The sequence below is a fragment of the Ursus maritimus genome, unplaced genomic scaffold (assembly GCF_017311325.1).
Source record: "Ursus maritimus isolate PB19 unplaced genomic scaffold, ASM1731132v1 scaffold_25, whole genome shotgun sequence".
Taxonomy (NCBI): Eukaryota; Metazoa; Chordata; class Mammalia; order Carnivora; family Ursidae; genus Ursus; species Ursus maritimus.
In genome coordinates, this window is record NW_024425008.1 from 39,854,991 (window position 1) to 39,927,079 (window position 72,089).

The following is a 72,089-nucleotide window of genomic DNA, read 5'->3' on the forward strand; positions in this document are numbered from 1 at the left end:
GAACAGTGGGAACCCTCCTCAAATCCAAGTTCCCAGAAGCCAACCACAGGCCAACCTTGCAAGCAGGCCTTTCCAAGACAGCTATCTCAGACCTGCTATGTTAATTCTTTCCTACACAAAATTTTATAAGAAAGAAAAGCGTCATTCTTCACTAATATTATTTGTTTCTAGAAAATATAAAAGGGGGGCGCCTGGGTGACTTAGCCAGTTAGGTGTCTGCCTTTGGCTCAGGTCAGGATCCCAGGGTCTTGGAATCGACCCCACATCTGGCTCCCTGCTCAGCAAGGAGTCTGCTTCTCCCTTCCCCTGCCTCTTCCCCGGCTTGTGTGCACGTGCTCTCTCTCTCTCTCTATCAAATAAATAAAATCTTTAAAAATATATATACAAGAATCATCTGACAAACTATTAAAATGAATAAGAGTTTATAAATATGGCTTAATATAAAATATATAAAAATCAATAACATTTTTCTATACTAGCAGCAACCTGTATGAAAACAAACAAAATAGGTCCTGTTTGCCATGGCAATTAAAACACATATAATGCCTGGGAATAATATTAACAAGGTATGTAGTGATCTGTGAAGAAGAAAATACAAATTATATTAAAAATATAAAATAAAGGGGCACCTGGGTGGCTCAATCAGTTCAATGTCTGCCTTCAGCTCAGGTCATGGTCTTGGTGTCCCAGGATCGAGCCTCGCATAGGGCTCCCTACNNNGCAGGAAGTCTGCTTCTCCCTCTTCCTCTGTCCCTCCCCTCGCTCCTGTTCTCTCTTGTTCACTCTATCTCAAATAAATAAATAAAATCTTAAATATATAATATATGTATGTATATGTATATATATGTGTGTATATGTATACGTATATATAAAATAAGACTTGGAAAGTTGCCAGATATTTATTCCTGGTTAGGAAGACTGGATATGAAAATAACTATGTCTGAATTTAATTTGTGGGTTTAATGTAACCCAATCAAAATATCTATTGCTTTGTGTTCCTTCTTTAAAAGAAAAATATTTTTTTACCTACATTGACAAAATGATCCAAAAGTTTACTTGGAAAATAAAAAGGGAAAAAAAATTCTGGAAAAAAAAAGTTGTGGGAGGATTAGTTCTGTTCTGTTTTAATCGTCTTACAAAGATAAGGTAATTAAAACAACATGGTATTTGTACAAAAGATAACTAGATCAACAAAACAGGTCCAAATATAGATCTTACTCTCTGAATGACAATGCATCATAAACCAATGAGGAAAAGAAAGATCAGTCAACATATGGTAGGCAAATAACTGTTTAACAATTTGAAACTAGACCCTAATTTGTCTTTGGAGAAATACAAGCATGCCCTATCTTTTTTTCACTTTAAACGGCCATTCTGTACTACCTAATTAAAGCCCAGATAGGTTTGGCTTTGAAAAGGTTTTACGGTTTACAGTATTAGATGCTACTTCTGTATGTCCAAACAGTAATTAAAATAAAAGTGCTGACAAGCCTAGGGAAAGTATTGCAAAGGGTTAATATCTTCATTAGAAAATTAAGATCTATCTTTATATGAGGCAGAAGCCGTAGTAGAAAATAACCTGTCCAAGGTCATGTGGCCTTGAGTAAGCTATTTAGCTCTTCTGAGACTCAATTTCCTTCTTCCTTGCACGGTGTGACAAGGATTAAAAATATACGTAAAGCTATGAGCACAATGTTTAACATATTACGGCTGCTCAACAAGTGAGAGCTAGTTAGTAGAGGCGGGGGTAATGGTCATTAACAGTAAGAGCTCGCAGAGTAAGAAAATGTTGTCTCCAAAAGACAAATGCTTAAGAATGTGAACAGACATTCTCAAAAGAGGAAATAAAACTCTTAATCTGGGAAAAATGCTCGACGTCACCAAAAGTCAAAGCAATGCAAATTGAAACAATAAGGTAACATTTGAAAACATCCTAATAACATTAAATAAATAAAACGTTTCATACCCGGGGCTGGGACGGTTCCTGGAATTGGTATTTTCATACATTACTGATAATATACGAATTGATAGAACCCTCTTAGGAAGTGATGTGGAAGTATGTACTGTCATTTCGAAAAATATCATATTCTTCGAGTCAGTGATTTCACTTCTAACATTCAATACTAGAACAGAATCCCAAACGTGGAAAGGCAACATGCAAAAAAGATGTTACATGTAGTTGCTTTCAAATAATGGAAACAACCAGCAATGGGAGGAGTGAATGGGATTTACGCAGAGGAATGATGATTACAGTGGTACTACATAGAGAATACAGTAAGAGAAAAAAACAGGATGCAACATTTTCTGTGTATTATGTAGTAGACAAAACTAGAAGGATATATTTCAAATTGGAAACAGGAATCACATTAAAGTGGTATGATTATGGAAAATCATTACCTTTATAATTTAAAAATTATAGTTAATTGAAACTAAGTTTTCCTATTTCCAAATGGGTTCTTTCTCTTTTCAATGACACCAGAGGGGTAGCTGGGTGGCTCAGTCAGTTAAGCCTCTACCTTTGGCTCAGGTCATAATCCCAGAGTCCAGAGACGTAGCCCTGAGTCAGGCTCCCTCCTCAGCAGGGAGTCAGCTTCTCCCTCTGCCCCTCCCCCCTCCCTCTCTCTCAAATAAATAAATAAATAAATAAATAAATAAATAAAATCTTAAAAATAATAATGGCACCAGAACTTAATGTCAAAACTCTTGACAAAAGCTGGTAGACTGATTTTTCTATATTGTTCCTCTAGATGGAGCACAAGTACTTAAAATACATTATGACCATACTCATGGTCCAGAATTTAGAGCTCACAGGACTGCAAAGATAATCTTGTGCGTTTTCTTTAATGTTAGGGATATACAGAAGGCACTCCCTAGCTACAAAACATTTGTTTTCTCTTATTAGTGTTGCTTTTACATGACCTAGATTTTCTCACATTGAGTATATAATCTTGTTGAGTGGAGATTTCCCAGTGGAGAGGAAGATAGTAACGGGGAAAAAATCAAGGATGCAAACTTTTCTGAAAGCCCTAATATTACTGACACAGAATTATAACCTAATAACTATCCCCTGAAATTCAAAAGGAAAATTTTGTCAGCTCATTTAGTGGTCTTGCATTTTGTTTTTGTTTTTGTTATCCTAGTAAGGCTGGGCTCCACAGAAGAAAAGGAGAGAATTTGTGACTTTGATGTGTGGTTAATTTGACTAGGGGTCTATCTGGACAGGGCAAGTCTGATCAAGGGTCCACCTTGGGGCCTGAAATGCCTCTGGTGGTGCCAATTGCAACAGGAGCTGGCATTTGGCTTTGGACAGTCCTTGGGTTCCATCTGGCTCTCTAGCTCTGAGTTCACTCTAAACATTCTCAACTGTTTATTGGATTTAAATTTTAAAACTCTAATTAAGATGCATAATCTCTTTCTTATAACCCAGTTTTGCCACAAAATGTCTCATGTCTCAGCTCGAGTCACCATAAACCGCAAGCCAGGCTGGTTGATAATCGGTCTTCTCTTGGGCAGCCTGAAAAAATCTGGAACCTATGCCTGGACAGGCAAAAACTCGAAAAGTGGTAACAGGCCGGAAAGGGCTTTGGAGCAGTGCTCAGACATGATCCAGGAGATTTGGGTGCACACTCAAGCCCGTGGCTGCTCTCGGTTTTCGAAGCACAAAGGGCAGTGGCACTCCCGGGCCCCTGGGACTACCTCTGAGAGAGTTGCTGTGGGCCCGCAGCGGGGGAGGCTGTGATTTTCAGTGGTGCATGCAGAAGTGGAGACTGTGCTGGAGGGTTTATTAAAGGTCAGACTGCGAATTTTCTGCTCTGAGCCAGAGGTTTGGCTATGGCCATTTTTGTTCTGATCCTCTGAAGAGGAGCGGAAAGCCCCCAGAGAAAAAAAGTCACACAAAAGACCAGTTTCCACTGAGCCCATCCCCCTGACAGGGGGTGGGGCAACTCCACACAGGCAGGGTTAGTGGAGAAACAGCCCGGCAGGACCCTCCCCAAGAAGACAGGCTGGAGAAGAGGTGGAAGAGAATCCTATGGATGCCATAAGACTAACATTCCAACGCCAGGGGAAAATTATAAATTGAGCTCCAGGTGTGGCCTCATGACTTTATCTTTCAGATAGATTTCTCCTTTTCTTTTTCTCTTTTATTTTTCTTATGCTTTCTCTGTTTTTTTTTTCTTTTTACCTTCTCATTTCAACTAGATGTTTATTATATCAACTTATATTTCATAGTAGCTTTTTAACTTATATTTTTTCACACCTTTTTTTTATAGATATATGCTATATTGTGGTCGTTTTTTCACTATTCAATTTCACCTTTTATATATACAATTTTTAATTTCCTTATAATTCTGGGATGTAGTGTCCTTTAACACACGGATCAAAATACACCCAGGAACAACTGAAACACCCTGTTTTGTCCACGCAGAGATTATAGTTCCACTACCCCAATCCCCACTTTTTAAAAATTAAAAAAAAATTATAATTTAAAAATTTTATTCTTGTGTTTCATTTTGGCTTTGTTTTTTTGGTGGCGGCTTCATATCACTCTGGATTTTGCTAGGGTCCATCTTGCTTGGGTTGTGGTTGATATTTTGTACTCTGCTCATTCACTCAACATAATCATTCACCAGAATGATTAGGAGGATGAACTCTCAACAAAGAAAAGAAACAGAGACACTATTCTCTGCCACTAACAGATAAGGATATAAGAAAGATATAAGAGATAGAATTCAGGATAGCAATCATAAGGTCAATAGCTAGGCTTGAAAAAAGCATTAGTGACAATAGAGAATCACTAAGAGTGAAATGAGATCTAATCAGGTCGAACTAAAAAATGCTATGAATGATATGCAGTCTAAACTGGATACTCTAACAGGCAGGGTAAATGAGGCAGAAGAGAGAATCAGTGATCTAGATGATACACTGGTGGAAAGGAAGGAAGCTGAATAAAAGAGATAGGCTGCTCCTAGCACATGGGAAAAGGACTAGAGAGATTAATGATACCATGAAACATTCCAATATCAGAATTATTGGGATCTCCAAGGGGGTGGAGAGAGAGAGAGGGCTAGAAGGTATATTTCAGCAAATCGTAGTTGAGAACTTCCCTAATCTGGGAAAGGAAACAAGCATTCATGTCCAAGAGGCAGAGGGGACCCCTCCCAAAATCAATAAAAATAGATCAACACCCTGACATATAATAGTGAAACTTGCAAATTTTATAGCCAAGGAAACAATACTGAGAACAGTCAGACAGAGGAAGTTCCTTATGTATGAAGTGGAAAACATCAGAATAATAGCAGAACTATCCACAGAAACCTGGCAAGCCAGAAAGGGCTGGCAAGACATATTCAGGGTACTAAATGAAAAGAACATGCAGCCAATAATACTTATATCCAGCAAGGTTGTCATTCAGAATGGATGGAGAGATAAAGAGCTTTCAGGACAAGCAGAAACTGAAAGAATATGTGATCACCAAGCTAGCCCTGCAAGAAATATTAGGGGGGATTCTGTAAGTAAAGAGAGACCCCCAAGAGTCACATAGACCAGAAAGAAACAGAGAAGATCTATAGAAACAGGGACTTTACAGACAATACAATGGCACTAAATTCATATCTTTTAATAGTTACTCTGAATGTAAATGGGCTGAATGCTCCCATGAAAAGACACAGGGATTCAGATTGGATAAAAAAGCAGGACCCATCCATATGCTGCCTACAAAAGACTCATTTTGAACCTAAAGACACTTCCATATTGAAAGTGAGGGGATGGAGAACCATTTATCATGCCAACAGACCTCGAAAGAGCTGGGGTAGCAATCCTTATATCAGACAAATTAGATTTTAAACCAAAGACCATAGTAAGAGATGTTGAGGGACACTATATCATACTTAAAGGGTCTATCCAACAAGGAGATCTAACATTGTAAATATGTATGCCCCCAACACGGGAACAACCAATTATATAAGCCAATTAATAACCATAATAAAGAAACATATTAATTGTAATACATTAATAGTAGGAGACCTCAACATTCCACTCACAGCAACGGACAGATCATCCAAGTGAAGATCAACAAAGAAACAAGAGCTTTGAATGATGCACTGGACCAGATGGACTTCGTAGACATACACAGAACATTCCACCCTAAAACAACAGAATACTCCTTCTTCTCGAGCGCACATGGAACTTTCTCCAGAATAGACCACATACTGGGTCACAAATCAGGACTCCACCAATACCAAAAGATTGAGATTATTTCCTGCATATTTTCAGAGCACAATGCTTTGAAACTGGAACTCAAACACAAGAAGAAATTTGGAAGGAATTCAAACACTTGAACGTTAACACCCTGCTAAAGAATGTTTGGGTCAACCAGCTAATTAAAGAACTTAAACAATTCATTGAAACTAATGAGAATGAAAACACATTGGTCCAAAACCTATGGGATACTGCAAAGGCAGTCCTTAAAGGGAAATACATAGCCATCCAAGCCTCTCTCAAAAAATTAGAAAAAATCCCAATGCACAAGCTAACTTTATACCTGAAGGATCTGGAGAAAGAATAGCAGATAAAGACTAAACCAAGCAGGTGAAGAGAAATAATAAAGATTAGAGCAGTAATCAATGAAATAGAAACTAGAAGAACTGTAGAAGAGATCAACAAAACTAGAAGCTGGTTCTTCGAAAGAATAAGATCGATAAACCTCTGGCCAGACTTATCCAACAGAAAAGAGAAAGGACCCAAATCAATAAAATCATGAATGAAAGGGGAGAAATCATGACAATTGCTAAGGAAATAGAGACGGTTATTAGAACTTATTACCAGCAGCTATATGCCAACAAACTAGGCAATCTGAAAGAAATGGATGCATTCCTGGACACTTATAAACTACCAAGACTGAAACAGGAAGAAATAGATAATCTGAACAGACCAATAGCCAGCAAGGAAATTGAAACAGTAATCAAAACCCTCTCCCCCCAAAAATGGTTCAGGGCCAAATGACTTCCCAAGGGAATTCTACCAAACATTTAAAGAAGAAATCATACCTATTCTACTGAAGTTTTTCCAAAAAAATAGAAATGGAAGGAAAACTTCCAAACTTGTTCTATGAGTCCAGCATTACCCTGATCCCCAAATCAGGCAAAGACCCTATCAAAAAGGAGAATTACAGAGCAATACCCCTGATGAACGTGGATGCCAAAATACTCAACAGGATTCTGGCCAATAGAATCCAACAGTACATTAAAAGGATTATTCACCACGATCAGGAAGAGTTTATTCCTGGGATGCAAGGGTGGTTCAAAATTTGCAAATCAATCAGTGTGACAGATCACATTAACAAAAGAAGAGACAAGAACCACATGATCCTCTCAATTGATGCAGAAAAAGCATTTGACAAAATACAGCATATTTTCCTGATTAAAACTCATCAAAATATAGGGATAGAGGGAACATACCTCAGTATCATAAAAGCCATCTATGAAAAGTCCACAGCAAATATCATGCACTACAGGGATGCCCACTCTCACCACATTTTTTAATATAGTAGTAGAAGTCCTAGCCTCAGCAATCACACAACAAAAAGAAATAAATGGCATTTGAATTGGCAAAGAAGTCAAACTCTCTCTCCTCACAGATGACATGATACTTTATGTGGAAAACCCAAAAGTCTCCACCCCCAAGTTACTAGAACTCATTCAGCAATTCAGCAATGTGGGAGGATACAAAATCAATGCACAGAAATCAGTTGCATTTATATACACTAACAATGTAACTGAAGAAAGAAAATTAAGGAATTGATTCCATTTCCGTTAGTACCAAAACCCATAAGATACCTAGGAATAAACCTAACCAAAGAGGTAAAGGATCTATACTCTAGAAAGTACAGAACACTTATGAAAGAATTTGAGGAAGACACAAAGAGATGAAAAAACATTCCATACTCATGTATTGAAAGAATAAACATTGTGAAAATGTCTATGCTGCCCAGTGCAATCCCTATCAAAAAACCATTGACATTTTTCACAGAGCGGAACAAACAATCTAAAATTTGTATGGTACCAGAAAAGACCCTGAATCGCCAGAGGACTGTTGGAAAAGAAAACCAAAGCTGGGGGCATCACGATGCTTCAAGCTATATTACAAAGCTGTGGTCAAGACAGCATGGTATTGGCACAAAAACAGACACATAGATCAATGGAACAGAATAGAGACCCCAGAAATGGACCCTCAACTCTATGTTCAACTAATCTTCAACAAATCAGGAAAGAATGTTCAGTGGAAAAAAGACAACCTCTTCAACAAATGGCACTGAGAAAACTGGATGGCTACATGCAGAAGAATGAAACTGGACCATTCTCTTACACCATACACAAAGATAAATTCAAAATGGGTGAAAGACCTCAATGTGAGAAAGGAATCCATCAAAATCCTAGAGGAGAACATAGGCAATAACCTCTCTGACACTAGCCACAGTGACTTCTTTCAAGACACGTCTCTAAAGGAAGGCAAGGGAAACAAAACCAAAAATGAACTTTTGGAACTTCATCAAGATAAAAAGATTCTGCACAGCAAAGGAAACAGTCAACAAAACTAAGAGCCAACTCACAGAATTGGAGAAGATATTTGCAAATGACATTACAGATAAAGGGCTGGTATCCAAGATCTATAAAGAACTTCTTAAACTCAACATCCAAAAAACAATAATCCAGTCAAGAAATGGGCAGAAGACATGAACAGACACTTTTCCATAGAAGACATACAAATGGCTAACAGACACGTGAAAAAAATGGTCAACATCATTAGCCATCAGAGAAATACAAATCAAACCCAGAATGAGATACCACCTTACACCAGTTAGAATGGCAAAAATTAACAAGACAGGAAACAACAAATGTTGAAGATGTGGAGAAAGGGGAACCCTCTTACGCTATTGGTGGGAATGCAAGCTGGTATAGCTACTCTTGAAAACAGTATGGAGGTTCCTCAAGACATTAAAAATTGAACTATCCTATGACCCAGCAATTGCACTACTAGGTATTTACCCCAAAGATACAGATGTAGTGAAAAGAAGGGGCACCTGCACCCCAATGTTCATAGCAGTAATGTCTACAATATCCAAACTGTGGAAGGAGTTGAGATGTCCTTCAACAGATGAATGGACAAAGATGTAGTTAATATATACAATGGAATATTACTCAGGTATCAGAAAGGATGAATACCTACCATTTGCATCAACATGCTAAGTTGCTAAGTTATGCTAAGTGAAATAAGTCAAGCAGACAAAGACAATTATCATATGGTTTCACTCATATGTGGAATATAAGGAATAGCACAGAGGACCACAGGGGAAGGGAGGGAAATCCGAATGGGAAGAAATCAGAGAGGGAGACAACTGTGAGAGACTCTGGACTCTGGGAAACAAACTGAAGGTTACAGAAGGGAGAGGGGTGGGGAGGTGATGGGTATTAAGGAGGGCATGAGTTGTGATGAGCACTGGGTGTTATATACAACTAATGAATCGTTGAACACTACATCAAAAACTAATGATGTACTATAAGTTGGCTAACTGAATATAATAAAGAAATTTTAAAGAAAAGGGGGCATGTAATGTGATGAGCACTGGGTATAAGACTGACGAATCACTGAACTTTACCTCTGAAATTAATAATACACTATATGTTAATTAATGAATTTAAATTAAAAATAAAATAAAACGTAAAAAGCCAAGATCCTGGGCTTCCATCCCAGTTGTGGACCCTTTGCCAAAATGGAGTGCTGTGCCTCTCCACCCACCCAAACGCATTCCCTCACCAATCTTTGGCCTTTCTTCCTCCTCCTCCTTCTAAAAAAAATAATAATAATAATAATAATAATAATGATGTTATTATATAAAAAGATGTTTACATTATAGAAAGTTACCACCCCCAAAACTAGAAGCAAAACTAAAATAACACCATATTCCTACCACCAAGAAATTACCATTATTAACACCTTAGTGTATGTCCTTCCAAATATTTGTGTGTATGTGTCTGTTACCAAAATGAGACTGTTATCTGCTGTTTTGTTATCTGCTTATTTTACTTACAGTTTTCCAACTTGCCACATCAATACATTTTCATCTTGTCTCACATTTACCCCAGATTATTCTACGATTTGTTCCCAAAATGACCTTTATAGTTCAATTGTCCAAATGACAATCCAATCCAGGGCCGTGCTTTGCATCTGGTCATTATGTCCCTTAAGTGTCTGGATCTAGTGCAGTCCCTCTTTTTTCTTTTAATGACTTTTACTTGTTAAAGAGACCCAGTCAGTTGTCCCCTTTCTGAGTTTGCCTGCTTGCCACCTTGTCATGCCATTCAGCTTGTTCTTCAAGCCCTGAAATTGAAATCTGAGAGTTAAAACCAAAGAGTTGATGAATTTAAGTTTTTATTTTAGCTAGGATATATAACAGATGATATTGTACAACCTGTCAGAGAAATACATTTTTAATATACATTATTACATACAAACATATTCCATATTTTACACACGATACATTATTATAATATATTAACTGAATGCTGCCCTAATCCCTGGGTTAGGATAAGAGTCTGAGTCTTTTATTGAACAATTAATACCCTTTGTACCCCTTGCAACAATAAAATGATCTCTGTGGTATTAGTTTTGTTCTTAATATGTTTAGTTCCTAGCAATCATATACTTAAATGTATTCATAGCAGCTGAACATCCTTGTTCAAATCAATAACTTTAATAGAGGGGACAGACTGATGATTTTCTGATTTTATCATTCTTTCTACATTCTGAGACTAGCATTCTTCTGTGAAATAGAATTTTCCCTCATATTCCGTTACTCTAAGATATATTTATTACAAGAAAAGTTGGATAAACATTTAATTATCTTTAGTTACCCATTATCAAAGTAATAAGTCAATTCATAGGCCATCTCAAATGATGACTTATGAGTTCTCTTTTGACTTTCTCTTTTTTATCTTTATATATAGGCATGTGGATTTTATCAGGTTCACTAGATAATTTTTTTTTTGGATGTTCTGATTGTTGTAACTTTGGGCAGTGGCTGGACTCCCTATTTTGACATATTTTTTAACTTAAATTTTACAGATAAAATTTCTTCCTCCAGGCTCTATCCTAGTCTTCAATGTATGCTTAATATTTTTTTGCCAATGTTCTTCTCTGTCATTAATTTAGGTAACACTGTTTCTTATATATCTGGGTTTTGTTGCATGTAAACAATTTTCTACCTTTTAATTGTCACCTCAACAATTCATGATCATATAAAGTATTTACCTCTGGCCTGCCACATCAGTAGTTTTTTGTCCATTATCTTTACAGTTTTAAAAATTGTATTGCTATTGTTTCTTCTATTATCTTTGTCTTCACAGGGAAGTAGGCAGGACCAGGGCAGGATGGATTCCATATACTAAGTTGAAGAATTTAGCCTTTATCCTGAGGCAGTGAGAAGACACTGACCAGACATAGGCAGGGGAGTATAAGGCTCAGATCTCCTTTTTGGAATGACCACTCAGGCTGTAATACGGAGAATTGAACCAAGGTGAACAGGACTAGAGCCTGGAAAGCCAGTTAGGAAGACTCCTAACCTGCAATCTAACCAGGTAACCAGATCTAAGAAAGTGGAAGTGCAGAGAGAAAGAAAGTAGACAGATCAGAAAAGTGTCCAAACAGGTTTTGGTGATTATTTACACGTAGATGTCATGGGAGAGGCAAGAGCCAAGGATGACCCCAGGTTTTTGGCTTGAGCAACTGCATGAGCAATGATGCATATTCATTGAGATGGAGAAAAATGGGTGCAAATCCAGCTTGAGGGGGAGTATAGAAGGATGCCTTTACAAATGCCGACATTCACCACAGCTCATTCTAATATAAGCAACCACCTTCCCAACAAATGCACTTTCCTACTCCAGGAGGTAATTACATATTCTTTCTACTTGAAATTGCTAACACTTCCTCAACCTTCTCTTTTTGGACAACTTCCTCATCCTCCCGGCTGATTCTACCAACCTACCTGTCCACACACACTGAATTCCATTCAGTTTCAGTGGAGGAAATGTGCCTGCTCCCCTTTATGACTTGCCTCTACTTGTGCCCTAAATCCTTCTTCTCCCCAAATTCTTTTTTTTTTTTTTTAAGATTTTTTATTTATTTATTTGACAGAGATAGAGATAGCCAGCAAGAGAGGGAACACAAGCAGGGGGAGTGGGAGAGGAAGAAGCAGACTCATAGCGGAAGAGCCTGATGTGGGGCTCGATCCCATAAAACTAGGATCACGCCCTGAGCCAAAGGCAGACGCTCAACCGCTGTGCCACCCAGGCGCCCCCTTCTCCCCAAATTCTTAAGCAGTTTGCACTGGCAAGTACTGATTTTCTCTTTTGTATCATATTTTTCTCCCTCTCTACATGTGATTTCCATCTACAAGCTACCACCCATTTTTAAAGAAAAACTCTTGACCCCACAACCCCTCCAGCCAACATTGAATTTCTCAGCGCCCCGCATAGCTCTCCAGACTCATTGTCTGCACTGCTCTTTCCTTTCTCATCTTCAGTTCTCTCCCCATTCTCTCCCCTAGTTCCTCTCATGTCGGGTTTTTTTCCCCCACCACTCCACCAAAAGTGTTCTTAGCAGGTCACCAGTGAAGTACTTCCTATAAAAGTCAGTGGCTGCTTCTCTACACTCATTGTTTTAGACTTCTCAGTAGCACCGGTCCAGCCTGCCAGGCCCTTTTTATTCATTCAACACATATTTATTGAGTGCTTACTATATGCCAGGCACAGTTCTAATCTTTGGGACACACCAATGAAGTAAAGAGACAAAGATCCCTACCCTCTAGGAATTGATATTCTACCAGAGGGAGGCACTTAACGAGCAAAAACCAGTGGATAACAAAGTTGTGTGATATATTATAGTCAATAAGGGCTATGGAAAAGAGAAAACAGAAATCAGCAGTGATCTTGCAAAATTTCCTTTAACGCACAATTATCACTAAAACACACCCTATGTGACAAAAGTATTTATTTTTTAAAGATTTTATTTACCTATCTATCTATTTGTTTGTTTATTTATTAGAGAGAGAGAGAGAGCTAGTGAAAGAGAGAACACAAGCAGGGGGAGGGGGTAGAAGAAGAAGCATATTCCCTGCTGAGCAGGGAGCCTGATGTGGGACTCAATCCTAGGTCCCTGGGATCATGACCTGAGCTGAAGGCAGATGCTTAACTGACTGAGCCACCTAGGCACCCCGTGACAACATTATTTAATGTCAAATCATAGGCTATGTCTATATGTCCCCACATAATAAAAATGAATCACATTTTCATCTGCTATCCTACTTGAGTCCATATTTTTCTCCCTCCTACTTCTCTTGGATTTGATGTGAGGACACTGCAGGAAAGAAAAGGTAGAAACTCAGGAGAAGGGATAGTGAAGAGTTGATATTTCATGGCTTGTGATACTACGTATTGGGTTTCTCTTCTCAGAGAAGTTGGAGTGACACCATTTTGCCCCCTGCCCATCAGCACTGACGTACTTCAGTGAGCTAAACAGCACCACCAAGTGCAGACCAGAACCACTTACACCAAGCCCCTCACTTAGAGCAAGTCTACTGATCATAGAGTGCTGCAAAGCTTCAGCTCTAGGGGAAATAGGATCTAGCTTCCTTTTTATTTTTATTTTTTAATTTTTAAAATTTTATTTTTATTTTTTTAACATATACATATCTATATCTATCTATCTATCTATATATCTATCTTTACTTTTATTTTTTGGATCTAGCTTCTTTTAACAAGCAGACCAACACACTTAGGATCTAGCACCTTTTTTTTTTTCTTTTTTTTTTTCTGGACAAAATAACGAGATGGAGGAATTCACCCCAAAAGAAAGAATAGGAAGCAGAAGTAATGGCCAGGGATTTAATCAACACAGATATAAGTAAGATATCTGAACTGGAATTTAAAACAACAATTATAAGGATACTGGCTGGGCTTGAAAAATGCATAGAAGACATTAGAGAATACTGTACTACAGATATAGAAGAACTAAAATCTAGTCAGGCTGAAATGAAAAATGCTGTAACCAAGATGCAAACCTGAATGGATGCCATAACAATGAAGATGGATGAAGAAGAGGAACAAATCAGTGATACAGAAAATAAAAATTATGGAGACTAATAGCTGGAAAGAGGAAAGAAAGAAAGGTATTGGATCACAAAGGTGGACTTAGGGAACTCGGAAACTTCTTAAAATGTGATAACATTTATACCATAGGAATCCCAGAAGATGAAGAGAGAGAAAGGGGGGCAGAAGGCTTATTTGAGCAAATTATAGCTGAAAAGTTCCCTAATCTGGAGAAGGACACAGAGCTCGAACTCCAAGAAGCACAGAGACCTCCCATTAAATTCAACAAAAGCTGGTGACCACCAGGACATATCGTAGTCAAATTCACAAACTACGTAAACAAGGAAAGAATCCTGAGAGCAGCAAGGGGTAAAGAAAAAAAGTCCTTAGCCTACAAGGGAAGACAGATCAGGTTTGCAGCGGATCTGTACACAGAAACTTTGCAGGCCAGAAGAGAACATTGAGATATATTCAAAGTGCTGAATGGGAAAAATATGCACCCAAGAATACTTTATCCAGCAACACTGTCATTCAGAATAAAAGGAGACATAAAGCGTTTCCCAGACAAACAAAAACTGAACAAGCCCTGCAAGAAATATTAAAGGAAACTCTTTGAATGGGGAAAAAAAGACCAAAAGCAACAAAGACTACAAAGGAACAGAGAACATCACCAGAACCACCAACTTTACAGGTAACACAGTGACACTAAATTCGTATCTATCAATAATCACCCTGAATGTAAATGGATTAATGGTCCAATCAAAAGACATAGGGTGGGGCACCTGGGTGACTCAGTCAGTTAAGCATCCAAATCTTGATTTTGGCTCAGGTTTTGACCTCAAGCCCCCCATTGGGCTCTGCACTCAGTGCAGCAGCTGCTTATCTCTCTCCCTCCCCCTCTGTTCCTCCCTCTGCGTGTGCTCTCTCTCTCTCTCTCTCTCACACACACACACTTAAATAAATAAATAAATAATAAATAAATAAATAAATATCTTTTAAAAAAAGAGAAAGGCATACTTTCCTTAAAAATGGAAGATTTTCATTTAAAAAAAGACATAAGGTATCAGTTGGATAAAAAGAGACCCATCTATGTGCTGCTTACAAGAGACTCATATTAGACCTAATGACACCTGCAGAATGAAAGTGAAGGGATGGAGAGCCATCTATCATGCTAATGGACATCCCAAGAAATCCAGAGTAGCCACACTTATATCAGACAATCTAGATTTTATAACAAGAACTGTAACAAGAGATGAGGAAGGGCATTATATCATAGTAAAGGGGTCTATCCATCAAGGAGATCTAACAATTGTAAATATTTATGCGCCCTACTTGGGAGCACCCAAATATATAAAACTATAACATAAAGAAACTCATTGATAATAATACAATCATAGTAGGGGACTTTAACACCCCACTTACAACAGTGGACAGATCATCTAAGCAGAAAATCAATAAGGAAACAATGCCTTTGAATGATACACTGACCAGATGGACTTAATGGATATATTCAGAACATTTCATCCTAAAGCAGCAGGATACACATTCTTTTTGAGTGCACATGGGACATTCTCCAGAATAGATCACATACTAGGTCACAAATCAGGCCTCAACAAGAACAAAAAGATAGAGATCATACCATGCATATTTTCAGACCACAAGATTGAAACTTGAAGTCAACCACAAGAAAAAGGTGGAAAGAACTCAAATACATGTAGGTTAAAAAACATCCTACTAAAGAATGAATAGGTTAATCCGGAAATTAAAGAAGAACTAAAGAAGTACATGGAAACAAGTAAAATGAAAACACAATGGTCCAAAACCTTCAGGATACAGCAGAGGCAGTCCTAAGAGGGAAGTGTATTACAATACTGGCCTACCTCAAGAAGCAAGAAAAGTCTCAAATACAAAACCTAACCTTATACCTAAAGGAGAGAAGGAATGGCAAATGAAGCCTGAAGCCAGCAGCAGAAGAAAAATAATAAAGAGTAAAGCATAAATAAACGATATAGGAACAAATAAACAAACAAAAAAAAAGCCAGAACAGATTAAGGAAGTGAAGAGTTGGTTCTTTGAAAGAATTAATAAAATTGATAAACCCCTAGCCAGACTTATCACAAAGGAAAGTGAAAGGACCAAAATAAATAAAATCATGAATGAAAGAGGAGAGATCATAACCAACACCACAGAAAATTACAAATAACCATGAGAATATTATGAAAAAATATATGCCAACAAAATGGGCAATCTGGAAGAAATGGACAAATTCATAGAAACATACAAACTACCAAAAACTGAAACTGGAAGAAATAGAAAATTTGATCAGACCCATAACCAGCAAAGAAATTGAGTTAGTAAGCAGAAATCTCTCAACAAACAAAAGTCCAGGGCCAGATGGCTTCCCAGGGGAATTCTATCAGACATTTAAAGAGGAGTTAATACCTATTCTTCTCAAATTGTTTCCAAAAAATAGAAATGGGAGGATAGTTTCCAAACTCCTCTATGAGGCTAGCATTACCTTAATTCCAAAACCAAACAAAGACCCCACTAAAAAGGAGAATTATAGGCCAATATCTCTGATGAACATGAATGTAAATATTCTCAACAAGATACTAGAAAATTTAATCCAGCAGTACATTTAAAGAATTATTCATCATGATCAAGTGGGATTTATTCCTGGGCTGCAGGGGTGGTTCAGTATTCACAAATCAATTAATGTGATACATCACATCAATAAAAGAAAGGATAAGAACTTTATGATCCATTCAATTGATGCAGAAAAGCATTTGACAAAATACAGCATCAAGTCTTGCTAAAAAAAAAAAAACACAATAAAGAAGGGATAGATAGAACATATCGCAATATTATAAGGTCATATACAAAAGACCCACAGCTAATATCATCCTCAGTGGGGAAAAACAGAGCTTTTCCTTTATGGTCAGGAACAAGACGGGGATGTCCACTTCATTATTACTATTTAACATAACACTAGAATTCTTCCCTCAGCAATTAGACAGCAAAAAGAAATAAAAGGCATCCAAACTGGCAAGGAAGAAGTTAAACTTTCATTATTTGCAGATAACATGATACTCCATGTAGAAAACCCAAAAGACTCCACCAAAAACTTACTAGAAGGAATATATGAATTCAAAAAGTTGCAAGATATAAAATCAATGTACAAAAATCTGTTGCATTTCTATATACCAATAATGAAGCAATAGAAAAAGAAATCAAGGAATTCATCCCATTCACAATTGTACCAAAAACTGTAAGACACCTAGAAATAAACCTAACCAGAGAGGTAAAAGATCTGTACTCTGAAAACTATAGAATACTTATGAAGGAAATTTAAGAGGACACAAAGAAATGGTAAAACATTCCAGCTCATGTATTTGAAGAACAAATATTGTTAAAATGACTACACTATCCAAAGCAATCTACACATTTAATACAATCCCTATCAAAGTACCACCAGCATTTATCACAGAGCTAAAACAAACAAACCTAAAATGTGTATGGAACCACAAAAGACCCCAAATAGCCAAAGCAATCCTGAAAAAGAAAAACAATGCTGGAGGCATCACAATTCCAGACATCAAGCTATATGACAAAGCTGTTGTCATCAGGACAGTATGGTACTGGCACAAAAACAGACACATCAATCAATGGAACAGAATAGAAAACCCAAAAATGGACCCATAACTTTTTGGTCAACTAATCTTTGACAAAGCAGGAAAGAATATCTAATGGGAAAAAAACACAACAACAACAACAACAACAACAACAACAACAACAGTCTCTTCAACAAATGGTGTTGGGGAAACTGGACAACAACATGCAGAAGAATGAAACTGGGTCACTTTCTTATACCACAGACAAAAATAAATTCAAAATGGACAAAAGACCTAAATGTAAGTCAGAAAACCATCAAAATCCTAGAGGAGAACACAGGCACTAACATCTTTGGCATCAGCCATAGCAACTTCCTACTAGATAAGTCTCCCGAGGCAAGGGAAAGAAAAGCAAAAATGAACTATTGGGACTTCATCAAGATAAAAAGTTTCTGCACAACCATGGAAACAATCAACAAAACTAAAAGGCGGCCTTTGGAATGGGAGAAGATATTTGCAAATGACATATCTGATAAAGGGTTAGGATCCAAAATCTACAAAGAACTTAACAAATTCAACACCCAAAAAACAAATAATCCAGTTAAGAAATAGGCAGAAGACGTGAATAAATATTTTTCCAAAGAAGACATCCAGATGGCGGACAGACATATGAAAAGATGCTCAACATCACTCACCATCAGGGGAATACAAATTCAAACTAGAGTGAGATATCACCTCCCACATGTCAGATTGGCTAAAATTAACTACACAGGAAACAACAGGTGTTGGCGAGGATGTGGAGAAAGGGTACCCCTCTTGCACTGTTGGTGGGAATGCAAACTGGTGCAGCCATTCTGGAAAACAGTATGATATTCCTCAAAAATTTAAAAATAAAATTACCCTATGGACCAGCAATTGCACTACTAGGTACTTATCCAAAAAATACAAAAATACTAATTCAAAGGAATACATGCACCCTATGTTTATAGAAGCATTATCTACAATGGTCAAACTATGGAAAGAGCCCCGATGTCCATCGATTAATGAACGGATAATGAAGAGGTGGTGTACACACGCACATACAAACACACACACACACAGGAATATTATTCAGCCATAAAAAAGAATGAAATGTTTAAAAAAGAATAAAATCTTGCCATTTGCAGTGATGACACGAATAGATCTAGACGGTATAATGATAAGTGAAGTTAGACAAAGACAAATACCATATGATTTCATGCATATGTGGAATTTAAGAAACAAACAAGCAAAGAGGGGGTAGAGAGAGACAAACCAAGAAACAAAACTCTTAACTGCGGAGAGCAAACTGATGGTCACAGCGGGGGAGGGGTGAAATAGGTGATGGGCCTCGAGGAGGGCACTCTCTGTGATGAGAACCGCATGACATATGGAAGATGTCGAATCACTATAGTGCACCTGAAACTAATATAACACCGTATGTTAACTAACTGGAATTTAAATAAAAACTTAAAAAAAACAAAGCAATCTGACTCTAGAACCCTTGCTCTTCGAACTATACTCTGCTGCCTCAGTACATATATGCCTTAAATTGTTGGGTGAATAAATAAATGGACTACAGATTTCTAGAAGTACAATTTCTGGATCTCAGAGCATGAACATTTTTAGGCCTTTAATGCATATTGCAATATAAGCTATTCAATATGCTTTTAAGTTTTTTAAAAAACAGTATAGAAAAATTTACAAATAATATAACAACAGTGAAAACAAAAAAATGCATAGAAGAAACATTGAAAGAAACACATCAAGATGTTACGAGTGGTCATTTTTTATGGACACACATTCATGGGTGGCTTTTTTCTTCTAATTTTGGAAAAATTTCTTTTTTTTTTTAAGATTTTATTTATTTATTTGACAGAGAGAGACAGCCAGCAAGAGAGGGAACACAAGCAAGGGGAGTGGGAGAGGAAGAAGCAGGCTCCCAGCAGAGGAGCCTGATGTGGGATTCGATCCCAGAACCCTGGGATCACGCCCTGAGCCGAAGGCAGACGCTTAATAACTGTGCCACCCAGGCGCCCCTGGAAAAATTTCTGTAATGAGTTGTTACTTTATACAAACACTTGAATAAATATAGCCTGATTTTTGTGTTATATGTACTTTTCTGCCCTATAGTTGGTCTTGTCCTTGGAAGCAAACCTTTCTAAGTAAAGAGAATTTTCATGACTATATTGGATTCTTTGTTCTGTATCAATCTTAAAAAGGAAATTAGAATCATAGACAATTGGCCTTCCTGACATTATTGGAGTAACTCATTTGATCTAACTCCTGGTGCTAATAAGCGGTTCTGATATTTGCCGTCTAAGGACAAGAGAACTATTGTACTCCTATATCCGTTTGTAAAGCACTTTTTATTGACTCAGGTTTTGCAAAGACTTTATCAAATTGTTTCTCAAACAATCCTATGAGGTTGTAATAAGTCCCATCAAGCCTTGGATATACACACACCTACATGAAGGCAAATGTTATAATTTGACATATTAACCTACGTATTTTGTTGCCCAGTGCTTGCTGATAGTCCAGCCTTTTCCCTAGTTTTAGCAGCAGCTGGGGTGTGCTGTTGACTGCCTCAGGGAAAAGACAACGGAACAGAACACAGGTGTCAATGTTTGGCATAGGACTTTTGAAAGACTAGGCATAGAGGAGACCTAGGTCCGAAGAGACGAGAAAGAGCAAAGTTGTCCCACTTCTTCCCCAGCTGGGTCCACAGGCTGTAAAGTAGGGAAGGTGAAGTTCAAGAGAACAAGAGAGCTTAAATGTTAACACAGGAGTTTCCTAGGTAATGTGGGCTCTGCACCCCAGATCTCAGAGAGGTTTGAGGGATCTGAGAGAACAGAAAACCCATGCTTCACTTCTTGGGTAAAAACAGAGCAAGACTCACATGATGTGGGAAGAGTGAGAATATTTCCAATGAGCACAAAAGTAATGATGACAAGGAAAGAAAGGTGACCAGATGTGATTAGTCCTTAAGTTCACTCTTTGTTCTGCCAACTCCAAGCTGCTATAAATTTTAGTTCTAGAATTTTCATTCAGTTCTTTTTTATAATTTCTATTTCTCTACTAAGATTCTGTACCTACCCACTCACAATTATCCTTAATTTTTTTAACCTGTCTCAAAATTGGCTTTTATTGACTGCATTTTGGGTTTTTTTTTTTTTCTTTAATTTTGTTTCCACCTTTATGAGAGAGAGACTTCCTGGCAATGGTAGTATCAGAATTGGGTTAAGGGATTGACAAAAATCGAATGTCAAAAGCAGTCACTTGAAGTAGGGCAGGGCATCATCTCATTAGACATGGTGCAAAATACATGATGATTTCCAATCTTCAAATAAGGACAGTTGCAGAACCCTTAGGGAAATATAAGGATATCTCCAATCTTCTTCAGTCTCAAACAACTGGCCCACTTGCTAAACGGTAGAACTGGAAAGGATTTAAAACATTAGCATCTAACTCCCTGCTTTCTGACAAGCAGAAAAGACAGTCTCCTCCAATGATTAACCGTTTTTTCTAAACAAAAAGCAGCTTCCTTGAATTTCCTAATGCAAAGTTAATACATATTTATAGAAAAATCAGCCAAAACAGACAGCCATAAAGAAGAAAGTACTACCCAGAGAAATTACTACTCACATTTTGCTGACCATCCTTCTAGATACTGCTCTAAGCAAATATTTATGCATACAATTTTATATGAATGAAACAACATACATGCTTTTAACTCAATATGTGGTAAAGATTATTATCAAGAAATACAGATACATGTCATCCTTTTTAATGACTCTATATTCCCTTACATGGGTGTACCAAAACTTATTAAACCAGTCCTCTATGGAAGGACATTTAGTTCTAGATTCTTGCAATAATGAACATTCTTCCTGCTGTGTGTGTGTGTACCTGACAACTTTGTGTATTTGTCAGATTATGTCCCCTTGAGGCAGTACATTTCTATAACATTATTTCTGGGCTGAAGCATATTCAGAATTTGTGATAATTAATAAACCATTCTTACCAGGAAAGTTGTACCCACAGTCACACTTCTACCAAGCCCCTTTCTCTCTCTCTTTGGTCATATTGGATACGCATAATCTTTTCAAACTTTATCAATACGTCAGGCAAAAAGTAACATCCAAATTATGTTGAGTGATTTGTCAGTGAGCTCTAATGCAGTATCAAGGATGGGTATTGTGCCAAGTGCTCCTTTTTGCCTTTAAATGGACAGTGTGTGCAATATGCAGAGATCTGTAATGTAAATGAGATGGTCTAGCTTCCATACTGCTAGCTTTGCACTAAATTTGTATATCCTTGGGTAAGATACTCAACTTTTCTGTGCGTCAGTTTCATCAACTTGCGAATGAAGGGCTTGGAATGGGTGTTCTTGCACTTCGTTTCTGGCTGTAAGAACGGGGTCGTGGCAAACCCACTGTGCAGATCTGCAGCAGACACTGTCGGCTCACCAACCCAGTGCCACTCCCAGCCCCTTCTCCCGGCCAGCCTCTGCTCTGGAAGAAGCCGGAAATGTTCAATAGCCCCCATTTCTCAGCCTCCTTTGGTGCTAGGGAGTGGCCATTTTACCAAATTCTGGCAAATGAGACATGAAGGGAGGGCTATCGGGGTACTTCTGGAAAACCAGCTTTTCTGATGAAAGAAACAGGCACAAGAGAGAGCAAGCTCACAGAGGCTGCCTCTTTCTCACCCTCTGCTTTCAGTGCAGACTTAATGCCTAGACTGTGGGGCAGTGTGGTAACTTTATACTGAGTCGACCCAGCTGAGCAGTATCTGTTCTTCAGAATCCTGCATGGTTTCAAGGTTAACATTAGCCACAAGAGAAGTGTTGTATGAGATTGAGAAGGCAACAATGAAGCAGCAGCCATGGTCTTCATGCTCTGAAGGACAATGCAGGGCTCCAGGCATGGTGATAACTCTAGTACATTGTCACTGATCTGCCAGCTTGCCTCACTGGTATGAGGCAGGGCAGCACACAGAATCCAGCGGCCATCAGATCTCCTCCTTCAGCTTCTCTGCATCCTAAGCCAAGGGCATGTGTAGCCCCATGAAGGGTGGCAGCTTCTCCCACAGTATACCTGCATTATCAAGGTCAGAGGTAGTAAGAGACATATACAAATCTAGCCTGTCTTTGAAGATTCTAGTTGTTCATGAATTCCAGTTTATCCTTGTAGGTTCCAAGCCTGTACTTGCTTTTATCCACAACCAGCTTTCTACCCTGACCACCATTCTGTCTGACCTATGGTGACTTCAGGTTCAGTCAACACTAGAACCAAAGACAGCAAACAGCTTTGCATGGACTTCTCCAGGAGCTCCCCCAATCATGTAGGGTCTAATGCATCACTTTCCAATAGAACTTCTGTGACGATCGAAGTGTTTTGTATATGAACTGCCCAATATGAAAGCCACTAATCATATGCATATGGCTACTGAGCACTTGAAATGTAACTAGTGCAACTGAGAAACTACATTGCTAATTTTAACTCATTTAAATTTAAATTGCCACATGTGGCTAGTGGCTACCATATTGAACAGCACAGGTCTCGTGCCTAATAATAAATCTCTCATTCTTCATCACAACGGTTCTATTTCTCTGGTTGCATCCTGACTGATCTAGGGAGCGACTGGTGACTACATGGGGAAGAACATGTAGACAGAAAGCCAGCATGCTAGGGATGAAGGTCTAGAGAACAGAAAGAGACTGGGTCCTGGGAGACTCACCTCTCTATGACTGCTGAACTTCTTATTTGAGAAAAATAGACTCCCTTTGAACTTGCCCTGTTGAGGGCCCCATCTCCATTCCAATCCCCAGGCCAGAGCTAAAATATTCATGGAGAGCAAGCAGGTTGTTGTAAGATATGTTCTTAAGCAGCTAATTTTTTCTTTGTTTCACCATGATGGCTTTTACCCCTTGCCTGTTTCCTGTGCAGGTCCCTCCATCTCCCAGCCCTTCCTCCTTCCCAAGTGAATATGACCTTCCTTACAGAATATAATTACCCCCCTTTGTCTGTCAAACTGGATTTTGTTTGTTTAAACAGTTTTAAACACCGGCCCATTTTCAGGAGTCTGCAATTGTGACAAGGGATGTTGTAGACAACCACTTTTGTCAGTTGTAGTTTCTAAAGCTGGCCACTTACTAATAAGCTTTACCAGGAATGGGTCTTTCCAGATGTGCTCTGCACCGTTAACGTGAAAAAATTAATCCTGAAGCAGGTTTTCTTTCAAGGCTGTGCTTGACTAGAGAACAATGTGCAATGATTTCAAGCTGTGTTCACAAACAATTTTACACACAAGGAACATTTCTTTCTTTTTCTTGCTTGCTTAAACAAGTGGTTATCCGTTATGGTGTTGACATAGGAAAAGGCGAAATGCTGGCCACCGAATCAAAGCAACAGTGCAACAGGCAGCTCGGCGGGGCGCGCGGTTTGGTTCCTCGGACAACCAGCGAGCTTTTCACTTCCTCCTAATTTTGGTCCCGCCCTCTTAGTTTATCTTCCTGAGAATGCAAAAGAATAAGAAAAAGAACAGATTGGTCCTACTGCAAGCGGTCTTTGGTGCCTGTTGTTCCCATCTTGCACACATCTCCCGGGACTGGGTCCTTCCAACTTTATTGTTCGGTGAGTCCCTTTGCTTTCCCGTTGTTGCCTGCTGTGAATTCTGCGCACACCCACAAGTGCCCGCACTCTCTCCCGGCCCTCTGCGGGGCGAAACGCCTCCTGGCCAAGGTCAGCGGCCGTGCGGCTCCCAGCACCCAACCCCGAGGGAACGGAGCCCTGGACGCCGCTCCCGCCCAGCACCGCGCGGAACTGGCGCTGCGGCCCCCTCTGCTCGCCCTCCCGGCTGAGGGACTCGCGGTGCCCCCACGGGTGTGACGCGCGTTCCACGTCTTGGCAGCTGGCGGGCGCTAGCCCCGGGCGCCGTGACACGGCGTCTGCGGCCGTCCCCAGGCGGGTGCGGAAGCGGCGGCGGCTGCCCCCCGGGTGCGGGCTCCCGGCTGAGGCGGGTGCGGACCCGCCGAGGAGCCTCGCGCGCCGCCCGGATGCGGCGGCATAGTGGTGGCCTCTCCGAGAGCAACGCGAGCCCTGGGGCCGAGCCTGCCCTGGGCGCGCTGGGGGCCGGAAGGGGGCTCTGGACTTGGGTCCCTCCCCCTTTCCTTCAGCTTCTCGGAGCCCTCCTGCTCTCAGACCCTCCTCCTCCTAGGGCCCAGCCAGGAGAGGAGGGCGCCTCTCTCCTCCCCGCACTCCACCATGGGCAATACCTCCAGCGATTCCTCGTCGGAGAACTGCACGCTCTCGCAGTGGCTCCCCTCCGGGGAAAGCCCGGCCATCAGCTCGGTGATGTTCTCGGCCGGGGTAGTGGGGAACCTCATCGCGCTGGCGCTGCTGGCGCGCCGCTGGCGGGCGGACGCGGGACGCAGAGCAGGACGCGGGAACGCTATCTCCCTGTTCCACGTGCTGGTGACAGAGCTGGTGTTCACCGACCTGCTCGGGACCTGCCTCATCAGCCCGGTGGTGCTGGCTTCCTACGCTCGGAACCAGACCCTGGTGGCACTGGCGCCCGAGGGCCGTGTGTGCACCTACTTCGCCTTCGCCATGACCTTCTTCAGCCTGGCCACGATGCTCATGCTCTTCGCCATGGCCCTGGAGCGCTACCTAGCCATCGGGCACCCCTACTTCTACCAGCGCTGGGTCACGCGCCGAGGCGGCTTGGCCGTGCTGCCCACCATCTACACGGTCTCTCTGCTCTTTTGCTCCCTGCCGTTGCGAGACCCCAGGCAGTACGCCCAGTACTGCCCCGGGACGTGGTGCTTCATCAAGCACGACAAGACCACGTACCTGCGGCTGTACGCCACCGTGCTGCTCTTCCTCATCCTCGCGGTGCTCGCCTGCAACCTCAGTGTCATCCTCAACCTCATCCGCATGCACCGTCGGAGCAGGAGAAGTCGCTGCGGACCGTCACTGGGTAGCTGCCGGGACGGCCCTGGGGTCCGCAGGAGAGGGGAAAGGGTGTCCATGACGGAGGAAACGGACCACCTCATTCTCCTGGCTATTATGACCATCACCTTTGCGGTCTGCTCCTTGCCTTTCACGGTAAGTTAACTCACTTCGTTTCCACAGCCCCGCTCTGAGCAGCCTTCTCTTTCCCCTCTCCCTCCTACCCTTTCCATCACCATACCTTTGCAATTTGTAAAAATAGGTTCTGATTCTTGAGGTCTAGAGCCTTCTCCTCTCGCTTCTCACCTTTACCCCACTTCCTTCCTCCCCTAACCCTGGCGTTCCGTGGCTCGGTGCTAGCGTTTCTCACACCTAATACAGTCCCCCTGAAAGGGATTCTTGGTCCCCCGCTAAGCCGGCCCAGACCCCCAGCCTAGAGTTAAAAGAGGGGATATGTCCCCGTCCGCCTCTGCTAACCTGGTTTCATGCCTGAGGAGGACGCAGCCCCTTCCACCTGTGGATGGGTATTAGCTGCAACCTGACTTCCCAGAGCTGCAGTTCGCCTCTAGGTATTTCCCACCCACTGGTGCAAGTTCTCCATGTTTGCCTTCTGTTTCTCCCAGCACAAAATGTGGTACCCAACATATGGCATTGCAGCTGCCACTGAGAATGGTCCCAGGTGAGAAGGGTCCCTGTTGATAAGTTCAGAGCATTAATTATGTGTCCTTAAATTTCAACTATTACAGAGTTTACAAGTTTCCCAATTTACATATTAGGAGCATAACTCTTTGTGGCCATGAAAAAAATCTGGACATTATATTATGTCCATAATGATAATTAAAGGAAAAGATGGTTGCTTAGGAAAACCCCTTGCTAAACTCTTGCAATTCCTCTAAAGGAGGCATTTGTACCTTCTTACAAAATATCCTCTTCATATCATTATCAGAAATATCTACAGGTGTTCTTCAGCTTATAGTCATGCATTTGTTGAGCACAAAGCCACACACAGGATTGGCTGGTGCATCTCAGGGATGGGAGAGTTAGGTACGTCCAGCAGGTGCAGTGACCTAGCAGGCCAGAGGCTGCCCCAGGGAACTGAAGACAGGAACCCAGGTTTGGGAATGGCTGCTGTCCTAGTTTGGGGCAAGATTAGCAGTTAGTTCTGTGACGCTGTGAGTTCGAGCTGCCCCAGGTGTAACACAGGTAGCAGAGCCTGGGATGTGTCTGAGCAGGGTCTCTTACTGGAAGCTGGGGACGAGGAGTTTTGGTAGCCCCACTTCCCACTCTTCAGAAGAACAAGACTGACCCCACAGGGAGTGAGCAGTTGGCAGTGACTCCCTCCTGCCACAGTCTTGGAGAAAAGAAAGAGACAGTGCCTACCATGAGTAGGTCTGAGCTGTAGAAACTAAAGAAGTAACTTTCTCTTACTTCCCACCTCCATCACTGCTGTTAGATTATCTTCACATGCTCACCCTCCGGGGTGGGAAAGGACAGCCGCCCTCCTAAATGAACTGATTCACAGCTATGTTCTCTTCTCCCTGGTCCCCATTGTCCTCACACTCTTGTTCTCTGTCAGGGCAGAAGCTGGTCTAAATCCGTAAGTGACAGGAAGGTACCCCCTAATGAAACGAGGTAGCACTGTGGGACCCTGCCTCTTCCATTCCACCCTGAACCAGGGAGTTTGTGCACAAGAAGGCTGTGATGTGGAAACCGTCATGGCTTCTATGCCCTTCTTTTGTTTTACGAGTAGAAAATTTAATGTCATATTAGAAGTTAAATCAACTTTTTGGGGTCAGGACAGAGATGCAGAACACATATCTATGAGAAAAAGCATTTCCAGTTCCACTAAACAACTTAGAATCCAATTTAGAGGCCATAAACCCTTTCTGAGTTGGGCAGTGCTGGTCTTGGCCTGGTGAGAATTGGGAGGTCAGTTCTTGGAGTCTCATCTGTGATTTTCGAGTGTATATTTAAAAATACCCCTTACCCCCAGCCACTTAAATAGCTTGGGAATAGGCTCCAAGGGCACCACATGCTTGTGAACAGGATTATTATTCCCTAAGCCCTTTAGAGGAAGAGAACAGGAGGAAAAGGTCTCTTCTTTGATCGTGACTAACCCATTGCATAAATATATTATAAAACGTAAAGGCAGTAATTTTCAAGAGGTTTCCCTGTTTTCAAGTAAACTTGCCTTTTATCATGAGAACTCAGTCATTGCTGTTGATTTTCAAGTCTCCCTGTGTATACATACACACACGCACACACACAAACACACACATATATTTATGAATATTTATTTCCCCCTTTATTTACTATTAAGCCAGGGGCAGCTCCAGAGTTGCCACATGGAAGGGGCTTAGAGCTAGAAGTCCGGTTAGAAGGAATGGGGAGTAGGAGGCTTGCTCTGAAGCTGTGTTTTTAGTTAGATTGCCCGTCTATGGCTTGAGGACGCCAGATGAAGATTACGAGGGCCCTTTATGATAGTGGCATTGACACTATCACTAGATATTATCCGGGTTTGCTTCTGCATGTATGCATGGCAAAGATTCCCAAAGAGTAGGGGAGAAACCTAGAGTGAACATAGTTAGAAAGCCAGACATGCTGATCCTTGCCTTGGGGCCAACATGACATGTTATCTAGATGAAGAATGGGTAGCTCACTAGGCCCCGAATAGATATTTGAACTGTACCTTGAATGGGAAGTATCAAGTTGTCTTTTAAGTAAGGAAATTTACATTGACTGTTGACTAATTTTACTTTGTCAATAGATTATTGGTACTTGTTAGAACCTTTCATTTACATAGCACTTTAAACCTTACGAAATGCTGTAGTATCCTGATTTTGGTTATCTCGGGAAGGGCTTATCTGATGATTCGAAAGTCACAGTTACTGTTTGGTGCATACATCCTGATATTTCAGAATGCTTGCCATGGGCCCTGGCGGGGGGGGGGCACTTTCCCCTCATGTCCTTTTAGTCTACTTGGCCCACACTAAAATTGTGGTCAGAAATGGCCTCCACCACTCTCCCACACAAGGCAGGAATCCTTTCCACACATCCTAACTGGAACACCGTTAGACAAGGCAAAGACTTGTGGTTGCCTTCGGAAATTCTGCTGTTCCTCCAACAGAACAGATGCAGTCCAGTAGAAGTACAGTTGAGCCACACATGGAATTTTAAATGTTCTGTTAGCCAAATGACAAAAAGTAAAAAGAAACAATAAAAATTAATCAATATGTTTTATTTAACCCGGTATATCCAAAATATTATCACTTCAAAATGTAATCAATGTAAAGTGACTATTAATGAGCTATTCCAACTAATTGATTTCCTTGTTCCCAGAAAGTACTAGCAATCTACTCTATGTCTGTCTGTTTCTTCCTCAGGAAAACAGAGCTGTTTTCTATGTCCCTCAAAAGTAGGCCACACCACTGGCCCAGTAAAGAGGAGATTTCACAGCTGTGTACCCAGTAGGGCACCAGCCTTTTCCAGCGCTCCTGGAGTGAGGGAAGGAGGAGAGTGGGGAATTTAAGAAACCCGAAACTATTCATGTCAGTGTTGTCCCAGGGTGGGGGCAGGTTAGAATTACTGCTTCCTCCAAGAACACCAGTCTAGGACTTCCAATGTTTGGAAGAGAAAACTGTCAAAATGTAAAATACCCAGCACCCTGTAATGAAGCCAAGTTCAACTTTCAAATACCATTATTATCAGCCTCAAAATGGCTAACATTTTGAGTGCTAATTTTTACATATACTAACCCATTACCTTCACAACAACCTGTAAAGTAGATAGTATTATTGTTCCTGTTTTACAGATGAGGCAAGTAACACCCTGGGTCCCCCAGCTAGTAAACACTGGGATTCACAGCCAGACAGTTTAAAAATGCACAGAGCCTATCCTCTTAACCACAGTACTATCAGAGAAAAAGTACTTCTTTCAGGGGTAACATGTGAAAAGATGAATCCAAGATTTCATAAAGGAATGCTGAGGATGTTATAAATATCTGGATCACTTTGTCTCAATTCAAACTTGTTAGCTTTTTAAAAAAAATTTATTTGAGAGAGAGAGAGAGAGAGAGAGCACGCACACCCCAGTGGGCAGGGGGAGGGAAGCAGAGGGGGAAAGAATCCCAAGCAGACTTGGGATTGAGCACGGAGCCCGAGGGTTGGCGGGGCGGGGGGCAGTGTGATCCCACAACCCTGAGATCATGACCTGAGCCAAAACCAAGAGTCAACGCTCAACTGACTGAGTCACCCAGGTGCCCCCCAACTTGTTCACTTTACAAATAAAATGACAAAGACCTTTCTTTCCATGCCGATCAAGGGGCCTGAGCTGGAACCAAGCGTGTGGTTCCTTTTTTCTTCTCCAGTCCTAGGAATTGAAAGGCTGAGACCGAGATTTAAGGAGATTGGCTAATATAAATGCTGGTCTAAATTAAGAAATAGTCAGATTACCCCTCACATAAAATCTTCTGTTGGTATACTAAAACATTTCTTAAGCGATAAAAAAAAAAAAACAAAAAACCACTATGTTGTGGTTAGGAAATGGCATTACTTTGGCTGCCCAATATGAAATCATGCATGGGACCAACAACATATTCCAAACTGTTTATGTACTAACGGGATAGTGTATAAATTAATGAATTCCTCCTTATGTTGATCAGCTGTTGCCATCATTTCACAGAGATAAATAGAAACTTTCTTCCTGAAATGGAACAGAACACAGAAAATATATCAGACCTCCATTCTTGCCTCAGATATTATTTGTGTTTTAATTTCCAACACACGACAAGTTACTTGGTCACTACTTTGCCAATCGCTGTGGACAGCTGCTGGTCATTTTAAACTGCTTTCTACTTGCCATTAGAACATTTTATTCAGTTCTAAAATTTCAAAAGTGAACAATTGGCTCATTCTAAAATTGTCTTCATCTTAAGAAATTCTTCAGTGCTGTAATTTCTAGGCAAACCTGATTAGCGGAAATATGATCTTCAAAATACAGAACAAACTCAAGTAAACAGTACTGGAGTTTCCTGTTCATTCCTGGAACTCTTCATGTAAAATGTAACATGAATGGGGGTTGTAAAACTCATACGAAATGTGTTGATTAGGTACATGCAATATACGACAGTTCTAGTAGGGATAAAAGAGAAATTCAGAACCCTTCATGCATAACCACAGTGAACTTGCTTGTGTTAAGTTATATCCATGTACTACTGGAAATCCCTTTATCATGTCTGCATCGCCAATTATATGCTTGGGATTGATGAAATCATTTTAATGCATGTGACCTTTTATGAGAATGTTCCTCCAAATGAGTGTTTTCATTTGACACCTTTTCCTTTGCCATTACAAAATTGTGGCTGTGAATAAAGACACAATTACACTCAGTTTTTAAAATTTAGATAGCAAGAACCATAGTTCTTTTCCCAAAAGAGAAGCTATGCATTATGTCTACACCATCGGTCAAATTGTTCTTCACTGCTATTTCAGATGATGAAGGCCAGGTCCTCAGTTTAAAGAAAAACAGCTTTTAGGGATGGTGTATTTCTTTTTTTGACCTGTCAAGAGCCCATCACAGTATTAAGTTCAAACTAAAGGGGGCGCCTGGGTGGCTGAGTCGGTTAAGAGTCTGCCTTTGGGGATCCCTCCTACATTGTTGGTGGGAATGCAAGTTGGTACAGCCACTCTGGAAAACAGTGTGGAGGTCCCTTAAAAAGTTAAAAATTGAGCTACCCTGTGACCCAGCCATTGCACTACTGGGTGTTTACCCCAAAGATACAGACGTAGTGAAGAGAAGGGCCATATGCACCCAATGTTCAAAGCAGCATTGTCCACAATAGCTAAATCGTGGAAGGAGCCGAGATGCCCTTCAACAGATGACTGGATTAAGAAGTTGTGGTCCATATATACAATGGAATATTACTCAGCTATCAGAACGAATTCTCAACATTTGCTGCAACATGGACGGCACTGGAGGAGATAATGCTAAGTGAAATAAGTCAAGCAGAGAAAGACAACTATCATATGATTTCTCTCATCTATGGAACATAAGAACTAGGATGATCGGTAGGGGAAGAAAGGGATAAAGAAAGGGGGGGTAATCAGAAGGGGGAATGAAACATGAGAGACTATGGACTATGAGAAACAAACTGAGGGCCTCAGAGGGGAGGGGGGTGGGGGAATGGGATAGACCGGTGATGGGTAGTAAGGAGGGCACGTATTGCATGGTGCACTGGGTGATATATGCAGCTAATGAATCATCAAACTTTATATCGGAAACCAGGGATGTACTGTATGGTGACTAACATAATATAATTAAAAATCATTAAAAAGAAAAAAAAGAGTCTGCCTTTGGCTCAGGTCATGATCTTGGGGTCCTGGGATAGAGTCCTGCATCAGGTTCCCTGCTCAGCAGGGAGTCTGCATCCCTCTCCCTCTGCCCCTCTCCCGCTCATGCTCACTCCTCGCTTTCCCATAAATAAATAAAATCTTTTTTTCAAAAAAAGAATGGAATGGAATAAGATAGGATAGGATGAGATAGAATAGGATCAATAGGATAGAATAGAAATAGCGAGGAACTGATCTCCAGAGACATGGTGTTTAGGAAGACAAGTCTCTTTCCACCTAAAGGTTGAAGACCCAGTTAATCTGCAACTTGGTCTGCTTGGTTTCCATTGGCTTCTCCTGTCCTCCATTTTGTAGCTTCTGACCACCAAACTCCATCCTTATCTTGAGCTCACATCCACTGTGCCTCAGTTTATATGACCAAGATACCAAGCTTCATTTTTCTCAGAATAATTTGCTGCCTAAAATTGCCCCCCCAACAGAACACTAGACCGAAGTCTTCTGCAGCTAGGACATATGCGCGATGGGAAGGGCCAGGAATAGTGCATTTGGGGAAGGCCAAAATTTCCTGTGGACCAAGGTTCTTCCTACACTCCATGGACAGCGGTTGGATCACTTTGAAATCATTTGTAAAATCTTGTGCTCTGGGGAGTTTCCATAGTGCACATCATTTTTTCAAAGAATTAAGAGCTATCACCCTGGAATATACAGGCCCAGAGCTCTAACCTTTAGCATTAACTCTCTTTGTGTCCAGCCCTGGGATCACCTGAAGCACAAGGCAGGGAATGTTCTTTAATACTGGAGCCATAGCTATGTCCCAGTCTTTCCTTCCCAAGGGACAGAGGCTCCTGTCCCCTCCATAAACCACCTGGGATTTGGGGGAAGAGATTTCTTTAAAACATCATATACCTGGAAAATACTGTCCCCCCAAAAGTTTTGTGTTTAAAAAAACTTTTTTGAAGTTAGTTGACACCAAAAAATTTTTAAAGGGATTATTTAGGGGCGGTGCCTGGTTGGCTCAGTTGGTTAAGCGTCTGCCTTGGGCTCAGGTGGGATTGAGCCCGCATCAGACTCCTTGCTCAGCAGGAAGCCTGCTTCTCCATCACCCTCTGTTCCCTCCCCTGCTTGTGCTCTCTCTCTCTGTCAAATAAATAAATAAAACTTAAAAAAAAAAAGGAGTGGCTTATATAAAGCCATAGCCAGGACACCCGAATGTCTTTCACAAGGCAGGTAAACATAATAATCACTGCCTGCAATTTAACTGTGCAAAGTGTGAAGGAAAGAGGGGGTGCCTGGGTGGTTCAGTCCATTGAGCGTCAGACTCTTAACGCTGATAAATCACTGACCTCTACCTCTGAAGCTAATAATATACGTTAATTAATTGAATTTAAATAAAAATACTAGTGAAAATATTTTTTAAATAAAATATTTTAGTAAACATCTATTTATACATATGTATAAATTATACATATGTAACACTATGCAGACATATCATGTAGATTACAAAAAAAAAGAAAGTGTGAAGGAAAGAAAAGCCCCAAAGAAAGACAAGTAGATATAGACATGGTTTTTAAATCGATAAACAGGAACAGTCATACCCACAAACCTTTGTGACACCTTTGCAAACAAGGCTCTTACGAAACCATAATCAGTTAGTGGTGAACTTCACGTGAGACTTTTCATCACAGGCCTTTTTTTTTTTTTTTAAGATTTTATTTATTTATTATTTGAGAGAGAGAGAGAGCACAAGCAAGGGGAACAGCAGAGGAAGAAGGAGAAGCAGACTCCTCACTGAGCAGCGAGCCCAGACAAAGGGCATGATCCCAGGACAGCTCAATCCCAGCACTCCAGGATCATGACCTGAGCTGAAGGCAGACGCTTAACCGACTGAGCCACCCAGGTCCCCCACATCACAGGCTTTTTATGTAGAAGGTGGCAGAGTATGTAGTGGCTAAAAGGAAAGTTGTGGTCCCACTGCTTGAGTGTGGCTCCGTGGCTTCCCTACTTATCTGGAGTGTGATTTGGGGCATGGTAACTAATCTTCTAGGCCCTGATTTCCTCCTTACTAAAACAGGAATAATAACATTTGCAAGTTGGTGTAAGGATTAAACAGAATAAGACTTACAAATGCTTAGCCCTGTGCCTGGCACACATAGGTCTTCAGTAAATATTAACTGCTATCTCCCTAGGGTTCAACTTCCACAGGAAAATCATATTGCATGTTAACGATCAGACACTGCATTCTGGAAGCTCACAATCATTTGTTTGACCAGGCCTAAGCGGATCTTGTGTTTTTAAGTGTGATAAGTGAGTAATTTTAAACTCTTTCAGGTGGGTGAAGGTTCTAAAACAGAGGTTCTCAACCTTGGTTGCAGGTTAGAATCACCCAAGTTGGTTTAAAACCCTTGATACCCATGTTACAGCCCCGATTAATTAAATCAGAGTCTGGGGGGGCGGGGTTGGGAGCAAGCCATCAGCGAGTCTCAACTTCCTCAGGTGATTTCACTGAACAACCAAATAGAGTTCTCATTTGCTCTAACATTCTGAAACCAAGACGGAGTTGCATTCACAGCGGGGAAGTAGTTCAGAAGAACAGTCGCTGTCAGTGCCAAGATGGAGTTCTCCACGGGACGCTGAAAGGGTTCTTTCTATAGAAGGTGAATCTAAAGAACACTGATTTTCATCTGTACCCCTTTGTAGGTATCAAAACAAGCTATATTCTTGGCAAAGCCCCGTAGAGAGAGCCTATCCTCTCTTGTTTAGATTTTTCTCATAGCAAATTGATTCGTAGTGTATGCAAAAACATGTGTAGATTCTATCAGCCTGGGAAGCTGAATTCCAGAATATCACTGAAACGTTATTAACTTTTTGACCTACCAATTGTGTCAGCCTTGATTTTAAATGTAGGATTAGCAGGAGCGGGAGGGAAATGCGGCATTATAGTTTAACGGGTACAGGGTTTCGGTTTGGGGTGATGAGAAAAAGGTTCTGGAGATGGATGGTGGTGATGTCGTCGGTGTTCTTTACCTGACGGCCAGTCAGGGGCAGCCACGAGAGGAGCACGGGGAGGCTCAGGAAAATGAAGTTTAGCATACTCACAGGTCCTAGAGCAGGAAACACTGCACAACACCAGGGCCACAAGGGAAATTAGTAGTGTCGGTCAGGAGGCAGAAGGAGCAGGAGCTGGACGACAGCCTGGGCCTCTGCAGAAGAATATTGCCTCCTGGGACATAGGGCCAGATGGAGGGGCCAGGGCTTGGTCCCTTTGCATATCAAAGGACTGCTTCCAGTGAGCCCTTGGCAGTCTCTTAAGAATGTAGCCCTGGGGGTGGGGAGGGGCAGTCTCTTCCCCGCCAGAAAGCTTTAAGATGTCAAAACATCTTGATACACAGAAAATAAAAAACGTATACAGTTGCACAATAGAAATGTACTTAACGCCACTGATGATACACTTGAAAATAGCTAAAATGGTGGATTTCATGCTCTATATTTTACTACTGAAAACAAACCCAGACGGACACCTGGGTGGCTCAGTCGGGGAAGTGCCCGCCCTCAGCTCAGGTCGTGATCCCCGGGTCCTGGGATCGAGAGCCCTGCATCGGGCTCCCTGCTCGGCGGGGAGCCTGCTTCTCCCTCTGCCTGCAGCTCCCTCTGCTTGTGCGTGCGAGCTCTCTCTGTGAAATAAATAAAATCTTTAAAAATAAATAAATAAAAATAAAAACAAACCCAGGATCCACAATATCAAAAGCAGTGAATTCTAGGCAAAAAACAAGAACCAAAGGAAAAAAATGGGGAGGTAGGAGAAGACAAAACTTACATCAGGAACTTCAAGGGTCACTTTTCCCAGCATCAAAGAAGAAGTTGTCTTCTACAAAATCTTGGCCACCTTCTGAAATGCAAATTTTTAGCATTTCTAAAAATTACCCAGCATAGTAGATGAAAAGGAAAGGAAACAAATAGTACAGAATTGCTTCATCCTCTAAAACCATTTTTCACTTCTCATTGCTCTGTCACACTCTAACGAGATCAGGAACTGTGATACCGTACAGGTCATTTGCCACTGAAAACCTGACTCATGTCCCTGTGTGACACTAGAGCGCTTATCCCTGCTACCCCGGAGCCCAGGATGGCTGATAAATAGAGTGTCATCATCTCCTTTAGCGAAGCTCGATCATAAACTCCGCTACAGACGTCTTCTCCAGCGAGTGTCAGCTGTGTGTGTAGTAACTAATATACTTGAATCTACCAGACTTCTGTATGCTCTTATCCCGAATTTCTAAACTCCCAAATCGCTCCTTAGATACACCGTCTAAGTACTGTATATTTCTCAGCCAAAATAGTTTGGCTGACAAGAAAATGATTGCTCCATTGTCCCACCTAACTTTCTTCTTCTCTGTGTAATGAGGAAAATCCACCATCACTTCTTTTTCCTTGCTCATGTGCCAAGCCTTTCCTCCATTCCGTAGTCCAAGATTCTCTGGCATAAACACCTATGGCTGCCAAACCTTCCTGCTCTGTCCTAACATAAGCAACCCAAAGATGACTACTCTTCTCCTTCCCTGCAATTTGCTTTGCATAGCCAGTTGCCAGATACCTGCAGAATAAGTGCCAGGGGAAAAGGAAATAAGCCATTCCTTTTTCTGGCAAAGGAGTGTGGAGGAATGAAGTTGTATATAGCTCTCTAACTCACAGGTTCCCACTGGTAAGAAAGTCCCTAGAACATTATAAAGAACCAGTTTCCAAGACTGGGTATGAGGGGGGCCTGGGTGGCTCAGTCGGTTAAGCATCTGCCTTTGGCTCAGGTCATGATCTCGGGGTCCTGGGATCAAGCCCCGTGTCAGGCTCCCTGCTCAGTGAGGAGTCTGCTTCTCCGTCTCTCCCGACTCCCACTCCTGGTCTTTCTCTCTCTCTCTCTCTCTCTCTCTCAAATAAACCTTTAATAAAAAAAAAAAAAAAAGGCTGGGTGTGATTTCCATTTGTTTCCTCTTTTCTGTAAGCTATGTGAAGTGTTTGATCTTTACTGAGCATGTACTATTTTATTCCTTTCAATCCGACCAAAACGTTGCATTGATCCCAAAATATATAAGGAATCGGAATAGAACTGGTATACCCATTTGAAAACATCAGTCAGGGTGAAAGATGTGTCAGGTTTCCATTACTTAGGACGTTGTTCTAAAGGCCTTTATTCTAATATAGGCTATCTGAATGTTGCCCATGGTTGAGCTCTTTAAGCTCAAAGAAGTTGGAATTTATGTCAAAGAAGTTGGAATTTATGTCCTAACTTTGCCAACTAAGCAGCCCTGGGAGCTTGGGCAAGTCACCTGACTTCTCTGCATGTCGGGGTCCTCACTGGTGATCTGGAGATATGGACAACATTGTGGGGTATTTACTGACCAAGCACTGTTCTAAACAGCATACACATACTACTTCCTGTCATCCTCCCAACAAACCTAAGAAGTAGTATTGCTATCATTATCACCCATTTTAAAGATGTAGAAACTGAGGCACAAAGAGGTTAGTTTTTTTTCCTGTGGTTCCAAAGCCGCTTAATATACATGGAGCCAGGAGTGAAACCCAGGCAGTCATGTGTCTGGAACCCAGGCTCTAGATATCTTTTCTCACTCAATTGTGATAATTACGTCAGATTTAATATTTGGATGTAAATGTGTTAACATATTGTTTTTACCTCTCCTGAAGTTCACTTCCTCATCTGTCAAAAGGAGACAACACTTACATTTCAGAGTGTTTGTCAGGAATAAACTTATGGAAGAAGACTGAGATTTCACTACCCATCTATCACCACCCCTGGCATGCAAAAAAAAAAAAAAAAACACATTTTGCTCTTAAATCTTAAGAAATTGCACCTGCTGTCCACTGCTACAATATACAACTGATATCATTTTTCCTTTTTGCTTCTCACAGATTTTTGCATATATGAATGAAACCTCTTCCCGAAGAGAAAATTGGGACCTCCAAGCTCTTAGATTTTTATCAATCAATTCAATAATTGACCCTTGGATCTTTGCCATCCTTAGGCCTCCTGTTCTGAGACTAATACGTTCAGTCCTCTGTTGTCGGGTTTCATTAAGATCACAAGATGCAGCACAGACTTCCTGTTCTATACAGTCAAATGCCAGTAAATAGATTGACCTTTGTCGACAGTAGTTAAGAAGTGCTTCGTTAGCCAGCGTCTGAAAGATCATTTTGAAATGGCTCCTTGGAGAAATGAAAAAGTAAGTTTACAGACCCAATGATGCTACCCTAAAACAGAGTGTACAAACATTTCAGCAGTGGTTGGGGCTACAGAGGTGCTGACAAGGCACTTCATGGAAGGTGGCGGAAGGATCTATAAAACCTACCCTCAATGTGCAAGTCAATGAGGTTGGTCTTTGGAGGAAAAACCAACTGCTTTTAGGACCCAGTTGCCTTTTGATTGAAGCTTTCCTGTTGAGTGAGAAAGCATGTGGTTTTGTAATTTGTTTAAAACCCTGAATAGTTAGCTGTGTTTTTTATTTCAATCTTCTGTGCTACTGCCTCATAAACACGCAGTGTGCAGTCAGACCAGATGAAACTTCGCGTGTCTCCTCTAGGAAGGCGCTGTGTGGAAGCGACTAGCACTGGGATCTTGTGATTGCTTAACAAACCCTTTGTTTGGCCAATGAATTTGGAAATCACAGGCACTTTGTCCTGTCCTATTTGTGTGTGTGCGAGGTCTCTCCGGTCACCATGGTATCATGCGTGGAAGAGGAGACTCAGCTGGTTAACGTCACCTTTCCACTAGCCCTGTAGAAGCTGTGTGTCAAAGTATTAGGTTATTTATTTTATAACGTCCATTGTGCTAAGAGTAATCAAGAACCCTTTCGGAATTTTCCTCTCAACAAGAAATAATAGGCTATTAAGAGAGTTTTTAATTCTGATTAATACTCTTCATTCGATTTCCAGGGAGGGGAACTGTGGCTATGTCTGAGGCCAAATATTAGAATTAAAAACTGAAAAATCTGGCCAATTCTCAATAAACCCTGAAGCTCTTCTATGGCTCATGTGGAGGCTGTGACTAACATCTACTTGATAAGATGACTGTGTTGTAGCAAAACTCATGCATCTACATTTTTATCCAGGAAACATGGTTTGACTCATACTATATAGGAAATCAGGCAACAGTGAATCATAACTTAATATGTTTCTAAATCTAAACTTTTGCCATGGTATGAACCCAGGATCAAAATATTTCAGCGAATTTGCACCGTTTAATCATCTTAGCTACTGCGTATACTCATCTGAGATGCTATGAAGATAAACTATGAAACAAAAATTTGAAAATGGAATAGTATTTGATGAATTCCCCCAAATAACAGTTTCTAGAGTAGGCATAATATTTTTAATAATATAAAAGTGCAAAAATTATATTTATTTTTGCAGGCAGGTTTTTAAAGTGTGGTTGCATTATAATTTAGATATTAAAATAGTATAGTTCTTGGTATTGGAGGATTTTTTTCCTTACAGCATGATCTTCAGAATAGTACAACCACCTTATTTATTTATTTATTTTGTAGTGAGTGTTATTACAGGATAGCTATTATAAAAAATGAGAAAGGGATGTTAGTTTTTTCCAAAGTCTCATTGAATTGCTTACGTAAAACCATTTCCTATAAGTAGTTATCAAACTAGGTAATCACTTAAAGTGATTCCAAACCAATCCAGCATCAGACACAATCTATGTCAAATCAGCTCTTATTTTTAAAAGAATAAATAAATGGTTTGCTTTTCTACTAATTTAAACAAACCAGGCAAAATTTAACTGAAATCTGGACATGTAAATAAATCTTCCCTGCACACAAGCATTCTAAAGTTAAGAAATTGTTCTAAATAGGACTAATTACACTCAAGGGTAATCCCTAAACATAAAATTCTGAAGTTACTTTGAATCTAGAAGATTGATTTCTTTTATCAGATGACTGTTTTTTCCTCTAAATGAAAATGTTAACTACAATCCTTCACTCCATCTCACCACCCCCCAAAATTCTGGAATAATGCCTGAGATCTTTTAAAAAAAGAAAAGGCACACTTGGACATACTATCACTAGTGGGAACACAATGATTCACTCTGGGGGCTCAATATAGAAGAGTTTAAGCCATTTATGTAAGAACTGGTAGATTCCTAGAGCTTTGTTTCCCAATTTACGCCTGTCCTTGCGCTGCGTTAGATGGCTAAACCCTGTTTTCTCATCTGCGTATACATAGAAGGAACTGAATGTAAAAATCCTATGTGATAGTCAATCACCTATTATTAATGGCAATTTAAAGGTAACAGAAAAAATTACTTAGAATAGGTATGTAAATATTTCCTTTCTAAAAATCCCTTCACATCAGACATACCTGTTTACACTTACTCATTTTCAAATTAAATAAAAACAGAAAGCTTAACCTGGTATGTTAGAGAACTGAACTGTGATAAAAGAAGACACCAATTTTATTAATTGTCCCCGACAGTGGGATAAAAGGGGAGAAACTATAGTGGATTTTCACCTCAGACTGCCAGCCCTAACTTTAGGTGTCCAGGAATTGGATGGGCCAGAGTAGTCAGCCCTGAGCCAAATTGTTCCCAGTTCCCTCTGGCCTCAGGTCATCCAAGAGGGAACTGGGAAATTCTGGTACTAAAGTGTGGCCTTGAATCTCCAAAGATCTGATAGACGCTATAGAAAGCCTCCAAGAGACCTGAATCTCAGAGTGGTTTGGATCCATGTCAACCCAGAGCCAAAGTTCTAGAAACAGCGCCAACCCAAAACCACCATTTTGGCAGAGGCTGTGAGCCCCTCGCAGCGGGCAGGGAAAATCCAGTCTGAATCACTACATCCTCAGTGTAATTCAGTTACATTTTTTCGTCCCTGTCTGCTCATGCCAGTGCACTTTGAAGGGGTTGTCCTAATGTTCATGTGATGTCAGCTCTGATTAGAATCAAGAAAAAAACCTATATACTCAGGCTTAAAATTTGATGACATTGAAAGACGGGAAGACAATTAGCTTGCACTCGTAAAGGTTTGTTTATTTCATTTAGCCAAAACTCATGGTTGTCTGAATTTAGGAAGAGCCCCCACTTGAGCCATTTACAGACAGAGAAGCAGTCTTCTCTGCAAATGAGTAGTTTCTTTTTTTTTTTTTTAAGATTTTATTTATTTATTTGAGAGAGAGAGAGACACAGCCAGCGAGAGAGGGAGCACAAGCAGGGGGAGTGGGAGAGGAAGAAGCAGGCTCCCAGCGGAGGAGCCTGATGTGGGGCTCGATCCCAGAACGCAGGGATCACGCCCTGAGCCAAAGGCAGATGCTTAACGACTGAGCCACCCAGGTGCCCCGCAAATGAGTAGTTTCTATGTGTGGGCGGACAACACCTACTCATGCAGGTGGTGTTGCAACTTAAGTGTTTGATGATGATCTTCCGCCCCTTCGCACACTTAACTTCATTGGATTTCCTCCCTGAGGACACATTTATAACATACCTCCAATCACCTTATAGCGTTATAATTGATTTCTTTAATTCACAAAGCATTTTTATTATCATAAATGCACACTATGGAAATAAATATTATTTTAGCAAGTCACAAAAGCTCTAGTCTATACCAGGGACCAAGGACATGTACTGGGCATTAATTTTTATTTCAGAAAGTTACTTTTGGGGGAGTAGCTTTTACAATTCTTTTAATTGTTAAGTAGATTTTCTTGGATTATATTTTTTTATTCCCTATAAAATGAATGTACTATTAAAGTCCAGTTCAGGTGGTTTAATTCTGAACCGAGTGTTTCATTTTTACAATCTGCCACGAGTCAAATCAGTGATGTTTCCAGCAAAAAAGAGATGGCGTGCTCCAAGGGATAACTGAGGACTGTTGAATGAGAGGAATATTTCAGAGTTAAGGGAATCAACAAGGGATGGTGAGACATCCCTCACAAGCTCTTCCCCTCCTTGCCTGAAGGGACAAAAAAGGAGCGGTCACCCAACTGGAACTGTAGCCTTAAGTAGGGAAGTAAGCACAACTGTCACAAAACCACAGGGAGGGAACAAGGGGACTACTTTCCTGGAAGATCTCTCCTCCTACTTTCTACTCTTCTGCCTGTTTCTCCCATTGGTGAAACCCAACTGTAATCCACAGGGTCAGGGGAGCCTGGGTAAAGCGGTCCATGAAGGCCTTACTACAGGGGAAGAGTAGATTTAGAGAGGAAGTGGAGAATATCCAGCACCAACACAAACATTGAAACCACAAAGTGATCAGCCTCTCCTCCTGCCTTCTACTCCAAATATCCTCTAACAAGCTCGGGGAATAGGAATCAGCCCCATCTGTGGGAAAGGAGGTAAAATACTATAGATTCCTTCATCAAAATATTGGTCCTAATCCCTGCTTTCCTGTGGCTTGGCATTTACTTTTATCTAACTTTGGAAGCATATGATTTTATATAATTGGAGAAAGAGAAGGGGAATCAGACCAAAACATCTTTGATTCCCCCGCGCATAGCAGTATAGCTCTCTCTAGGCAGAACAAAGAGAGAGAACCATGTATGCTGGTCTAGAAATGAAATGGAGCCTCGTTTTTAAGAAGGACCACTAGAATGAGAAAAATCTAGAAAAAACTCACTTAGGGGCACCTGGGTGCCTCAGTCTGTTAGGCACCCAACTCTTGGTTTTGGCTCAGGTCATGATCTCATGGGTTGTCGGATCAAGCCCCTTGTCAGGCTCCATGCTCAGTGGGGTGTCTGCTTGAGGATTCTCTCCCTCTGCCCCTCCACCCACTTGTGCTGTCTCTCTCTTATAAATAAATAAATCTTAAAAAAAAAAGAGAGAGAGAGAAAAGAAAAACCTCACTTAACAATGCAGGGCAGGTCGTTCCCAAATTTAACATAGCAGGGATGGGTCTACACAGCCATAGTAAAGAGAAAGTATATGTAGCAATTCAGCAATTCTGCATAATTTTAAATGCCGACACAAGTACAAGGAAAAAGCAAATTTTAACAAAATGGAAAAAGAAAAAAATTTGACTCCCAAGCTATCTGTCAAAGTTACCCTTTCTGCTACCACAGGATCTGTCTCTACTCCCCTCCTTCCATCCCCTTCCACAGCACACCTTTCCTAGCACAAACTGTCCCCTCTCTGGCCACCAATGGGTCCTGTGTTATCTCTGCTGCATACACTCAACCTTTGTCCTTTCAGCAAACTAGCTTTATTCAGGGGCTCTTAAAGATTTGCCGGACTGCTGAGGCTTTTTCAGGCAAGTTGTTTAACCTCTCTGACTCTTACTTTCCTTATCTGTAATAGAAGGATAATAAAATTACCTACCTCTTCAATTATTTTGAAGCTCAAATGAGGAAGTACATGCAGGACATTCAGCACAGAGCCTGGACATGGTAAATGCAAATAAGGCTAAGGATTAGTATCACCCTAAAAGTCCTGTTCAGGGGCCCCTCTGACCTCGTCACACACATCTGGCTCGGAGGGCTCATTCCTGGCAGGGGTCATGGTGCTAGGGGTCATGGTATCTATTTGTTGACTCTGGGTAACTGTCAAGAATAATGATGATAATAAGCGTGTCAGACAAGTTTGTATTTCAGAGAATGCAGTGTAGATTGGCACATATGGGACAGTGTAGAGGAATGTGTAAGCATAAAAGAGAGGAGAGCAAGAGACACAGAAGGACAACAGGACACATAGCATGGCTCCTGTCCCCTCAACAGAGCCAAGTAGGGCAGCTTGGAGGGGACAGTACCTGAAACATTATTCGAACAGGATATGTTATGTGTTGGCAAACACTCTCTAGCACCATGTTGAAACTGAGGGACACCTGGGTGGCTCAGTTGGTTAAGGGTCTGACTCTTGATTTCAGCTCAGGTCGCGATCTCAGGGTCATCATTCAGATCAAGCCCGTGTCAAGCCCTGCATGGGCCTCTGAGCTCAGCAGGGAGTCTGCTTGGGATTCTCTCTCTTCCTCTCTCTTTGCCCCTCCCCCTGCTCATACACGCGCTCTCTCTCTCTCTCTCAAATAAATAACTGAAACTAAGCAGATTTCATTTACACATCATCTTATAAAGCTCCCCAGACTAAATCCAACCCATGTGCCGACGACCTTTCATATTCCTGAGAACAGTTCCCAGGACTTGCCCAGGCAAATATTTCTGATTACTTCAGCTGTCATTTATGTGGCCCCTCGCCATTTTGGCGTCTCCCCAGATCTTATCCAAGTTATCCATGTCCACCTTAATATGCTGGGTCAGAATCAAACACGAACACAAAATTCCAAACCAGTCTTATCAGCACTGAGGGCTGTCACATCAGTTGCTGACTTGATCTGAACATTATCTTCTCATTAATGAACCTGAGTATTACGAGTCTTACTAACAACTAGGTCACACCTTTATAACCTTCAACAAGTAAAAGCAGGTCAGCGCTCCACTTTGCATAGAGGAAAACAGTGCAGGGGTGAAGGGAGTTGTTTACTGAGGACACTCTCCTGAGATCCCCCTTATGATTATAGTGCCAATCTTGCCACCTGACATCACACAGTCATTTGGTTTCTCATTACTCACTTGCCTATAAATTCTTGGATTGGTTCTGTAGACTAGGAGTCACGAGCTTTGAACTTATCAGCTGAAACTTGTCTTTTGTGTTAAAAACTTGGTCCTTGAGCTGATGTGGAATTAGATGCCTGCGCTGGGGCCCAGAGAATAATCTCTTTCCTTGAAAATGGAACTCACTACTTTTAGTCATCAAATGATAGTTTTGCCAGAATTAACTGACCAATACTCATCTCAGTCCTAAGAGTATGCATGATACATCATAAATTAAACACTTCAAAATTCAACAGCTGCACAATGAAACCTTTGAAGACACAGTTGAGACTCTCTTTCAGCTTGTAGAAAGTTTCTTAACATATCCGCATTGTGAAGAGCCCAGAGGAACAAGCCAAAAAGCCTTAGGCTTTTGAAAATTCAACATTAACTTTTCATGTTTTTAAAAATACCTGACCTCGTGTTACTTGTAAAATGAAAGACACAATAACCACATCTCAGTGGGCTGCACACTTCTTTGACCTGTAAAAATAAATACTTCTGGTGTAAGGATGCATTCCAATAAAAGAAGAGCCCTTAACTATAAACTAGAGATCTTTATTCTCTTTACTACCTATTATGGTGACCAGGAAGTCAGACGCCCACTTCTAAGACGAAACAGATGTTCACATCTGTCCATGAAATGCTAGTTTGGAAAACTAAGGAAGGTGGAGAGTCAGAGTCCTGTCCTCCTTCTGCGAATTTCTTCTGTGTTCTCAATTAAGTTATAGTGAACCACAATGGTTGCAAAGATATATTAAGTGAGGAAACACAATTATTCTTCATTATCAGTGTTGATAGTTTTTTAAATGCCTTGTCTTTAGTTGACCTACCTGACCAAGTTAAAATACTCCTTTTTGGAATCCTTTATAATACGAATTTGGGATTAAGAGATAAATCACATGGAAAAAAAAAAAAAAAACCCTGATAGCTTTAGTAAACCAACAGTCAGAGTGGTAAAGCTGGGATTGGAATGCAGACATCAGATTGGTGACATGATGTGTCCCCATTCCCTAGGCCCTCTCTCCCTCCTCTCTCCCCTACTCCTGACTCTGGCCCCCAGCCCAACGTGCTATGCCTGGTGCACACCAGCAAGTTCCCATCTCAGGTCACTTCCCTGGCTGCTGTCTCTACCTGGAATAAATGCTCTTCTCCCAGACAGCTCACTTCTTCACTTCCTCATCTTCAAAATTTTACTCCAGTGACAGCTTCTCAGTGAGGCCTTCACTAACTACCCTTCCTAAAATTACACACACACACACACACCCATTCCTAATTCCCTTTACCCTAGTCCGTCCTTTTCCAATATGAGTGACCTTAAACATACCTCGAGGTTGACATATTTATAACATTCATGGTCTGTCTCCTTGCACTAGATTGTGAGTTCCGGGAGGGAGAGACTGTTGTTTCTTTTGTTTTGATGCCCAATGTTTTAGTATCTTCTAGTCCACTGAGAGGGGCAGCCTTGCATGGGTTATCAGAGCCCAAGAGGAATGAGGAGACTACCTACACAGGAGCTGAACTGGTGTAAGGTCTCAGAACCTGCGTGGGAGAGTAGGGCATCCTTGCAAGGGATGTTGCAAGCCCTGCAACAGGGTTTAGGAGCCTGATCAGGATGAGAAAGGCATGCATTTGTCGGGGTGGGCATCTGGTATGGGCTATCAGAACCCAAGCAGAGTGAGAATAGGTGTCCAATAGGGGAGTCAGGGGCTCAGACCTGGGGCAGATTGAACAGAAAGACGGAGATGTGGGGAAAAGGCTCATGGTGGGCATGGGAGACTAGTTACAAATGGATTTACCAAAAAAGCAAATATATTAAGGATAATGGAAACCAGGTCTGTCACTGTTAGAGAAATATAAAAAGGGAGAAAAGTAGAATGAATGCTGTAGTATTGGATTGGAATTGAGGGTATTGGTATTCACTCCTACTTTTCAACTTATACAGATAAATACAGAAATAAACACATATATAAGTATGTGTGTGTTTTCTGGTTTTGTCTGCTGAGACTGAGATTAGCAACTGCGGGCCCAGCCAATAGCAGTAAGCACATCTACCACACAGATCCTGAGCTCTAAATGCCATTTTCCTCTAAAAGGAGCCAGGGCTCCTTGGAGAAATATTTGACCCCAGGCCAAGGGCAGAAAAAGTGTAAGACAAACCAGGAACATCTCATTGTGCAAGAAAATTAGTGTTCAAGGAAAGGGAGCCATAAACAGGATATTTATATGGTCTCAGAGTGCTCCTGAGTAACTTTACAGTGAGAAATGCTGACAGACCCTAATTTAACCAGGGGATCCGAGTAAATAAACATCCTTAGTAATGGACCCATTTGCACTGTGAACTGAAAGATGGGACTCAGGAAGAACACGGTGTCACTTCTGTGGTATTTCTCCCTGTCAAAACTTCGTAACCTGAATCTAATCATGAGGAAACACCAGACTAACCCAAATTGAAGAATATTCTACAAAATGCCTGGCCTGTTAATCTTCAAAAAGAGTCAAGGTCATGCAAATGAAGAGAAGAGTTGAGGAACCGTTCCAGACTGAAGGAAACCAAACGGATAGGACAACTAATGGCAGGGCATGGTTTTGAACTAGACCCCATCGCTATGAAGGACCCTGGTGCGACTAGCACAATTTACATGGGTTTTGAAGAACCGATGGTAGGAGACAGCAGTGTTAACTTCTCGATTTGGGTTATTATATTGTGTCATGCACCAGAATGTCTTTGGAGATACTCCGATGCATTCCTGGATAAGGATGCATCACGTCGGAAACCTTATCACAAATAATTCAAGGAAAAAAGTTACAAAGTTCCCATGAGTTTATGATGATTTCAACATTAAAATTTTTTTTTTAATGAAACAGCAGGCACAGTCCCTGAAAAAGAAACAAAAAGTTTCGTGCTTTTTGTACATAGGGAGAAATTAACAAGGTAAATTAGAATCAGAATCTAATTTCTATCACTCTGATTGTTTTCCTCACATATTTTTTTTTTGAGCTGTGAATGAGTATCTATGAAATGAAAACCAAAACCAAATATTAATGATGGATATCTTATTGGCAGGAGAAGAGCTGTTATCTTAATCTTTCCAACCATTCACCACCAAGTCAGGCCAAGCATCAATATGATACTAATGGTTTGGCTTAAAGAATTTATACACCTATCATCACATTCCAATTACGGAAAAGGAGACCAAACACATTTATGACCATGAGCTGTCATTTGAATTTACATGAGTTATTTTTGGGGGAAATGCAGCTATCTCAGCATCCATTTAATTTTAGACATCGTAAGAGAAAATGATTCTGCCCAAAAGAAAACACAGCTTATCCACCAGAGGTCCAGCCCCACGCTATGATTATTTGAGTTTGGGGACTTCTGCAGCTTCAACAGAATCATCAGTTCATTCTTAACTATAAAATAGCCCTACTTCAACCTTCTTATTTCTCAGTTCGACCTGGACTGATACAATAAGGTTTTGAATCTTACGAATGAGGATTAATCTCAAATGAAAGTACTGCATCGTTCTGTTTAGCACTCACATCCTCCCCAGCCCATCCTTCACGCTGCTCTCGGCGGCATTACCCTTGGAAGCAGACCAGCGCTGTGGTTGGTATAAAGTTTGGACTCCGAAGTTGGACAGACCTCATATCAAACCTAACAGTTGGCATTTACTGTATAATCTTGAGCAAGTTAACTTAGACTTTCTAAGCCCCTTCTGTCACCTTATCATGAGGACAGTACTTGCCCTCCTCACGTGCTTTTAAAAAATGACAGTTGCTGTTATCATCATTGATTTTTTAAATGAAAATGTCATCATATTATTAAGATCCTATATTGCTAGCGTATTGATTTCCAGCCCTCTGATGTTCCAAACTGTCTTATCATACAGCCACTACACGTAGACCACCAGCACCATCAGCACCACCAACACAGACATCATCATACTGGTGTCTATCTAATGACACGTTACCAACACATCTGAGGTTGACCGGGGACACTGAGGAGTCTGGTGAAGTCACAGATGATGCAACTGATCGAATCTGCATCTGTGTTCACAGCAAGGAGTCACCCAAGAAGTAGTGCCTTGAGCCACTGCCCCACCTATCTCCATGCCACACAGACAGTGGGAGGCATTCGTGCATGTCTTGTCCCCAGACAGTCTCATTGCTTGTCCTCTCATTTTGTTCTTGGCTCTGCTCAAATGTCACTTCCGCAGAGAAATCTTCCTTGACTAATATAAAGTGACTCTATAAAATGTCCCCGTCACTCTCTTTCCTTTTCCCCTCAGTCTGTTTATTTTTCTTTATAACCTTTATTACCCAATTATACTGGCATTATCATTGGGTGTGGGGAAGGGCATGTGGGTGTGCACCTGTGCAGAGGCTTATTGTCTTTCTCTCGGAGTGGAAGAAAAATCTCCATAATGGCAGGGTTTTTGCCTTTTTTGTTTGCCGTCAGAACAATATCTCATATGATAGGTGTTCAATAAATATTTATTAAGTAAATAAATGGATGAGTCTAATTGTCAGCTCACAGTTTGGAGAAAAACGAACCCAATTTTTAATTAGGGCCAAAGGCCTTTGGAAAAAAAAAAATTCCCATGTTTGCTACAGGGAGATTTACAAGGAAAGAAGACAACTTCGGTACAATTCATGCAAAACAAAGCAGAGCAAGCAAGCAAAAAACCCAAAGTAGCCTTCACCCACAGAGCTTCTAAGACACATTTGTAAAAGCATATATTTTTGTATTATTTCTTTTCTGTTTGTTGTCATGGTTGGGGTTTTTCTTCTTATGGAATAAATTTCTAAAAATAGAACACCGCTCTGTAACATTGCACCTCTCGGACCTAGGAGTCTCACCTGTATCTCTTGTCCAGAACCCATTCATTTCTCAGTCATCCCTGGCTCCCTGTCATCCCCAGGGTAAGAGTCAAGCTCCTTAGCAGGCAAGCCAGGGTGGGCTGGGGCTGCCCACTCCCTGCTCTCAGCTGAGGTACCTGCGGCGTCTGGTCTTAGGGCTAAAGTACTTGCAGTTTCACCCACCATTGACTCATGTTGCCCCTCAGCGTGCAGAGCCTCGGCTCCTCTGTCCTGGTACACACCTACCCACCTTTAAGTCTCCGAGGGAGCTATTCCTGACCTTTCTCCTACCATGACATCAATGAAAATCAAATTAATTCAACCTTATGGTCAATAGTCTGTTTGTAACTCTTGGCTAAAACTGGTTAGAGCAACTAAAATTAATCCAGCCCCTGCTTTTTCTCTACATACTGTGTGTGTGTGTGTGTACACACACACACATATATATATTTATATACACTATATGTACCTCTGAACACATATCTTTAAAATGTTTTCTTTTAATTTACAAAAAATCCATCCTATTCCATATAGAGTATAGCTTCTGAGTCCTAATTATGATAATATAATACGCACCAAAACAATACCTGTGGAATCGTACCACCATCTACATCTATAAAAGAAACTGAATTCAGGTAGAAAAACATACCCGAGACTAGTTTTTTATCCCCCTGCAAATAATCTTACAAATAGTACCCAATTTTTAAGAAAAATACAAAAAAAAAACAACACTGGTTCAGTCAGATGTGTCTCTGTGAACCTATTTATCATCTTAACAAGAACTTGGAATAAGGAAATCCAGTTTGTTCAGTCACAAAATGTCATATTCCAAGAAGACTTCCCGAGTATAAATTATAGCACAGAAATAATGGTGTTATACTTAGATACATTGTTCTACATGAAATTTTCTCAAGGCAAAACATAAAATAAAACTGGTTTCTGATAAGCATCTTTATTTCTTATGCCAAAGAACAGTCCCCCAGGGGTTAAAACTAGAGGCTGTCGTTTGGGTTTCCTAAGGAATGAAAGATAAGATCTCAGAAGTGACGTAAATAATGAAGTAGACCAGATGCCATATACCAAAACTTTTTAGTAGGCTTCCACTTCAAATCTTTATCCAGAAGTTTTGTTCTGTATTCAGATGATTTATTTTGAGTCAAGAATTTTCACCCAAGACACAGGAGCAACAAGGACATCTAGCTTTGGCTGAAGAAGAAACACACAAAATTAGCAAATACACACATAAAAAGAGACCCCGCATTTTCACTGTAAAGAGATCATTATGACCTATATCTTGTTTCCAAACATCAGTAAACAAAAAGTGGTCTTTGAAATAAAAAATCATTAAAAAAAAAAGTGGTCTTTGAGAGGATTCTTCTTCAGAAATGCAGGTGTTAGGAGGATTCTTCTTTGAACTTTTCTTTGGAGAGTTCTGTGAAAATCAAACATTCTCGAGACAATATTCTGTTTTTATTTTTTGTATCCCATGGCTTCCAGAAAGGATTTGAGGAAAGTTACAGTGGTAAATCACATATGCAACAAATAATCATGTAAAATTTTATATATGTCTTTAAAAAATTTTTTATATATGTCTTTAAAAAATTTTTAAATTTATACTATATATGTCTTTTTAAAAATTTTTGACCTGTCTTGATGTGGTAGAAATTTATTATCTAATCCAAATAAAGAAAAAGTCAACTGTCAACTTTGAGGGACTGTGGAAAAATATTGTGGACAATGTCCAATGTTGGAAGATAAGAAATATTTTTCAAATGAAGCCTTCACAGACTTTTATTAAAAATTTGAAAACTTGGCCCAGTGAAGGTATTTTGTATGCAGTCAACATGATGTGATATACATAAGATACTTTCTGACTAGCACAACAATTATGGTGGCTCTTTATTGTCAATGTAGTTAAGCTAAAACCATGTTTCTCAGAGTTTCCCTCTCTGCATGGTTCTGGGTTCAGCCTTGCTATAAGAGAAATTTTTTCCAGATTTGGAAAGCAGAAGTGAAGCCGCAGCCATATTTAAGCTTAGGATGTTGGTGTTAAGTCAGGCTCCACTGCAGCTCATACACATTGTTGTGGCTTTGCTGACTCATTGTGTTGGCCTGGGAAGGCTGGACCCTCAGTTTCCTACCTCCTCCCTCAGCTCTGTAGGACAGCAGCTGAGCCCACCACACCTCCAACAGGGGTTGGGTTTATCTCCTTCAGTTTGTTCGAATATGGGACCAGACTCCTTTGTTGCTCCAAGAATATACCAGACCTTCTTCGGCAGGTTGTTCAGTCAAATCACAGAGAAGGTGGTGGGAGCCTGATAAAGAGTATTCTAGATATTTATCCTGAATATTCAAGACTGATAAAAGAGATCCTAGAAAAAGATAATATTGTTATTAAGATTTACTTGGCTTATTGCTCCCTTTGGGGATATTTTTAACTTTATACCATAAACAGGGTTTGTAAGAGTGACCTACCAACTTTCCAAAGAAGGCTGTCTTTTGGGCCAAGGAAAACAAATGGTACAAGGATGGAGGCTCATTCTAGAAAGATTTTTGTAAAACTGACAGCATAAAAGAGGTAGCTAGTCTCCATAGTTTGGACAGGCTGTCCACAGAACAGTACAAGTTGTTTCATTATTCAAAATAGGGAAAAAATATACATAACTACAAAGCCAGTCAACTAGAACAAGAAGGAGATACTATCACTGTTTTATTCTACTGATCTGGAAAACTAATCAATGCAGTTAGACAATAAACAGACACAAGAAGGATGAAGACTAGAAAAGGATATTTACATGGGGGGTCATGGGGACGTTATTTTGTCTACTACACCAAGGCAATTTTGAAGAAGTACCAGGAGAGGGAATTTGACATATTAGATACTAAGACTTACAACAAAGCTGTAATAATAAAAATTGAGTGACAAAGAGATATAAACAAACAGAACTGAGAACTTGGTATACAACAGAGGTAATATTAAAGATTAGGAAGGAAAGTCAATAAATACTGTTAAGATGATTAGTTATCCATGTAGGGGAAAAAAATAACGAGATCCCTACCTCATGATATACATAAAAATAAATTCTAGGTAAATTGTGTGGACCTAAAAAGGTAAGGAAAATATAAAAATACAAGGCAAGGAATTTTATGACCTCAGAAAGAGAAAGATTTCTTAAACAAACATCCCCCGCCAAAAAATAACATATTGTATACTAAAATGTAATACTCCTGGTTGACTCAGTCGGTTAACCCTCTGACTCTCAATTTTGGCTCAGGTCATGATCTCAGGGTCCTGGGATCAAGCCCCGTGTTGGGCTCCACGCTCAGTAGGGAGTCTTCTTGAGATTCGCTCCCTCTTCCTCTGCCCCTCCCACTGTTGCTGTCTCTCTCTCTAAAATAAATAAATCTTTTAAAAAATATATAGTACACACAATAAAAAACCCTATGAATAAAGTAAAAAGACAAATCACAAATTCTAAAAGGTCTTTCCTGTCCATGTAACTAAGCATTAACACCGAGAATATAGGAAGAATATAAGTCATAAGAAAGTTCAATTATATAAAAATTAATTCAAAATAGATTAGAGACCTAACTATAAGAGCTAAAATCATAAAAATCTTAGGAAAAAATAGGAGTAAATGTTCATGGCTTTGGATTTACCAATGGTTTCTTAACTATGACATCAAAAGCACAAGCAACAAAAGAAAAATATAGAAAAATTGGACTTCATCAAAATTAAAAACTTTGCACATCAAAGGACACTACCAAGAAAGTGAGAAGAACCTACAGAATGGGAGTAATATTTGCAAATCATATAACTGATAAGCATCTAGTAGCCAGAATATATAAAGAGCTATGACAACTCAATAACAAAAAGAGAACTCACTAAAAATGGGCAAAGAACTTGAATAGACATTTCTCCAAAGAAGCTATAAAAATAGCCAACAAGCAACATGAAAAGATGCTCAACGTCATTAGCCATTTGGGAAATGCAAGTCAAAACCACAATGAGGTAAAGCCCACACCCACTAGAATAGCTGTAATAATAGTAACTTTTAAAATGGAAAAAAACAAATGTTAATAAGGATGTGGAGAAATTGGAACTCTTGTATGTTGCTGGTAGGAATGTAAAATGGTGTAGCTATTGTGGAATGCAGTTTTGGGTGTTCCTCAGAAAGCTAAACATAGAAGTCCCATTATGACTCAGCAATTCCATTCCTAGAAATATACCCCAAAAATTGAAAACACGGCTTCAAACAGATACTTGTATGTTGATGTTCATAGCGGAACTATTCACAATAGCCAAAGGGTGAAAACAATCCAAATGTCCATTAACTGTTGAATGGATAAACCTAATGTGGATTATCCACACCATTTGTATGTGGTACATACAAATCAGTATTATTCAGCCATAAAAAGGAATGAAGTACTGATACCTGCTACAACATGAATGAGGCTTGGAAACATGCTAAGGAAAAGAAGCCAGTCACAAAAGGCCACATATTTATATGGGGGGAGAATAGGGAGTGACTGCTTATCAGCTGTTGGGGTGCCTTTTGGAAGGATGAAAATGTTCTGAAACTAGATGGTGATGATGGTTGAACATCATTGTGACTGTACTAAATGTCACTCATGGTCAATTTTATGCTATGTGTATTTCACCACAATAAAAAAAGCACCAATGATATATTATATACATTAGGATGCTATACTCCTATCTGGTAAAAGACACCATAAATAATGTGTAAGGACAATCCACAAATTCTAAAACACTTTGCCACTCATGCAGCCAAAAAACATAATATCAGGAATATAAAAAAGTATTTCTATAAATCTATGAGAAAATACAAATAATAAAATGGGAAAATGAGCAAAGACACCATTAAGCAATTTAAAGAGGAGAGAACCTAAATGGCCAAAAAAAAAGTATGACAAAATGTTTGGCCTCATTGGTAATCAGGAAAATAAAAATGTATTTTGTACCCCTAGGACAAGTAATACTTTGAAAGTCTGATAATGATAATACCTTGTATTAGTGCGGATATAAAGAAATGGAATTATAGAACATAATAGAATAGATAGAATGGAAATAGAATAGAAATAGAATTCAATTCTAATACGTGACCATCAGTATGCACACTGGAACAACTTTGGAGACCAATTCGGCAGTAGCTGATGAAGTTGAAAATCTGTGTATTGTACTGATCAGCAATCCCACTTTTAGAAATATACTCTAGAGAATAGTATTTTAGTACAAGGAGACATATACATATATGCCCACAATAGCATTGTTGGTTACTGCCAAAAGGGATGGCGGGAGTAAAGAGTTTTAAATAAATAGATAAATAAATTGTGGAATAGTCCTACATCAGTTAGAATGAATGGCTAAACTAGACCTAAATGCTTCCTTATGGATAGATCTCAAAAACAATACTGAGTATTAAAAAAAAAAAAAAAGACAGGGGCGCCTGGGTGGCACAGAGGTTAAGCGTCTGCCTTCGGCTCAGGGCATGATCCCGGCGTTGTGGGATCGAGCCCCACATCAGGCTCCTCCGCTATGAGCCTGCTTCTTCCTCTCCCACTCCCCCTGCTTGTGTTCTCTCTCTCGCTGGCTGTCTCTATCTCTGTCAAATAAATAAATAAAATCTTTAAAAAAAAAAAAGACAAGTTTCAGACTGATTTATAGAATAAACTGAACTTGCATAAAGTTTTAAAATACAAACATGAACCAAATGTTATCATCAACGCAGACACCTGTAGCAATGATAGAAATAGAATCTTAGAAGGAAAAGGTATCCAGCAACTTCTCGATGATGGTGCATCTGGGGAAAGAAGGAGGGGAATGAGGTGGCACAAAAGAGATATTGTCTCTCATTTTTATGTCTTGAAAAAGTCTGAAGCAAATAAAACACATTGTTAATATGTGTTAATTCTGAAGAGTGAGCACCCACGTTTTTGTTATATTACTTTTTATGCTTTCTCTGAGTCTAACATGTTTTGGAATAAAATACCCAAAAGTTTGTTAATGTTGGGAAATAAAGGAAGAAGCAACTCTGCAAAGACCAAGTACAGAAATGTGTACATTTTGCTAGGGTGACAAAATCAACTAAATCAGCTGTGTGTGTGTGTGTGTGTGTGTGTGAGAGAGAGAGAGAGAGAGAGAGAATGTTCCATGCCACAGAAACAGCCAAGTTGTGCTTCTTTGAAGAGAGATCTCATAACAACAACTTTGAGGACACACCCCAGTCAGAGATCCCCGGACAGCACTGTGCCCACACACTTGTGTGTTTGCCTAGGACAATGTGTGCTGCAGTCATCAGAGGGCACTTCCCGTAGCTCTTCCAGAGAAGGCAGCCAAAAAATAGCAGATCCAGAACACAAATTATCCCCGCTCCAGGCTGACTCAATATTTTTCATACCCTGGGTTCATTTATTTGCTTATTGACTTAAATCTGATATGAGACCTAATGTTGTGGATTGAATCAAACGGTTTTTTTGATTACTTTGGCTATTATAAATGCAACTGGAAAAAAGTGATATCCAATGCATTTACCTTTGAGACGGTTTTCAGACACCAGCTCCTGTTTTCTGAAGGATAGCAAACGGAAAAGGTTCTCACCACTCCTGTAATCTGCTGTTGATTTTCTGGGCTGCATATGCTGAGTTAATATTCGAATGGCCATTCAGAAATGAAGGCTTCTTGACAAAGGGGCCAAGAGATTTCAGCAGCCCCACAGTTCAGATCTCTTCTTGGCGTGATGCGTCCAGATTGCCTGCCTGCTCAGCTTGCAGGAATTCTTCATTTACACGCTACTTTTGCAAACTAATAAACACGCCTTCCTCATGCAGGACTAGCTGGCAGAAGCCCTGACTTAGTGTTCTGGGTTTTTTGAACCCTACCACAGGAGATAAAGCAGGGAATTTCGTTCCTAAGAATCATCACAACGTATAAATATCGCGTGTCCGTAAGTGCTACATTACGATGGGGTTTCTGTTTGGTCAGATTGGTCAGACTATTATTTGCACAGCACGCTTTCTGAAATGAGGAGAACTTACTCCTGAAGCAGAGTCAACAATGAAATTCATAACCTTTTCCTGCATCTCTTTACTCAAAACTCTCTAGAACACAATCTTTCCTGTTAGAGTATAAACTTGGGGGCTGGAACATGGTCCTTCTTATCTAGCACAGGGCCTGGCACCTACTCGGTAGCAGTTGAGAATAGTGCGAACATCAGATGATCACATGGACCATGGATTGTCTTATCTAACCACGACACAAGAAGCATGTTCTCTCCTCTAGTCTTGGAAGATTGAACAACAACAAAAAGAACTAAAAAGACTGGAATTCTAATCATCCTCAATCAAAAGCACCATCTTTTTACATATGAGGAAATCATAAGTACGGTGATTGTAATTTGGAAAAAAGACTATCTCACACCAAAATCTGTAATGATAAATAGCTCATGAACAATTACCCATTAATCTCTGAAGAACCATTCTTGATATTGAAGGACAAGACCAAGATACTGATTTTTACGTGTGTGCATATGCCCACTTACAAAACAGGAAACATTAACTCTCATCTATAAGATGAAGTTTCCAAACTCTAGGTGGATGGGCTGTGGTACCCAAGGGAGACTCCTTGCTGAGCAGCCAGATGCGTCTGGATGTGTAAATCTGCGTGTAAGCAAGATGGTAGAGCTGGATCGTTCTGGGTAACAACAGAGAGAGGACGTTGCAACCTGAAAGACTTTGGAATATAGGGCATAGCAGTAATACATTTGAAAAAGAGCCCAAAACACTGGTGTGCTGTGTAGAAGAAAGACCGGAGAGAGAAACCCCTATGAAGACATGGCCAAGGACCAGGAGGGGCCTTTGGGAAACAATTGTCTAATTAGGGTTTAAGCTGTTTGCTATGAGATTTACGACGTAAAATGCCTCTGCCATCTTCTAAACGAAAACTTCAGTTTACATAACTGTATGAGCAAACGCTATTTAAGGATCTAAGAGACAGGCTGAGTTCTGTTTCTGGGTTTACATGAGGCACAAAAGAGAGAAAGGACATACGGACAAGGCGGTAGAGGATGACCGTTCTACTGACAGCCTCTTGGATGTCTTTTAAGAATCTCAAAACTAACATGATCAAAACAGAACTCTATTCTGCTCCTTCCCCAGGCTTCCTCATGTTATTGAATGACACCACACTCACCAAGCTGCTCAAGCCCAAAACCTATATATCTGCTTTACTTCCTCACCTTCTCTTACTCCCTACCTGTAATCCATCAGCAAGTCCTGCCAACTCCACCCCACAAACATATCCCAAATCCATCCACTTGGCCACATCTGTCAGGAGCTACAACAACAGCCTCCTAACTGATCCCCTTACTTCTGCTTTTACCAACCACAACCACCCTGCACTGACTCATGGTCTCCTCTTCATTTGGCAACTATAGTGACCCTTAAAACTCAAGGCCATATCATGGCCCTCCCATGCTCAAAACTCTCCAATATTTGTCCATGCTACTGAGAATACTGTCTTCCTTCACCATGGCCTATAGATGTGACCTGACCCACCCTTTGGGCCACATCTCACCCCTCTCTCCTGTTCCTCTTTTATCTCAGAGGTACTGCACAGCTTCTGTTTCTCAAATGCCTTGGCCACAAGATCATCCCCTTTTCCTGGAATGTTCTTCCTCCAGATTTTTGCATGACTAGCTCCTTTTTTAAATAAGATCTCAGCTCAAATGATACTTCCTCCAAAAATCGTTCCCTATTCTAATGCAGCCATACTTTCACTAGAAGCACTTCATCATATGACCCTGACTTTTTATCTTCATAGCACTTATCACTATGGGAAATCTTTTTCACCTCCATTTCTACCTTCCCTCATCAGAATGTATGATTCATAGAGGAGAAACTGTATCGTTTACTACCACATCTCAAGACAATGCCTGGCACACAGTAGAAATTCAGTAGACACTAGGTGAGAGGCAGTATAGCACAGTGGTTAAACATCTGAACTCTGGCAGCACTGCCATTTACTAGCTGTGCAATCTTAGGTTGCTAACTTAACCTCTCTGTTTCCTCATCTATAAAATGAGATGATGATAATAGCATTGGCCTCATAGAGTTTTTGTGTCGATTAAATGAGTTAACCTATTTTAAATGTTTAGAGAAATTCCTGGCATAATAAGGACTATACAGGTTAGCTATTTTTCACTTACTCGGATCAGCCCTTAATTTCTTCTGCATAGGCAGAAAAAAATTCTGTATCTTCAGACTTTTAATTCATTCATAGCTAGCAATATACGCCAAATGATTTACATACTTTCCATTCCTCTTTAAAGCAGCCTAGGAAAGAATCAACAAAGGGGCATGGATGTTCCTCCTCTGTGACTAGGAGAATATGTGGCCAAGAGCACATGACCAGAGGCATTTGAGGTCACAGAACTTACAAAAATTTAAAGACTCGGGAGTGTGATAGCAGAGCCTCAGCATCTTTCCCTTGTAAACCTTCAGAGAACACATGACCTCTTCTGCAGGTGTAACAATCAAGTTATTTTCAAATATATTATTATTAGGGTAGAATGAACTCTACCACACTTCCTCCATATCCCTCCCCCACCACCAACAAGTTAGTTTCATGTTGGTAGAGTTGCCGGATAAATTACAAGACACCAATTAATTTGAACTTGAGATAAATAAAGCATTTTTTAACTGAAATTCAAACTTCACCAAATGTCCTATATTTTTTATTTTGCTACACCTGCATGCCGGGTACTGGAAGACTCTGGGCCTGATATTGGAAGAGGCTTTGCAACAGACAGATCTGGGATCAAATCTGAATTCGTGGACATAATATGGAAGCAACTTTGAGCAAGTACTTAATTCTCACTGAACTTCAACACATCTGTAAACAAACCTACCTCACAGACTATCTATGGAGCTCTGCAAGGTAGGCTTTGGGAGAGAGCTTAGCATAGTGCCAGAGGGATGGATAAAGAGGAAATTTGCAAAAAAACATTGGCCTGCCTTCCATCCCTTCTAATGCTTCAGGTCTGATCTCTGGCTGAGATGCTGAAAGTCATTTTTGTCTAGGATAATTAGAATTAGCCTTAAAGGTGATTGAATTAAGGAAATAAAGTGATATTTGAACATCACATTCCCCCGTATCAATTATCTATTGTCACGATAATTCTGTGTAACCGACAACTGTGAAACCTCAGCGGCATTCAACAGTAACATCTATTCTCGTTCGTAAGTCCAGAGGTTAGCTCAGTGATTGTGCTGACATGAGCTGAACTAGTTAGGCTCATTTACACATCTGTGGTCAGCTCTTAGCCTGAGTGGTGACCAGCTGGTCTAGGATGACCTCAGCTGGGATGACTTGGTTCTGTGCTACCTGGTCTCTCAACCTCCAATAATCTTATTGCTCTTAAGCTCCTCCACCCTCCTGCTCTTAAGACAAGGATAAGGGTCTGAGAGAAGAAGCAGAAATATGCAAGTGTTTTCGTAAGACCATCTGTCCTATTGGCTAAAGCAAAGCATGTGGCTAAGGTCAGATCAGGTCAGAAGGGCACTACCAAAAGGCATAAATATATAGAGGAATGAAACAACAGGACGATTAGTGTTATCAATCTACAACACCCCAATACATGGAGTTTGTAGAGTAAAATTTTAAATTTAAGAAATTGATAAATGGAGGCATGAACAATGTAGTAGACACCTGTTGAGAGGTTGAGAGGCCTGCCCTGCCTCTCAGCCCCGGGAGCTGCCCAGCCCTTCCACAGGAGTGGGTTCCTGGCAGCCTTGCTTATGCTGGTGATTCTATGACCTGGTTTTGGCTGGCCAGCCACAGGGGGAACCCCTGACCCAAGCTGACCCAGTCACTTTCTCTTTGGAATTTGGGAATGGAACCAAGAAAGTCGAGTTAGCATCTGTTTGGGATGGCACCTGCAACATGTAACCTTGGGCACCCTGGGGAGATGGTGTTTTGCCACATGAACTGACGGGCAGAAAGAACAGCCAGTCTCTTAGCCAATAGAGGAAGCCAAATGAAGTCGATGCTGTATTAGTTTCCTACTGACGTGGTAATAAATTACCACGAACTTAGTGGCTTAAAACAATCCAATTTATTATTTTAGAATTCCAGAGGTCAGAAGTCTAAAGTGGGTTGTCAGGGCTGCATTCCTTCTGGAGCTCTACGGGAAATCCCCCTTCCTCACCTTTTCCATCTTCTGGAGGCGGCCTGCATACCTTGACTTATGGTTGCATCACGACAGCCTCTGCTCCCATTGTTCCATCTCGTCTTCTGACTGACTCTCCTATCTCCCTCTTTTAAGGCCCCTTGTGATTACACTGGGCTCACCTCGGTAAACCAGGATGATCTCCCCATCTCAAGACCTTTCACTTCATCCAACTGGCAAAATCCCTCTTGCCATGTAAAGTAGCGTTTTCACAGGTTCCGGGGAATAGGACATCCGAGGGGGCCATCATCCTGCCCACCACAAATGCTCATGAGGAACAGAGAAGAAAGGTAAAGAAAAGGCTTCAAGAGCCTTGTGCTTCTTGATCTGCTCAGGGCATTCCTCCACTCCTGCCCTTGGTGGCCATGACACACTCTCATAACATAAGAAGTCTTTTGGGTGTCAGCTGCTCGGAGCGCTCTGTTGAGAAAAGTTCAGAAGGCTTATTGGACTGAATAATCATTAACAACGTCCAATATGTCTGTGCCACAGACTAGCAAATTCATCACCCTTGCTCTTGATTAGAAAGAGTAGCATTAGCTTGGCTGAGGGGGGGAGAATAATTTTTTCTTACCAAAATGGGCCTTAAACTATGAAAATTTAAATCTGGGTCAATGATAGCTCAGCCTGAATTAAGGGATCTCCCTTAGGAGATCGTCTGTCCCTATAGCAATATACCCCTTGGGGGCTCTGGGTGCGTTTTACCAAGTACCGGCTCTTAGAAGACCAAAAAAAAAAAAAAAAGGAAAAATTCAACTTGGTGATTTTCTACCTTTCCCTTTGAACAAAACAGCTAGGGCCCCAATCACAAACCCACACAGAAAGCCTGCTCCTCAGTGTGGCCACGGCCCGGAGGCGGTCTGGGTCACTACTGAAAACATTTTTCCTTGTCAGAGCACTTTCTCACAAGAGAAGGTTGTTGGTTTCAGGAGCTCCAAGTTTTATTTCTGTCACTTTTGTTTAGTGCTGCGTGCCAGGAGCTCACTTATGCCCAGATCCCTGGATTGGCTTTTATAGGGAATTCTGCTGAGTCCACTGATCACGCGCACCGGTCTCGGTGACTTGATGGTGCTAACGTTACGCTGTCAGTCACACCAGAAAGGAAGGAAGCTAAGAAGAGACTTTCGTGCCCAGGGATTGATGAGCAACCAAACGGTGGGCTGGAGGGTACGTCTGTGTTTTTGAAGTGGCATCAAGAATTCAAACTCTCAGAGAGTCAGTAAGAACACTTACTAGGAGAGGAGACAGACCAAATACCCCCCAAAAAAAGAGACTCCTTCCTGTTAACGGCCCAGAAGTTCCCTTTGCATGAAGAATCTTTCCTCTCTGAAGATTTAAGTAGGTAAATGTGATTTAATCTCTCCCCCCATAGCTTTTAAACTCTGCAGAATGAGTGTTTACAAAGTAGGATCTTTTACTAGATATTGTAAAAGAGATTTCTGCGCATATGTTTTGCCAAGAAATTAAAATCCAGTGTTTGCCAAGGAGCATAAATACACTTGGCAGAATCCAGAGGCTCGGTAGCAGAGATGAAATTGTTCCCTTCAGCCAATTGCTCACACTTATTACAAAACATTTGTCTTCCCCTGGGGTGGATTTTCTCCCCTCATACCGTCTGGCTCTGGGAGATACCGTCTGTCCTCTGGCTTGGGAAGGCCCAGGAGACAAGCTTTGAAGGGAGATGCTCTGAGCCCCATAATTACATGTTTATGCAGCCCGGATGCATGCAGACCCGCACAGGCTCGATTATTGACCCGAGACATTTCAGCTCTCCGCAATCTGCTATCTTCCCTTTCAATAATGATCACTCTTTCCACTGCTTCAAAATCTGATTCAATTCTCTTCAGCTCTCTGGGCTTTATAGAATTGTAGTAAGTTGAATGGGTTGTCAACACATGGACCAATAATCAGATAACAGGAGACGTCTTAGCTTTACAATCAGTGAAGCAACTCAGGGACTGCTAATACGAACATTCTGATGCTTTTAAGATTTCTTCCTTAACCCTTGCATCTGTTCCCAAAGACTATCACCCTGAGAGAAAAACAACCACAATGGCCTGATTCCAAGCAAAACCTCTTTGTTCTTCCTTTTACTGTGACACGTACCCCAAACAACCAAATATCAGGAAACAACTTTTTCATACACCCAAATTCAAGACTGGTTCTTTTTAAACTGGTTAGAACATGTCAAATTGATTTAAAGGTGAAAAAAGTCTACCATTTCAGCAAAAACTTGAGTCATCATCAGTAAACGTTTGATACTATTCCTTGGCAGTTAATTCAATTTATTCTTTGTACTTGACAATCCTACAGCTGTATTTCTTTTTAAAATAACCTATAAAACTTATTAAACTGCTCATTTGTTCAGAACTATAGTTGTTGGTGTACTTACCTCACATTTCCTCTGAACGATGAGTTCCTGGAGGGGAGGCCCTTCAGGGCATTGTTACCAAAAAGCCACAGGCAGTCCCTGTCCTTCAGGAGCTTAGACAAATGCAGGAAAGGGATGGCTACACAAACCACTATCTTCATCTTCTAACGACCCTCTTTATTTCTCCATCCACTCACTGCTACTCTTGCAAAAAAAACACATAAACATTTCTTATTAGTCATTATTTAGCTTTTGACAAAAGCTTCTACCAAAAAAAAGCAGTCACCCCAGATCATTTTTAAAAAAGAGTAATGTGCATTATAAATCATTCCTATAAATCATAATAATATACAGGAAGGCTACTACTTGGAATTCTTTGGACTAGGAGGTGGAGTTGAAAGAAGAAAGAAGGAAGGAGTTTTCTTTTTAGAAAGAAGACCATTGGGCGGCCTTGGGACGGTGTAGGTCATGTTGTACATAAGTTGCACATTGTAGATTTTCGATTATAAATTAATTTTAAAAGTCAAACATCCTGGGGAAACATTTTTAGTCTGTTAATAATATTATTCCTGAGATTTTCTCCCTGCAAAACCACAAATAAAAGGGTATGAAATATCATGGTTCTGGGGCGCCTGGGTGGCACAGCGGTTAAGCGTTCTGGGATCCCGGCATTCTGGGATCGAGCCCCACATCAGGCTCTTCTGCTATGAGCCTGCTTCTTCCTCTCCCACTCCCCCTGCTTGTGTTCTCTCTCTTTCTCTGTCGAATAAATAAATAAAATCTTTAAAAAAAAAAAAAGAAAAGAAATATCATGGTTCTGCCATTTTATGGCTTGACAAGTAGTTATGGTTATGCAAACCAAAGTCGAGTTTATTCCAGGAAAAAGAAAAAATAGGAACAAATAAAAATCTACCATTAAGATTTCCAGATTGTAAACCACATACGAGTAACTACCTTCCACCTTCCTTTAGCAAATGTAATATACCAAAACTTGGATTTGTATGAACGGTAACCTAACATATACTTCTTCTTTGATAATATGAAGTAAAATTTCCTTAAGTATCCAATTTTTCTATTACGCAGTTTGTAAACATAATTTAGTATTGTATGTGTGAAGTTAAAGTGTATAATGGGAAACAGCCTCCCTTATGAGTAAAACATGAATCTTCCAAGATTTTAGCAGAAAACAGAAGTCCCAGGAAGTCACTCCAGACTGGGAGTCCCCTTAGGTTTTCCGCGTGTTAATCGCCAACTAAAGTGACTCAATAGTCACACCCCCATTCTTTAGTTCCCCTTGATCCAGTTGAAACTGATGTAATATTTTTTGTACTTGTAAATGTATACTTGTGTTACTCTCAATTTTGTTGCAGTTTATCACTGATATTAAAAAAATACTTGACTAAATAAGGGAGAACATGAGACATAATTATGGAAAATCCAACGCAAAAAATAGGCACATTTCCAAAGCACATATTTCTGATCCTAAAATAACCTCCCTTTAGCCCTGAAGGACCAGTAGAACTTTGTAAACACCTTGTCCAGCTTTTACCTCCAGTTCCCTGCATGTCCCCCATTTGCAAAGAAGTCTTGGAACCTATACCTATAAGAACTAATCTAAAATGACTTACCTTAGACACCAAATGTGACCTTTGCCTTTTATTTCCTTTCTTTAAATTTCTTTTACCCCCCCAGATTTTCCCTTACACCTGGTTTCCCATCTGAGGGACACAAATGATTTACAGGGGCATGATGTCCATCTTTTTCTAGCCCAATTGTCCCATCTCTTTCTGGCCCAGTTTACTGGCTCTGCCCACTTTTGTAGGAGGCAATGATTCTGACATGTCACCAAGTATAGAACCACCTGTGTGTTATCTCTGGACTGGATAACAGCGATCGCACGCACGCAATACCATGGCTAGCTCCACACCCCCGGCCTTGGAAGGCAAGGAAGTCAGGAGAGCTCGGTTTGCCCGTGTCTTACCCACTAAACCAGTCACATCCGCTGAGTACGTGAAGGGCAAAGCCCCGCAAAACTGCAGGAACAAAGGACATGACAGGAGACACTTGAAGAGAAAGGAGCCAGAGGACCGACCGTTTGAGCAGCGAAGGGGGGAGAGTGGGGGCATTCGGAAATGAAACTCCAGGCTAACGGCTCAGGGAGAACTGGGATTTGACTACATGTTGTTTATGTCTCAATGTGGAATGTTACCAAATTCCATTCATGGACTTTTATTCATATCTGAAACATAAACTAGGGAAAAGAATCCAAGCAAAAACAAAATAGCAACAAATTCAGTAATTAGAACAGGTTCTATATTTCTGCTTTTTGTATAGAAAAACTATAGTTCAAGAGTGGTAGTTTCTTATAAACTAATTAACTCTTAACATCCCAGAGAACATAGCAAAAACCAAAGATTGATGAGTTTTCATTTTTTCAGGTGGGTTCTTTATCTGTTTTCTTCTCTTTTGTCCTACTTACCCTCTTCCCAAAGGGACAGGTGTATTGAGAGTAAAGTGTTAAGGAGGATGGTCTTTTTTTTTTATGATTTTATTTATTTATTTAGAGAGAGAGCAGGGGGAGGGGCAGAGAGAGAGGGAAAGAGAGAATCTCAAGCAGACTTCAAGATGAGGGAGGAGTCTGAGGTAGGGCTCCATCTCATGACCCCGAGATCATGACCTGAGCAGAAACCAAGATTTGGACAATTAAAGGACTAAGCCACCTAGGCACCCCAAGGAGGACAGTCTTTTTACAAAATTATAAAGCCCTAATCTTTGGACTTACTGCAAACTTAATCCCTTCCCAAGGGTCAGGCCAAGCTTTCCCCATGCTGACTGTCTCTCTTTTTAAGCATTCCACCCCTGCCCTTAAATTCCAATGCGCAGCTCTGACCCAGGTATTCACATGATCTGACCTTCAGAATTATCTTCCATGAAGTGTGTATGAATAAAAAGTAAGATTTTCAGTGTTAAACATAGTATTCTTTTAAGTATTCTCTACACCCTAAGTGAGGCTTGAACTCACGACCCTGAATCAAGAGCTGCACACTCTGTGGACTGAGCTAGCCAGGCACTCCAAACATGGTATTTTTGAATGAGATTGTTTTTTTCTTCCATGCCTTGTGATATTAACATTTTTAACTATTTCCCATTAGAAAATTTTCTATCCACTTAGTTATTCAAGTGTCTCTTACCAAGAGTTGAATATTAAAGAGCCTGACATTGATAAGACTTTTATAATCTTGGCATGAGCCTTCAACACATTTTCACCAAATTATGATGCTTCCATAACTTCTCTTGGCCCTAGGAATCATTTTACTCAGTGATGAAATGAGGGAGTGAAGATTGCATTGAACAGAAGTTGGCACAAGAGAAATGGATCCGTGTCCCAAAGTTTTAACCGAAGTTATTTATCATGAAAGAGCAGACAGGAAATCCTGGGCTCCGCACTGACTTCTACCTCCCAGCAGCCCACATTCATGATTGGCCTCTTCCTTAGATACCATGATGTAGTCAGGAGAACCGATCTCATTTCTTCTGACCTGAAGTCAGATGCTAGTTAACGCCAAAGAAGTATGTTCTCACACTAATCATGCTAGCAATTCTTTGGGGTTGGTTGGTTTTGTTTTGTTTTTGAAAGGTGTTAAATACGCCAGGTAGTACTGTGCTCTGATGCCCACGATGCAGCCCTTTTCTCTTCACCATGGCATTCTTGCATGCACGGGACCCAACCTCCCAGTCTGGGACAAAGTGGCCGTAGCTGTTTATTACCAGAGTCAAGAACAACTTCAGCCAATTCCCACAAGGTGTGCTTCCTCTGGGCCTCTCTTGGCACACTTTCTTCAAGACAAGCCTCCACTCTTTATTATACCAATAAAGACTCACAGCCCTGGAGTCTTTTTCCCCAAAGTGCATGACTTTGAATTTGTCCACAGGCCTGGAAGAGCAATGTGAAACGCCATGGCCATGACCCCATACCGTGCTCCCGCTTTCAGGGTCAGCATGCGCAGATGGGAGGAAGTAGCCTTCTGTGGCGACAGCTGCTTGGCCAGTTATTCAGAGCACCTGAACCTTGACTTCTAGAAATGTGGCTTCCCAGAACTGTTATTCTTACAAAATACCTAATGTTTATGGAGTACTTATACTATGCCAGGCATTTAGATAGTCAGCTCCAATTAATCTCCACCACATTCCTGTAGGGTAGGTTCCTAATCTCACAGATGAGAAACAGAAGCCCAGAGAAGTTCGGGAAGGTGCTCAAGGTCATACAATCTAGTAGTTAGTAGAGATGGGGTTCAAATGCAAGTAGGGTGACTCCAGATCCCTTCACCATTTTTTGGGCAGTAGTTTACCTTTTGGGATGAGAGAATATAATTAATTAATTAAACATGAATAAATAATAACAATGGTGCCTACAAGAGTTCTTTAACTCAGGACTTTATATGAAAATCATAGGAAAATTAATTGAGAATGACTAGGGTTAATTTAAAATATCCCATAAACTATATAAAAATGTACAGTGAGCTTCTTTCATAAACTTCCAATTTATCCTTTCTAAGGAGTTGACGAAAACCTTCCCCAGGTGGGGTTAAGAGAATCATCATTTTTGTTGTCCACTCTAAATGTCCCCCTCTCTGGTCACTCTCCCAAATTCCCTACCTCATGGTATCCTTGCCCCAAAATGATTTGGAATCGTCCAGAGTTCACTTTAAGTACCAAATCATTGTCGTGGGTTATTAACGAGGTTTGCAAAGTGCCTGCCATAGATATACTTAAACTTAGTAAATGGTTTCTCTCTGGTGGCCCCTCTCATCCCTTCTCGTACAGCATTTGCCAATGCTGTAACACTTTGTTTATATCTCTGTTTCAAGAGCTCTCTATCTTGCATCTGCTTCTGTGCTATGTTTTGCCCTCTATGGCAATGTCAAAATTATTGTATTTTGCTTCTTTGGGCATGAAGCGTGGTTCCCCGACAGAGATCTATAGCCAACATGGTTGGTGCCCTATCCATATCCTCTTAGCGTTCACCTCACTGATGACTGAGAACACTTGTCACTCTCCACATAAGGCTTTCTTCCTGGACAGGGAGTAAGCTTGCTGGCTGAGCCAGAAGTCTCAGAGACCCTGAGAGAAGTGCTCAATCCATTGATAGATGGGGACTTGGTAGAAAAAGAGTCTAACTTCCTCACTTCTGGTTGGTCCCCAGGTGCCATGGCAAATCCATGTAATACTATCAAACATACCCATAGGCAGAGCAATTCCAGTGTGTTTCTGTTCAATCATTTCGCAAGAAGGCTCAGTGGGGACTAGAGAAGTGAGCCAAGGTGGGCTGGTGCCAATGTCATTAAAGTATCAGATTATAAAGATTATGAACGTTGATTCTATACAGTATTGGGGAGTGTGTGAGAAAACAGGCATTCTCATTCAAGCTTTGTTGCAGGGGAAATAATATAATTCCTTGAAGGCAATTTGGCAGGATCTATCAAAACTTTGAATGTGTGCACACACTGTGGCCCAGAAATTCTTCTTTTGGGAATTTACCCTGCAGAAATACTTGTACATGTATGTCTAGGAATTTTCAACACAGCATATTTATAACAGCAAAAACAATGCCCATCAAAAGGACACGAATAAATGAAGAGAAACACCTCAAAAAATAATATGTGCCCATTGCAAACAACTTGTGCATAAACTTTTTCTACAATGGTAATTAAAGGGAGAAGATAAACATTTATTGTGCCTTTCCTGGACAAGGAATATTTTATATCTCAAAGTATCCAAGTAGTCCTAAATATTGTCAGAAAGTACTGGTTTATAGAACACTTCCAGCTGTTAAGTGTAGAAGGAATGACAGAATCCAAAAACATCCATTTTGTAATCCCTAATGAAATAATTGATTCGGGCTGTGGTCATCAACAGATGATAAAATTTTAGAAGAAAGGCCAATGGAAACTAGATATTTGCGGGGTGCCAAGCACTGATTACTTGTTGGTTATAAAGAGAAAAGAAAAGCTTTCTATTGGGGAGAACAGGCTGTCACCTTGACCACACTAATGAATCTTGTCGACACTAACAGTGAGACAACTAGCTATGACCCTCCTTGGGTGACGCAGTCTGGAGGACATGGTACCGCTGATAACGTATTCTCACCGAAATGTTGATCCTGAACGAATCAACTGCAGAAAGATGTTTTTTGCAATTGTAAGGAGGCAGTCAGGGAAACTGTACATAGGCTGGAATTTGGATGGAGGAATTATTGTCGATTTTATTAGATGCCATTAGGAAAATAAGCTTTTTTTGTGTGTGTGGAACTGTATACTGGAGTATTTAGGAATGAAATATCCTGACATTTCAAATTTGGTTTGAATACTTCAGCAAAAAAAAAGAAAATAGATTAAAAAGGATTAAATATGGCAAATTGTTAATCATTATTAATACTCACTGAGAGGTACTCACAATAAGAGTTTATAATTGGGGTGCCTGGGTAGCTCAGTGGGTTTAGCGTCCAACTCTTGATTTCAGCTCAGGTCATGATCTCAGGGGTCGTGGGATCGAGCCCCATGTTGGGCTCCACACTCAATAGGGAGCCTGCTGGAGATTCTCTCTCTCGCTCTCCCTCCGTCCCTCCCCACCACATACTCTCTCTCTCAAATAAATAAATAAATCTTTAAAAAAGAGTTCATTATAATCATTAATCTTCTGAATGTATGTTTGAAACTTTTCAAAAAATTAAAAAGGAAAAACATGTAAAAACTAAAATTTTAATACATTCCATTTTTATTCTTAAAATATTCATACATATTCTTTAAAAAATATATATTTACATATATATGTATATATATATATATATGATTTTCTGTATATAGGGAAAGTTTACTTTCACTCACACTTATATATCAATCAATATATTTATTCTGTGACTGGTACTGTTCATCTCGATGGGAACATAATCCAGGCTTTCATGGAGCCGACATTACAGCAAAGGAAGCAAACATTAAACTAATCATGAAATTAATTATTTAACTGAAGCTGGGATGAGACCTCAAACACGTCCAGGCTATGAGCAGAGCATCTAACATCAGGAGATTTGGCCTCATCTGGGGACGTGATGGGTAAGCCAAATACAAGACAAATGCTTTGTTTCCCAAATGCAATAGAATCTTAGGAATTCATGAACAGCACTGGCTAAATTATTGGCAGCAAGAAAAGACTTAAAGATTAGGGGCTGGAGTCAGCTTCTGGATGGGCCCAGAGTTCAGCTGAGTATGGACAGTGTCCCAAGACCCAGACTCTGTAGGGACCCACGCAGAGGCCTTATCCTGTATTAATCTAGCAGGAACATAGGCTCCTACCAAGCCTGACCAGACAGAAGTGGGGAGGAAGGGAGAGAAGCTAGTTAGGGACTTCCTGCTTGGAATCACTGGAGCTGCATTTGCAGATGGAGAGAGCTGAAGGGCCAGCTGGGAAAAGCTGGGGAAGAGAAAGGCCAGGGAAATTGGGCAGGACTCACCCAAATACATATAAACTTGGATGAAAGATCAGACTCCAGTTTATTTACAAACAACAGTGCATTACTTGAATTCCCCAAAGTAATACTCCTGGAGTATTAACTATTAACCAGAAGTTCCTCCAGATTGCAAACTTCTCTCAGAATAATAATAAACCATCCTGTCGCTTCTGTCCAAATGAAGAGACTGGGTTGTCTCTTGGGTTTGGCTGGGTAAATGTATCCTCCTTGGAACAGCCAAGGTAAAGCATGCTTTTCTGTTTCCTTGCCCTTTAAGATGGAACAAATGTGGTGAGTCTAAAAGAGCCTGCACCTATCACTTAATCCTTTTTAAAAAAATATGAAATATTGTACATGAGAAGTTCAGAGAGTAATATACAGTATCTTACCCCTCAGAATTGTTTAAATTTAATATATGATTAATACATTTGTTATTTAAGAATAAAACATTATGGGGGCACCTGGGTGGCTCAGTGGGTTAAGCATCTGCCTTCCACTCAGGTCACGATCCCAGGGTCCTGGGATTGAGCTCCGAGTCAAGCTCCCTGCTCAGCCAGGAGCCTGCTTCTCCCTCTCCCTCTGCCATTCCACCTGCTTGTCCTCTCTCTCTCTGTCAAGTAAATAAATAAATACGATCTTTAAAAAAGAAAAAAAGAATAAAACATGTACAGTTGAGGTCCCTTATATACTCTTTCCCAAACCTATTCTCCTTCCCTCCTGGAGACAACTTTTTCCTTAATTGATCTATCACCTATGCTTCATATATGTATTATTATATATATGAGTATATATTATTTTATGTATGTATGTTTTATATATGAGTATATATATTTATATATATAAAACATGTGAAAAGTATATGAATATATATATATGAAAAGTATGCATCCACAAATAACATATAGTATGGTTTTGTGCATCTTTAAACAATTTTTACATTAAATTACCCAAGTCTTATCATACTATAAAGTATCAGTCTGCAACTTCTTTTCGTCGCTTACTATTGTTTTCTAGGATTCATAAGTGTACATCTTTATTCGGTTTAGCTATTGGGTGTATTCCACATGAGAATATACTGCAATTTGTTCATTTCTCCTACTGGTGGGCTTTATTTTAAAATTACAAACTTTCAAGCATTACAGATCATGCTGCTTCAGTGAATCTCCTTGTGCATTACTTTGGGCAGACATGTGCAAGGGTTTCTCTAAGTTTTATACCAAACAGTGCAATTTCTATGGTTCTACCTTTTAATCTAACATGACTCTAGCATCCTTAGGTGCACAATGTATCTTCAGGCTGCTTTAACCTTGGGGGTAGCAGAGAGATTCACAGGACCAAGGATTGTTGATGGGAGCGATCATCTTGTGGAATAATTAATGTACATTTACTTGTGGGACATCTCTACATTGCTTTATTTATTATAATTTTGTTAAACAGTGGCTATG

The 72,089-nt window shown here is 40.5% G+C and overlaps 1 protein-coding gene across 1 annotated transcript; it reads left to right on the top strand.

Moving 5' to 3' along the window:
• Positions 1-24,297: 24,297 nt before the first annotated feature.
• PTGER2 (prostaglandin E receptor 2) lies at positions 24,298-39,102 on the top strand. Its single transcript, XM_008701571.2, has 3 exons — positions 24,298-24,408; positions 24,992-25,881; positions 37,992-39,102. The coding sequence occupies exons 2-3, from the start codon at positions 25,039-25,041 to the stop codon at positions 38,211-38,213; spliced, it is 1,065 nt and encodes a 354-aa protein (XP_008699793.1). The 5' UTR covers positions 24,298-24,408; positions 24,992-25,038; the 3' UTR covers positions 38,214-39,102.
• Positions 39,103-72,089: the final 32,987 nt, after the last annotated feature.

Excerpts from the sequence above, each read along its gene's own strand:
- PTGER2 (XM_008701571.2), top strand. The coding sequence starts at position 25,039 with ATGGGCAATACCTCCAGCGATTCCTCGTCGGAGAACTGCACGCTCTCG. Across the intron at positions 25,882-37,991 it reads TCTGCTCCTTGCCTTTCACG|ATTTTTGCATATATGAATGA; the intron begins GTAAGTTAACTC and ends TGCTTCTCACAG.